Source organism: Ruditapes philippinarum, unplaced genomic scaffold (genome assembly GCF_026571515.1).
Source record: "Ruditapes philippinarum isolate M1 unplaced genomic scaffold, ASM2657151v2 ctg4493_1_1_1_1, whole genome shotgun sequence".
NCBI lineage: Eukaryota > Metazoa > Mollusca > Bivalvia > Venerida > Veneridae > Ruditapes > Ruditapes philippinarum.
The window spans coordinates 61,875-133,963 of NW_026854849.1; the positions used below are offsets into that span (position 1 = coordinate 61,875).

Consider the following 72,089-nt stretch of genomic DNA (forward strand, 5'->3'; position numbering starts at 1 on the left):
TTTATGTGGGTGCAATTATTTTTTTATCTTTTAAGGTTAACATCTTTCAAAAAAGTCCATTTAATGTGTGGACACAAAATTGTCTAAACATTTTACTTGTGATGTTGATATTGAGCAGTTACAGCAACGTCATTGATTCTGCACATCATCTTGTTGAGCGAATTCTAAACAAGATGGAGATGACTGAGAAGGATTGCATGCGTTCTGCACATCTCATTGATAAATATTTGAGCCATGTTGCAGGGATAAAGATGTACACAACAAAGAATTGGCTGTCTGATATTTAAATTTCAAATGACTAAGACCTTGACCTTGAACTGGCACAGCATTGGAATAAGTTCTGCACATAGCCTTGTTCATGTTAACATTGAGCAAAGTTTGGAGAGAATCCTTCAAGAGTTGTAGTATTCATTGAGTGAACACGAAATTGTTTGACTTTGACATTTAAGTGTGACCTTGAGCCGTGTTCTGCACATCGTAGAGTTAGAGGGAACCATGAGCTGGAAAAATGGTGGCATTGTTCTGTTTCTTGCCTTTTCAATATGAACATTTCAGCCAAGTTTGAAGAATATTTGTCAAGGGTATAAGACTTAAAAACAGACACAGAGATGTCTAAAATTTGACTTTAAAGTATGACCTTGAACTTGAACTGGCAAAGTATTGGCATAGGTTCTGCACATTGTTTTGCTGAGATAAACATTTGAGCCAAATTTAAATAAAATTTGTCACGAGGTTTTGAAATTATAGAGCAGACACGGTGGAGACAGGCGGACCGACTAACTGACCGACGGGACAAAGTGATTTCCACATTATGTGGTAGGGATATAATTATATGTATTTTATTTTAGCAAGTTAAATATATAGAAATTTATGTAAATAAGTCTTGTAATATAATATTTTTAAAAGTAAAGGGAAATAATTCAATTGACTGACTTTTAACAGAACAGGAAGAGGAAGTGAGTCGTTTCCCTTTGTATCTCCATTCACAACCAAAAAGGAAGTAACAATAAATAGCAAAATTTCCAACCATCAGGTCAGGTATATACAAATACGTTTTCTTGATTATTTTCATTACATATCATTGAAGAGTCATTGGCGATTTACTTTATATGCATAATTTCGAAGAATAACACAATTTTCAGCATGTTTCAGTTTGGTTATTTTAAACTTTACATGCATGAATCAGATCTATAGCAACATTTATGTAAAGTAAATACATGTTTTTTAAAGCATGTAATTTTAGAGTTACTGAAAAGAAAATTAAGTTAAAACATGTTGTATCACACACTGACATCATATTTTAAACACAATTCAAATCAATGAAATAAAGAACAAATAGCTCTTTATAAATAGATAAAGAAATCAATACTGTACTGTAACTTAATACGTCCTACTTATTAAACTATTCTGTGTTAGCTTAAATTTATATTTGTTGTTCGAGTTTTGTAAGGAAAACCTATATAAATTTCGGTCAGACCTTTTACGGAGAACGATAATGTGATATACATTTTCTATCCCGTCAACGACCTGTATCATCTTCAGTATTGGTCCATCTGCCTTAAAAATTATTTTCCACTTAAGAAAAACCCTGCGGCATCTTTTATCATATTCAGATTGAGCTCGCCATTATGCACAGCGTTACAATGGTTTCTTATGGGTTTTACTGGAACGGTAATTGATGTGTTAAATAAATAGTATTTTATGATTAAATAGATGAAATAAAATGTATTGAACTTTACACATGTATATATTTATTGAATATGAAAATCATCAGACTTATAAATAAATTCCGGGTTTTCTGAATGATCTGAAGGAAAAGAGTAAGAGGAAATATCGTTGGATATGGTTGAGCGAGTCAAATTTACATTACATTTGCCAAAATCTTTGTGGTTAATTCATTCATAATCAAATGTACTAGCCCTAGAAATCAACAAGTTTGTATGTTTGTATGTATAAAAGAAAAAAAAGAGAAGTAATGTTTGACTAAATTTTTTAAAGCGCCGACGTGTCCGGAGATAGCCTCCAGTGTCCGAAGTCCCGACATTATGAATCAAGAAGGTAGATGCAAATAAATGTTGTATCTTTCGGATACATAAGTTTTTAGTGCTATTTGACCATAAAGTATCCGAAAATAGCCTCACCCGCTCGTCTTTTTTTTTTTTTTTTTTTTTTTTGCATAAGATGAAAATGATGTAAACCGTAATTGCCAATACACTGAAAAGAAAACTAGTATATCTTTCATTAATCTATATAATACACTTCCTCAACTTAGATATCTCGAGTTCTGTTCTGTTCCAGGCATTACGGACAAAAGTAATAAGCAGAAGTTGAAGTTTTTAACAAAAGAAACTGTGTGGCTAACTTATGCAATTTTCTCTTTCCTTACATTGCAGAATGTTTCAATCACCTAATAGCAGAAAACATATATCACTGATGTTATCAGAGGTTTTAGGTGATATTGGTGTCAATGAAAGAATGAGGATAAGAGCAAGAAGAGTGAACCTGCTGATAGAGACTATGGCAACTATCACATGGCAGTTAATTGGAAAATATAATACTCTATATATGCTAGGGAGTAAGACTGAGGGTACAACTACTTTAGGACTAATGTCAGACCTTGACATACTTATCTACTTATAATAGCTTTAATGTAATACAAGACCTGTCAGAGTTAGATCTTTTCAAGAACAACTACCTCATGATACAGGATGAAGACACTACCCCTGGGTATTGTTTTTTACAACTAACCCAATATGATAGACTCCTTTCTGCTACTCCCATTCCTAAGAAACACCATATAACAGATAGAAAAGGACGAATATTGTTTAAGAATACAATTTATGATGGCAGTTTACAAAAAACATATTCTACAAAACATGGACCATCCTTAACTTCGCTGGGCATGAACGGTTTCAGTTATTCAGACTCAGTGGTAGCTTATCCCTGTAAATCATGGCCAAAGTCAGCATCAGGTTGGTTAGAGAGACAGGGTTAAGGAAGATGGCCAACAAAGAAGATAAGAAGACATGCAGCCAGTAATCCATGTTTTGTTGTTCCAACAGGAAGCAAGATCAGTAAATATCCTGAACTGGAATGGAGAATATCTACATCACTGACAGAAAGAAATCTTATGTTTGATTTGAATATAACACAAATAAGGTGCTTTGTTTTAATGAAGATGGCTCTTAAATCATTTTTAAATCCTCAAGGGGAAATTAATATATCAAGTTTCATGTGTAAAACAATTCTATTTCATTGTACAGAACAAAATGAGCCAAGCCTTTGGATAGAGAACAATTTATTAGGATGTTTGAAAGACTGCTTGATGAAATTAAGCAGTTGTGTACAGAATGACAATCTGTCACATTTCATTATACCTGAAAACAATCTGCTTGCAGGACAACTTACAGCTGAGACAAAACATCAACTTTTAAAAAATTTAAGTGATTTTATTCAGAATGATGTACAAAGTTTACTTAGAATCGATATTGATGGTCTTGGACAAAGACTTCAAGTTAAATTAAACTTAGTACCACAAGATGAATACATTTTCAGTTCTTCTCTTGCAAGATGTGGGCGTCTTTCTGCTGATTATCACTTATTATTGTCATTGGGTAGAAGTTTTCAACACCTTCGTTATTTAAAAGAATTTCGTAATAAAGATATTGGAATAATGAGGCAAACTATAGAAAGGATAAAGACCTACTATAACAATGATAATGAATTAGAACATGCTATATTCAAATTTTTAGCACCTTTTCTCTGTACCACATATGGATCTGTCCTGGCCTCAGCAAGTATAGGTTTAAATCATCAAGTGTCACCTCAAGCTTTGGTTTGGCTTTTAGATGGTTTGGATTCAGATATCTCATCTGGAAGACTGAAATTGGCTTCAGTGTTTTACAATACAGGGGATATGGAGAAAACTGAACTAATTCTGAGACACACTGAAAGTCAGTATGACTCTTATCCTGTTGTATCTATATGTAGATGCTATCTAGAGACAGAATTACCTCCACCAACAGATACAGAAGAATTCAGGAGGATATGTCATGAGCATGATGACGTCAGTGATGTCAAAAATATTACAGCATTTTGTGTCAGGTTTTTACGGCAAGAGATCAACTGTGTTCCTCATGAACTAAAATATGAAATGTTCAGATTTACACAACATGACATGATAAACAGAGATAAAATTGAAGAATGGATGGACTTGGCAGTAGTTGATTCTCTACCTTTCCTTTATTTCCTACAATATAAAGTCTACAGGCATCTTCAGAGATATCAGGATCAACAACAGGCACTAAGTAAACTTGAAAGCATCATAAAAACAGATGAAAACCTTGGACATAAAGAAACGGCTCTCAATGTTTTAGGGCAATGTATGGAACAGGAAAACAGGCCTAAACAGGCATTAAAATGTTACCTGCTTTCTCTGCGACAAAGAGCAAGAAACAATGTGGCAAGAATTCATATATGCCGGCTGCTTTCTAGTTTACTAGTTGACCAGGAAAATTGACAAAAACACGAAAGCCTTGATTATGTAATGCTTGCTCGACTTGATCTGGCCCTGTTGCTTATAGGCTTATTTTTAGCTTATTATATGTATTACATAGGTAGTTGATGGAATATATATTATACACGAGAATGTACTCAGAATGAGATCCATTTATATCTGAGGTGCTAGCTGGCATATGTGACTCCCCTAGGGACATTAATAAAACGGTCACTAATGACAGGGAGTGTCTGAGAAGAGTGTAAAAAAAATCAAACCTTGTGATCTTGCATGTATACCTAACTGTGTGAAGGAATAACATCATACCAATTGCAATTAACCTTACTTCAATTAGATAATGTAAATTAAATAAGAATAGATACATGTTTATCATATACAATTTTATTATGTAAAAGCATTAATTATGGTCCGAAATAAACTTGGTTTTGATGCATTCAAAACCCTTAAAATAAAATATTTGTTGGAAGCTCAATATTTGTAAATTGTGATTACTTCCAAATAAAAGTTTTGGCAAATCTACCACTTTCTTTAGTATTCATAAAGCAATAGAAAGTTAAATAAAAATAAAATGTTGCTTAAAAATCATCCGTAGGCATTTCATAGTCGATAAACGGTAAAACAAATCTGACACAAATCTTACTCCAGTTTGTTCAATTCACAGCTCATCATACTTGAACATTTCACATTAGTCGTGCTAATGTACGGAATTCCATAAACGACAGCCTACTGTTTACTGTCAACTGCCTACTGTCAACTGCTTACTGTCAACTGCTTACTGTTTACTGCTTACTGTCAACTGCCTACTGTCAACTGCATACTTTAAACTGCTTAATGCTTACAGCGACTGTTTAATGCTTAACTGTCAACTGCCTACTGTCAACTGCCTACTGTCAACTGCTTACTGTCAACTGCCTACTGTCAACTGCTTACTTTAAACTGCTTAATGCTTACAGCGACTGTTTAATGCTTTACTGTCAACTGCCTACTGTCAACTGCTTACTGTCAACTGCCTACTGTCAACTGCTTACTTTAAACTGTTTAATGCTTTCAGCCACTGTTTAATGCTTACTGTTAATTGATAAATGCTACACCTGTCTCATAATACCCCATTAATTGCCTGAAAGTAAATGTTGACTTTTTATGTCCTTCTTCCAATGTGTTTATATGTTACAATGAGGCCGTTTGAAACAGTATTGGTCAAGGAATTACTCAATATCATTTATGAAGACTTTGACTGAAACCTTGGAACTTGTTACATTTATACATGTACATGTATAGTTCTCGTTTTACTAAGCAGAAAAATAAGTATATATCTTTGCAGGCATCTGGAACTTTTCCAAATCATAGACCTGTGAACTTTATAGAAATGTTAAACTAACCAAATATTACAATTTTTATCTGTCATTAAATCTTGTTCGGTAATTTAGAGCTACCAAATATAACTGCTTGCTTAATTATTTATACATGAATATCCCTGTTCAAGCTTAGATACATCTACCATATAACATGTATATTATAATATTTTTTCATTAAATGATATTGACCCTACCCTATAACTCTAGAGCTTAATAGTATTTTTAAACGGAGGCCTTGTAATGTCATGAACGTCTTTGTTTTTACATTTAAATCACAATGGTCAGTTTTAAGTTCGCATTTTGAAAATAATGCTATAATGTTTTGTTAAAAAATAATCTAGGTAATGGTTCTCAAAACATAGATATATAGATTTTCAGAAAAAAATATATACCAGTTACGTCTCGGATTACCAGTAGTTTATTCTGATAAACGTTAAACGTACTAGGAGAGTATACACACTTCATGGTCCAAATCATACATGGAACCGTTTAGTTCTATCTAAAAAAGTTAATACTTGTTCTGGTGATTGTATACCTTAATTCTACAAAGCCTTAGATTTGACTCAAGAAAATGTTACTTTAGTAGATATTAAAAAGCATGATGAGTAACATGTCAATTATTGTGTTATAATTGGAAAGTCGATGCATAACAAAATCATTGAAAGATCTTTGAGTTACTTGGGTATTATTAATAAAAAGTGATGTTAGTATTTGTTTATCGATATGATAAACTGCGGTATCCGAAATATGAGTCACTGTAATGCCTTCCGCATGTAATTTCTTAGTTTTTGCAGTATTGCCTGTGTTACATTCTGATTTTTATAACTTATGATAAAGGCATTAAAACCACATGATAGAAAACAAATTAATCAATATATTGCTGGACGGTCGTCTTTTTTTTTCATTGCCTTAAGAAAACAGTGTTTAGGTTAACTTGTAAAGCTGTTTTGAAGAAATATATTCAGTTAACTTGCCAGATATTGGAGCTTCAGATGTATTTCTTATGGAGCTAATGATATAACGTAATCTTAATCTTCCTAATACAAACATTTCGCGATCCGTTCCATTTAAAATTGATGGACTAAGACACTGTTTAACCCATTACCCGATATACACGCCTTTTAACGCCTTTTCATCCCCTTTTTTGTTGTCTCAAATGGTGAAAAAATACACTTGTTTTTGTTTGAGAAATGCTGTTTTTAAAAAAGTGACCACATTTTTGGCGCGGCCCCAACCAAACGATACATCAGGGGGTTACCAGAAGGAGGCACAAGAAAATTTTGGACTTTTGAGAGGCTAAAATTGACCCCAGATCGATTATAAGGTAACGTGTAACCAACACTGAAAAGTATTTGACTCTATCTCAATCCATTTAGAAGTTGCAGCATTTTGAAATCAATTTTGATGGAAAAAATCAACGCAAAATAGTGATTTTTGGCAATTTTGAGATGTCCCCTCGTTGCCATGGTAACAGGAAATTTAAGACTGGGCATGTTGTTACAAAGGCAATGGTCCAGTCAACATTTGTGCCAAGTTTGATTAGTATTAAAGCTGTTTTTATAGTCACTGTTTAATAGCAATTTTAACTTGTAAAGGGAGATTTTTCAATGAAACCATTTTTCACAAAATGCTCATGAAGTAATGGGTTAAATGTGGACAATGTTGAATATTGTTTTTTTTTCAAATTGGTCATGTTACAACATTCAACAAACAAACTTTGCTTTATGGTTAACATATATATAACCATTTTCAATTCATTTTGTCATAATTTTGTTTTCCGGGAGCTTAACATAAACAAAATTACAAGAAAATTATGATATTTAATTTTTAAAGAACTTTTTTATTTACAATTAAAACGAAGACAAATTACACTTATTGATTATAACACCACATAAAAAGTATGTTTAGTCCCAATAATGAGACCAGTAAGCTAATATTTATTGTATACACCGTTATTTAAAATAAAAATTATGACACGCCTGTAAAAAATCAAAATCTATATAAAATATTTATTAAGTTTCGGGGAAAGCAATTAATATAAAAGCAGAATTATAATTAAAAGTTCTGTTATGAATAATATACATGTAGTTGTTATGAAATTATATTAATGTTAATATATTCTGCAATGTAAAGTGATATACACGTTGTAAGAAAGGTAACTTAAAAATGCTTCATATCATATCATATCATATCAGAGAAGCTCTACACTATCACGATGTCTTAGAACTGTTTATCATTGTCTTGTCAATTGAACTTGTCAAACCTCTAGAACCCTGATGGAAATAGTAATGACTTTCAATGGATGATTCTGGCAAATACGAAGGCAGATTTGCTCATTGGTTTTACTTGCGGTAATTGCAAAAAGAAAAAGAAAAAATAACCAACCTAAAAGTTCACTTTTAAGTGTGTTTGTTAACAAGATAATTATAAAAATTATATAAAAGATGGATTTTAAACAAACACGTCAAAAAATAAATTGTAACATTAACATGATAATTTTGTCTATCAGAAATTATTAAGTAAATTTAAATAGTTAAGAATCTATTATTTCTCAGAGTTTTTCAATAGCACAATTTAATATAAACAAGAGAATAACGATGGCTTTTCATAAAAGTAAAATAAGCTGGTCCAAACTGTAATTTATCACTTTATGTTTGCACTCTTTATGTCATTGAAATATTGAACGTTTTTGAAACAATTTGAATACAGCCAAGTTTGTCTTTGTTTATGCTTTCAGAAGGAAGCCGAGTTAAACTCGCCTATAAGAACCAATACATTTATGTAGTCCTTTTCCTCTTCCACTGTAATTTCAATGTATTGGTTCTGTTACTTGCCTGTGAAGTCAATGAAAGTATAGGCTGTTCCTCCATTGAAATGTTTCTGTCAGATTTATCATCCTCTGTACTAGAATAAAATTGATTGTACAATTGTATTATAAACCTTCAAAGCACATATCTTTGAAACATAAACTATCAAGAGCAAAAATGCATTACATAACATCTAATAAGGAATTACACATTTATAAGCTATAACTAGCAGCCAATGAAAACTGAACCTAAATGATCTCGTAAATGAACTCACACATATTTGATTATGAGAGAATGTTTAGCCTAAATTTCACCAGTGATTTCATCAGTATATTACAGATATTCTTCTAGAAATGTTTTACATTGACAAATGAAAGTTTAATAAACCATGAAATTCTAAATAAAATAAGGGACATAATGGTCCAGATCTCCGCCTCTCAACCGAGGAATAGTGGTGGGCTCAAGCCCATCCATGTTGATTGTTGAACACAGATTCTTTGTAAATAAGTTATTAAGTTGATTTACCCTAAAATGAGTCCTATATTTGACAATTTATCAATCACCTGTGCAAGAGGCTCGTGGAACCATTTCATAACATAAGCAATGCAGTGTGCAATGGTGGGACATACACAAGTCATTGCAATAAATTCGAAATTACAAATTATTAGGCTTAATTATAAAATAATCCTTTTTAATTTACTTACCATTGTTTTCCCAGCTGATTTTTTTCAACAAAATGGCGGGTGCACATGTGTGTACATTCGGAATACTTCTATTTGATCCATACATAGACTTAGACTGTCAATAAGCAGTTAGCAGTAGGCAGTGAGCAGCAGGCTGTCCGGTTAGCAGTAGGCAGTGAGCAGTAGGCTGTCGTTCATGGAATTCTTATGCCATGAATGTTAGATTCTTGGATATTTTTGTTCTGGGTCAGAACGTTTTTGGTGAAACATTGATTTAGGTGAAAATATGAAAATTAAGCGAATTAAAACTAATAAGTTATTCAAAAGTATAATTTTCAGGTATTAACGGCACAAAAAGTGCCAGTACATCAATATTTTTAGAGAGATTTAACCAACTTAGTTTCATTTCACAAATCCCGCCATTTTGTGATGCTACAACTTTAAAGAAACTTGTGCGCTAAAAAACGATTTTGCTCGGTCCAATCCCATACCATACGTAAATCGAATTAACCCTACTGAAATGATGGTGAATGTATTGCCAAATGACTGGTTTAGGTGGCAATAGGTATAAAATTGTGAAAAACTATAGTAAATTGTTAGTTATTCTTTAATTATACATTGTATTTCTAAAATGAAATCGTCAGGAAATTGTCACCTTAAAAGAATCGGCGTATTTCCAATATTTTGGGAAAATGAGATTTTGGTATCTATGCAATAAGTTCTGAACTGTTGAATCCTCATATGCAATATTTAATTCATTATGGCTGGTACAGTTTTCTTACACCATATTATTTTACCTTTTTTATAAAAAAGACTGTCATATCTCGCTCAGTCAATTCGTTTGCATAGTTACTAGTAAGTCAAGTGATAAAATTTGATGAAATCTAAAATGCAAAAAAGAAACACGATGTATTGACGCTATTGTCAATGTTCTTTTTTGAAGTAAAATGTCAGTAATAATGAATTTACACATTAAACATTACCAGACCAGTATTAATCATTTACTTTAATTTTATTTCATTGTCTTGATGCCAGTAAAATATTGTTCTGTTTGAGTTTGGTTGAATATCATGCAACGCTAGCATTTCATGATAACTTTCCCAATCATTTTCATTCGATGTAGAACTCAATTCAATGAAAACATTAACACAAAATATCACGCTGTTTAAAACTGGATCAGTTGTATTTAATAAAAAAAATAAGATTCAGTGTTTAAACAAGGAGTCGCAGAGTATTAAATTGTTTTGTTTTAATGAAAGGCATGTTAATTAAGGAGTTGAACAAGTCTAGACTAAACTTTGAAGCAGAAATAGTTGTGCTAAGAGTATTAGTAAAAATACACAAACTGAGTATGAAAGTGACGGTCAAAAAAGTGCAAAAAATTGTAGATATATCTAATATAGATACAAATGAAGTTGAAAGTGGTGAAGAAACAGAATGAAAAATATTTTTTAAAAATGTTTTTTTTTTATGAAATTGAAAATAAAAATACAACAGACAAGGAGATGTAGGCCTATAAAGACAACACATATGACAAAGATGGAAACGTCAGCAATATACGAGCAGATGAATATTAAACGTGATAAATGTTCCTTGTGCAGTGTTAAAATAAAGAAATATAATATTAAAGAAATAACAACAAACTCCATAATGATAATATTTTCGGTAGCGCTTTTTGTTTTCCGATAGGTACGGCTGTACTCCCTATATTTACAACCCGCACGTAGCAATCGGGTACGAAATATTGCACTCGTCAGCTTTCAAGTGTCAAAAGTTTTCTAAAATTGAACGAGCTATAGTCTTATTATTACTCTAAATCATTTACATTTCAACATGATAGATAGGAATTGGTTCGTAGATACCTATAGATTTTTGAGCACCACCGCCGAAAGCAACATAAACTATACAGTCTAACATCATGAACACCCAATTATACAGATAAAGTTCACTATCATTATACATAAAGAAACCTACGGAGCTTCAATCAAGTCCCTGAAAGTTTAAATCATCGAAATGCATTTCTGGTCCCATGATATGGCCATTATCATGATTATGTTAGCATATATAAATATTTTAACATCAGGAGTTTTTATTAAGTTCTATTTTTAATTTTTATCTATCAAAATAATGACTGTAGTGTGTGGTCCGCTAATCGAGTTTAAAGTCCTTATCTTAACTTTTGATACAACTCACGTTTTATTTCCAAATCTTCAAGTCACGTTAATTGCCATGCTGTAAAAACCGTGGAACGCTATTTTTTAAAGGTAGTTTAACTGATTATAAATGAAATGAGCCGCGTCACAACAAAACCAACATAATGGGTTTGCGACCAGCATGGATCCAGACCAGCCTGCGCATCCGCGCAGTCTGATCAGGATCCATGCTGTTCGCTTACAAACCCTATAACAAGTAGAGAAACTGATAGCGAACAGCATGGATCCTGATCAGACTGCGCGGATGCGCAGGCTGGTCTGGATCCATGCTGGTCGCAAACCCATTATGTTGGTTTTGTCGTGACGCGGCACAAATGGTTAGCAATATTCGAATTTATCTTTATCAAATAATATATATCATCAAGTAATTTATCTGTACGTTTTGTCAGCTTCTAAGACAAGTGCAGAGAAATTGCACTAACTGCAAGGGAGTAAATATGCTGTATTGGGCGGGGTGTAAAATTATTGACGCCATAACAACCTTGGCTTCATTTTTTAGTCTGTCCATGACGTATTTACACCCTTTTTATGACATTAATAGCTTGTATGATACATCTATATAATGTTTCATCTTATCTAAATGAATAAACTAATCTAAATAACACATAATATGATTGTTATATGGTGTATCACACTAGCTTTGAAACAAAATATGTATATGCATATAATAATTATTTTCAAAACTTAATTTACTTTGTTAGAAAGACATCGTAATTGTAGGGTAGGGTCATTTAACCGCAACATATATGTTCACAATATCATGTTTTTAGAAAGGGAATACTAAATTGACATCAGTGGTAACTTTACCAGCATCTTAAATATATGGTAAGATATAAAATTGCATAATGTATATGTAAATGCAGATATACCCAAAATAATGTTCATCTGTTCGATCTATACTTTATAGTATATGAATACTTTTGAGGTCTCTGTTTATGCTATTTTCACTTAATATTTCATGCTGCGTTTGATTCTAGAATAATATCTTGTACTTATCCAATGTGGTATTACCTATGTTGCAATTGGGGATTGAATAATGATTCCTATTTATGCAAATCTGTATATGTGTTAATTTGTTATTTTCCTTGTATAACCACTTACTTGCGGAATAAAAGTATAATAAAAATAACTCCCTGCAGAATTTTACTTGCACTAGTTTGTCATACGACTCTTTAAGGGTCTTCTACTGCAACGCGTTCTAAACATGCAAGTGATTTTTAGCAATACTTCACAAATTTATTTCAATTTTCTTTACATTATAACTTATATGATTTCATTAAATTACAGACATCATAAACACACATTAAGGCTCTGCAAAGATCAATTATATCAATTTCTGTAAGCAATATTATGGTGGCATATTTCTGCCACCAGATAACCATATAACTAACTAGTTAGCTATCAGGTTAACTAGTTACGTAACTAGTTAACCTCGTAATTAACTAGTTAGTTATATGGTTAACTAGTTACGTAACTAGTTAACCTCTTAATTAACTAGTTATTTATCAGGTTAACTAGTTACGTAACTAGTTAACCTCATAATTAACTAGTTGGTTATCAGGTTAACTAGTTACGTAACTAGTTAACCTCTTAATTAACCAGTAAGTTATCAGGTTATCTGAAATACGCCACCATACAATATCAAAATTTTTAATTATAAGTTATCAGTTATTGAAGACAAAACTGTTCCGTGAGAGGTGAGATAAAGTGCCTTTAACGTTCTAGTATATGTCTTATATAAGATATTCAAATTATGTATAAAAGAAACATCAAAATAAGCATTGCTTCATACAACAAAGTGTTTGACAATACTAGTTAATCATGGTTCAATTAAAAATATTTTTCGCGGCATTTGCGCTCCCGCTCTCAGTTAATTGTTTTATTCTAGATACTTTTATAACACCCCCAGCAACAGTGGCGAAACTAGACTTAAACAAGTACTTAGGACGATGGTACCAGGTGAGTTTTGTAGTTTAATTGAAGATATATGTGTTCATATATCTTATTTATTTATTTTTTAAATCTTTTACAATAAGACAAAGTTGAGCTATTTGGAACTATCAAGTCATTGAAAACAGGGTCTTTTAAAAGACCCTGTTGAGAAGTAGTGTGTAGCACAGAAGTCGAAGCTAACTGATTCTTAATTAAAATTTTCGCTATTTTCGTGTTCTAAATGTTGACTTCTGCTTAAGCCGGTGCTAGGGGGCGTGGACGGTAACTTGCACTTTCCAGAACCGTCAATGAACAAGCTCAATCAAACCGAACCTGCAATATTTTCAATTTTGTCGTGATGGACTTTCTTTAGGGATTCTTTTTTTCTTTATTTTATTATTTTTTTCTTTCTCGAAAATACTAGCACGGTCCTATTTGTGTTCCAAAGTTGAAATCTAAAAACTTTATTTTTGTTTCAGCTAAAATGTACTCAAGGAATCGGACAGAGGGTCTATGTAACATAATTATTTGGCAATCTTATTTAGGTTCAGATCAACTTATGCTTATTCCTTTCGTGTAGTTGTTCGAAGTTTTTTTTAGCAGTAATAAGTTTATTGATTTTACAAATACAGATGTTTGCCAGTCAGTCTGTGGTGACGCTTTGGGAGTCAGACGCTTATTGTGTGACCGCTGATTGTAAGTTATTATATTTGAGCCACGTCACGACAAAACCAACATAATGCGTTTGCGACCAGCATGGATCCAGACCAGACTGCGCGGATGGATCAGGATCCATGTTGTTCGCTATCAGTTTCTCCACTTGTAATAGAGTTGGTAAGCGAACAGCATGGATCCTGATCAGACTGCGCGAATGCACAGGCTGGTCTGGATCCATGCTGGTCGCAAAGCCATTATGTTGATTTTTTGTCGTGACACGGCTCATATAAGGAGGATTATGATTTTCCGTCATATCTTTTATCAAGTATTATAAATTATCAGACATAGGTATCTATATCTCTGAAATTATTAAGAAGTAACTTTACATTGATTCGTGGTAAATAAAACCAAGTCTGCGATTTTAACTACATGTATTTTGTTTCTGGTTTTCGCTGCTTTTGAAGAATAAAACAAAAATCATTTTTCACATATATGCACTATTAGTTTAAAGGGTCAGTTTTATCATTTCTATATTATATCGAGGACAATTGTTTTTATCAGAGTTAATTTCAATTACGAATGCAATATACATGTACATGTTTATCATTTTTCAAAACTGCATTTGTCACCGATACATTTTAACTGAGCACAAACATATTTGTTTTGTTTTTTGATTTTCCAGATGAACTGTTGCCTAATGGCAAGGTATCTGTTCTCAACTCCGAGAGACTTCACAATGCTTCAGGTCCATTAAAAATTATCAACGGTAGTGCCACAGCCTCTAACGAGCCTGGTAAATTCTCTGTTGTACTGAACAATGTTCCAATAGCCGCCCCATGTAAGTTTTATACCTTTTTACCATTCTTTTACCATTCGTTTTTGTTTTAAATTTGTCTTTGCTGCTGATCCCCGTCTTAAACTGGGTAGATATATTTAGTGATAAACTCTTAAATTCTACTGTAATTATAACGTTGCACGTGTTACGTATACGTTGCGTTGTGAATATCTTTCTATAAATAACTAAAACTGCTGATTCATTCTAACTTGCAGTACTTTGATTTCTCGAATCTTTTTAAACATCTGGAAACATGTATTTTCCAAACAGAATAAATACTTTTAAAGATCCTGTAACACAATTTTGTCATGGTTTTATTTCATAAATATGATGCTCAAATTAAGATTTGTCAAAATTGTATGTTCCAATAAGCATTATTTTTAAAAATATTACTCAATTTAACATTTCATATAAATAAAGGGAGGTAATTAGAAATTTATTTTCTATAAATTCTAAGTCAAATTTTCAGCATGTAATATATTGATTAAATATAATGTGCACAAATATTTGCAGTACACATTTTACATATTCTTCGATGTTTGAAAATTGTTTTATTTGCACAATTTATAAACATTTGTACATATATAATTTTTGCAAGTGTGGTATACACAGTAACAATATCAATCACAAAACACACAGGATTTTTAAATAGCGCATAAAAACGCAAGTATCCAACCTGCTGTGTGATAACTTTAACATAATTCATATATTAATCTGTTGTAGATTGGGTACTTAAACTAGGAGAAGATAACTTCGGTGACAATAACCAGTATCAGTATGCTGTTGTTAGTGACAACGTCGAGGCCACATTATTCGTGTTGGCACGTGACCCCGATCTATTCAACAGTGCTTACAGAGCGGAAGTTACTCAGTTTTTAGACACTCACGGTTTTAAGCATTTTTATAATAAATACATAGACACATACCATGGGAAAGATTGTGTATACAACACAAATCACCACTGAACATGGATCTTTTAAAAAATAATTTATTGCATTTTATTAGTCGTTTTTTGTTGTTGTTGTTATAAATGATTAAAGTTTATATATCAAGCAATATTTATATCATAAATGTACTGAAATACATTCATCAATAAATTCTCTCTTTGTATGTTTTTTTCTTATCCTTTGTTAAAACAAATATGTACATATATGAGAAAGCCTCTACTGGGATCCTACATGTTTACCGGACAATCAGTTTACCGGACAAAATCTATTCCTATCAAATAAGGCTTTATTTTTTGCTTCGATTAAAAGATCATCCGGTCTGAATCGTACACACACTTTCTATTTCAAAGTAAATAACAACAAAACCACTCTCAGGCAAATATTGTTGATTCAGTTCTTTATATACTAACATGCCCTTATGTTTACTAGATATTCCATGACCTATTCATGCGGGGGAATAATCTGTTCTGCGCATTCCCGGATATTGAGGCCCTTAATGGGTTATTTTAGATAGTTTTTACTTTTAATTCTTCTCAACGTTACCTCAGGAGACAATCGTAACATATTTATGATGATAAAAAGTAATTTTAAATTTCGTTCAAACAATATCTCAATGTTGTCTTTAACAAAGAAATGCAAATTAAAAAAAACATATAAGGAAACGGGTTACGCCCATGGGAGGAACGTTAACTCTACATGAAATGTACAAAACATAAAGTTATGGCTTTTGCAACATGCTAAATGATGACCAAAAGGAAACTGTATGACAAAGAACAGAATTCCATTTGAATAACAAAATGTGTTGTAGTCGTTTAAGGATCATGAAGAATCAATACGTTAACTGAGTTAATAGTGTTAATTTCAATTACACCCCTATATTTGCCTCTTCGTAACAAGCATTGCTGCTGTGTCTATTTTAGTGACATACTGGTTTTTTCCAGTATCTTAACAATGCCATTCAATAGTCGTAGTTTCATTGCTTAATTTCAATTTAAGACTTCAGAAATTTTTGAAACACAATGTCCGGTAAATTGAGTTGTCTATACGATTTCTTTCCTCTTTAAATGCCCTACTTTAAAGACAGATTTCTACGGTCAAATGTTTAATTTTATGTGTGATAAAGGAATGTATATGCACATTTAGAACCCACCATTATTTGGATAAAATTTCATTCTTTTTTTTAATGTCTTAAATAAAAGTTACAGCGAAAAAACATCATATTTTGTCCGGTAATATGTAGGATCCCAGTATATATATAATTAGTATACATAAAAACTAGAACATTATATCATATATTATGTCCAAGATAAAAGCTGCACCAAATGGCGCCTCGGTTGATCACCAATATAGTGAAATATAATAAAAAATACATAACAAAGTACATAAGAAGGAAATTTATATAATTTACACATGCATGTTAAATACAATGTAGTTTGAAAAGAAAGTTTAAAAGTCATCAACAATATTCCTTAATGGCCTGCCAAGACCTCTTATTATTCTAATTAGATTCGCAGTTAATTGATTTATAAGCACAGCTATATTGCAAACACCAAGTTAAACACAACATAAAGTCTATACTTTTGTATACAGAAACAACCCTTCTGGCAAAGACATATCTAACAATTAGGTCAAGTATGGCACAAAAGCAATCTTTAATAACTGTTCCAACACTAACCATTATTTTTCCTAACCATTCCATTGATTAAAATACTATTAAGCACAGTTATAATAGGGGCAATAAAAAATATACACCATATTTTATCAGATAAAAGTCAAAATACAAGCCAACCATCCCTCGGTGAAATTAAAACATGAAATAACCATAGTAACAGAATCAAGGGCACTAATTCTGGTAGAAAATCATAACTCTAGTTATAACAATTTAAGAAGTACCTGAGCTAAAAGGTTTGAACAACTATCTGTAAGCTAGAATATGGTTGCCTTATGTACTATGGAAGACAATTACAGCCATAAATTGTGTCTATAACATGAGTAGTTTTAATGAGGGATTAAATCATTGTGATTGAGCAAATAAGTACCGGTATTAAATGTCTGTTCATTTTGTAATTTTTTACTATAGATATATAGTTGTCATAAATATACCAACAACATGAATTGACTCACCGACTGACTGATTTATTCATACAGTGTTTCAAGCTGTTTCATATTTCCAAACTCATGGACCTGACCACTCTACCTAAACTATTTCTATGATTTATTACATGCTTTTCGGTGGTTTAAAGAAATATATCAGTGAAATAAAAAACTGATAATTTCACTGTTTTGAATACAAGCCTGTTACATTGTTTCAGTGAAATACCAGTGTACACTGTACTGGAAACAACTTAATTGCGTGACGTCATAAATGATGTCACGTTTTATTATTATTTGGCGCGCTTTTCATTTAGTAGGTTAAAATGTCTTTTTAAACGTTTCTCTGCATATAATAAAAAGAAATTTTGTTAAGTTTAATGTAAGATCGAAATATATTTCACCTCATGAACACCAAAAGTTCACATTTCACTCGTAGCTGCGCCACTCGTGAAATATACCTTTTGGTGCTCACTCGGTGAAATATATTCTGATCTTACACTGAACTAAACAAATATCCTCTATATAATAACACCGAGTCAATGTATTTTGTCGGGAGTAGTGCACTTTATTACAAAGACCAAACAAAATTTTTGAACACGCAAGAATTAAAGTGCATAAAGCTATATATATCTGATGCAAAAATTATTGTTTGAATTTTAAAAAAAAGTGTACTTCCAAAATGCTTGTATGAAATAAATAAAGTAATGGCACATGCACAAAATCATTTCCAAACCAATAATAAAACCTAAAACAGTTAACTCATTTTTCTGGGGCAGATAACTCAAAAAGTACCCCAATATTTTTTCATTAATGTGTTTCAAATACGACTCTTTGTAATAATTTTTAGTTTATGCCAGTTTTAATTTTCCTTGTTTGCCTCTGTAAAAATTGCACTACTCAACGAAAAATCTTTCATACATCCAAAATTACTACATCCTGTGAAAAGAAAATTTATTACGATATTTTAAGTTAAGCTTAATTGATTCATACAGCTAAAATTAATATGATATACATCGAGTAGCTAATGAAATCTTTAATTAATTAAGCTTTCAAAATTTCTATATAAAGAAAAACTAACTGCATGTAGCTGATCACGAATTCTCTAAAAATACAATTAACAATTTGTTTCTCAGACTCATTCATGCCAGACTTCACTTACATAGAAATAAATGCAAAGAAGCCATTACTTTCAATAATGTCAGAAAGTTTAATACATTTCATAAAGACAATGACTAAAACATACCTAGTCCTGATTATGCACTTTTGCAGTTTCAATTTAAAAGTAAAACAAAACATAAAAATCTAGCCGATTCTAAATAATAAAATAAAAAATTTTGATTGTCATGATCTCCAAAAGTAAGGGTTTTGCTGCAACCTCCGTAGAAAGTTTTCGTACCACTGCTGTAATTTACTTAAAGGCACAAACATCTCATTGGGATTTGGAACCATTTGAGCTTGAGTCTGTGTAAATGATGATGCATAATTGAACAGGTTTTCACACATAGTCTTTGAGAACTCCACAAAAGGTTCCACATTGGCCGTTTTGGTGAGCGTAGCGGGTGTTTGCTGCGACAACTCTGTCAGAGGTTCTACAGAAATTCCGATCTGAGCCAGGTGCGACTGGGGCTCCATCTGCCCAAATGGATGACTGCTGTTATTACTATCTGTAAAACATAAGTAAGGTAAGGTTGACTATACTATGCATTTCATTAAAAATTTGAAGGAATGTCATTTTTAATCTACTAAAAGGGACCATGGTCAGGTCCTCAAATATACGATGTATGGAATTGACAGAAAGGGAGAAAATTATACATGTTAATTCCATACACAACAGTGAGTTGGTTTTCTTTTCAATTTTCAAAACAACCTGCAGCTTTCTGAAGGATAAATCAGAAAGGTGGAAAACCTGAAATCAAATTGCAACAAATGAGAATGGAATTTACCCACACATTTTATAAAATTTTCAATTTAACATGCATAGTATATACAGTAGAGGATATATATAGGGACAGGTGCCTGTCTTTTAGTCAATTATTGATATAAGTCAGCAGCTGTTAACATGGGTGCAAGTTGAAAATTTGGAAAAAGCTGAAAACTGTAATTCATGATCATTTTCCTACATAATCTAATAGTAAAACATGATGAAATTTGTCACAAAAAACCTGAACTTCAGGCATATGCCTGAAAACTTGCACCCATGTGTTAAGTCATGTTACTAGTGAAGAATGTGCACAGGGCATTTCAGGAGAAAATATAGCATTTTAGAGGACTTTTTTGGGCTAGGAGAAACATCCTTTATTAGGCTGTAAAATATAGGGGGAAACAATCACTTCAAGAATGATATCTACTGACTATGAAGACATCTATGAACTATGGAGCTCAAAAGGATTTAATTTTCAATTTAAACATATTTATTTATAAAGCTTAATAGTACAAAAGTTCTTGCAACTTATATAATGACAGTTTCAAGCAGACTTCCTGTGACTAACCAGTACTGGCATCATACCTGAAAACATGATTTTGACAGTCATATGGCTTAAACATACATTCCCTTGGTTGAGAGGCAGACACATTTAACACTAGGCAATCCCTTCTCTTAAAAGCTCTAAAAGAATGTGATAAATTCCAGGGAAATACTTTTAAACAAGTTTTGTTTTGTCTGTTTGTTTCATTTTACGCCTTTTCCCCAACAGTATTTCAGTCATATAGGCGGGTAGTTTCCTAACCATCCATCGTTCCTGGAGAGTTACACCAGTACTAGACTACATTCCTCCGCGCTAAACCAAAGCATCTCCCGGGGATCGAACCCACACCAGAGAGGTAACTGGATTAGAAGTCATCGACTCTAACCCCTCAACCACAGAGGCAGTGTTTCAACTTCAGTAAATTGAATATAAATCTCATTGATATAAATTATCCTAGTATTGTTTTTATCTTAGAAAATATCTAGATATATAGGCATATACTTACCAGATGATTTTAGGTTGGTAATTTTGAATATTGCACTTGGTTTCACATTGGAAATATGTCCCAATAGCAGCCATGACTGGCCAGCTGAACTTGGCCAGGAAAAATACACTAAAATGGAAACAATTTTGACAGCTATAAACAAGATTAGAAACTCTCCTGCTTGTTTACAATACTTTCATAGAAAAAAAGTTGAAAAACTCTTTCCAAACAAAAGTGACAAAAATATAATCATTAGATTGGTGCTGAATCATTCTCATCTCAATTTATTTATTCAACTTCTTACAACTTACCAGTACTGAGAAAATATATGTGAAACCCCTGTGAGACTCGAACCCATTATCTCCCTTGTCAAGTGGCAAATAACTTATTTGAACTAATTTCTATGAATTTAACTCACTACAGTGTTGGAGCAGTACCTCTAGACCTTTAGAGTCACTCAATTTTTAAAATGCCATTTCTCCTTTATATCAGAATTTGTATCTTGATTATTCTCATAAAATTTAATGACAGCTAATGAGCTATTTACTTAGCATAAAAATACGAAAACTTTGGGAAAAGTTCAAAACTTACCTGCCCCACCAAGGCCATCTGGAAACGGAACTTGACCAGTCATGAACACAACTATATGGTTAATACTATCTGCGTCTGGTATATTGAATAAAATCTGGTTCTCGCTCACTTGCTGGGCATCAGTTTGTACCTATAATATAGCAAAATAATAAACCAGAGATTATAGGAACAACCAATGCAGTAATGGTAACATCATAATTCATTAATTGCATAACAAGGAATATTAATTATAAATTATTGATTAATTTTAAATAGGGATTACCTTTGTGCAGATCAGACTCAGAGTAATTAATGAGGAACAGAATTTATAGTTTACATTATTCAATTACAGTAAGATAGCACACATATAGCCTTTTATTTCATTTATATAAATAATTTATAAATAGTCACATTTTGTGGTATTCAATACTATTGTTTTCTCAACCATCTGTACAGACTACATTTTAAGGTCAATCTTGTAGTGATTAATCACATGCACAAACATTTTGGTAAGATTGAAGGTTTTTACATAAAAGATACTGGTACTGGTAGCTAATGTTTGACATCAATTTTTAATATGATGAATCCTTAATGAAGGATTATAAAGTTTTATTGAGATATGCTTCACTTTAGTCAATGTCATGCTTGAGGAATAAATATGAGGGTGCAAGATCCTTATGGGCTAGGATTTAGCAATCTGTCCTTTCACAGTATAATACAATCATACTTCAATGATACTTAATGTAGCAGTGCTAATATTTTAACATTTAATCATTTTTTTAAATATATATATTGTATCCATATTATCAAAAATTGTATGTAGTTTCCTTGTTTGTAAAAGTGGTACAACATACGATTTCGAGACGTTTCGGCCCCAAGACATATCGGCCCCAAACTACCAAAGACGTTTCGGCCCCGGACGTTTCGGCCCTTTACCAAATCGGCCCCAGAATAAGTACTGTATTTTAAACCGATATATTAATAGCATTTCAAAAAAAAAAATTAATCAATTAATATATATATTTAATCATTTAGTATAAAAACTAGATTATTATAGTAGTAGGGGGAAAGTAATCAATACAAACAGAACAGAACATAAACTTTATTTGAAAAAATATAATACACAAAAAAAATTATAAACCATATATAGATAATATTTTATTTGAATGATAAAGAAGCAAGACACAAAACAATACTGCCAATTAGCATAATGTATAAACAGTTAATTAGTTACACTTAAAGAAAAAAATACGTATAGTTTGATTAAGATCAAAAGATAATGTTTTCTAAGGAAAAATTGTAAGTAACTTTCATCATCATCATCATCATCTTAAGTAATTGCATCACTCCGCAAGGAGTATACTCGCAATCGGATAAAAACTGTATACAGTTGACTCTCGGTAACTCGAAATCCAAGGGACTAGGTATTTTACTTCGAGAGAAACGGAATTCGAGTAACGTAGAACTACCGCCATTACGTTGACTTCGTACATGTATATAAATGTATCTGATTGAATGTGCAAAGAAGTAGGTTTCTTATTGTTGTTAGCGGCAATGCTGCAATATTTAACCATTGAAATGACGGTAAATCACTTTCAACTACAAATTATAAATGAACAAAAATATATCATTCAAAATTTAATACATGTATATTAATAGTGAAACATAAACACACAATTATATTTGATTTAATTGATCATCGGATGAAAACGAAATTAGCAACTATCGTGAACCGGAAGTACAAATTAATGTATGCAATATGACGGAACATTAATTATACAAATATCATTTACGTTGATAATACACATCAATACCTAGGCTGTTATTTGACTAGCCTGTTATTTGACTAACACCCATCAGACTGGCACGAGTCAACTTTTTTAAAGAAATGTAATTAAATTTTAATTAAGTTATCTAACTGTTAAAACCAATTAAGTCGTGTAACGGATTAAAGACACTTTTACGACGTGTTAATAATACATGATGACCGGCAATTAAAAATTACTATGAAACGTGTAAATCACGAGTGACAACATCTCACCTTGATGTCGCCGACCTTTGATCAGTCGGCTGTTTTCACACTTCGACTAATTGAGATGAAAATATGTGGACTTTAATTGACGGGACCAAATTTTCTTTTCGACTAAACAGGAGTCTCGGTAAGTCAAAATTTGACCTAAGCGGAGTTAAAATACAAAGATAAAGAAGGAAATTTGACGGGACTTTAGAAATTATTCGACTAAGGCGGAATTTTGAGTAAAGCGATTTTGACTTATTGAGAGTCAACTGTATATACATACGCAGCAGGCAGGACTGACTTTTTCCAAAATAAAAATAAAAAGTTTCCCCATTTACAGTTTCTATTAAAAGAGTAAAAACAACTCCGTGATTAGTATATTATATGTTGCCTGACCAGAGCTGATTGGAAAGCATCCAGGCTGGTCTGGTCAACAACGTCTTGCGGCAGCTTGTTCCAAAGCACGATGGTTGCGGGAAAGAAACTATTTTGGAAGATGGAGGTGCGTGCTCTGATTTGGCGGAAGCGTTGGTTGTGCCCTCTGACAGTCTTAGCATTGATAAGTGGAGGATCTGGTATAATATCTACAAGGTTGTGCATTATCTTGAAGAACATAGTTGTTCTGGTGTTGTTGCTCCGGTGTTGGAGGGTGTCCCATTTGGGGTCGGTAAGCATGTCGGTGACGCTGCTTGTTCGTGTGTAGTCTTGTTTCACGAATCTTGCAGCGCGACGTTGGACCATTTCTAGTTGGTTGATAAGACCCTCATAGGTGAGGGGACCAGACTTTCTTAATCAAGAAGTTTAAGTGGTTTGTTTTATAAGTAAGTAACCGGCCTTTATTGTTTGTTACACCTTTAAAAACATTAACGTATATCTAAATGGTTCAAGAGATCAAAAGATAATAAATAATTATTCAAAGAATTAAAGTGTCATAATTGTTTAATTGTAATTAAATTAATTGTTGTTAATCAATCAAGCAATACACTATAGTGGGGCCGAAACGTCTCGCAGAAAAGGGCCGAAATGTCCAGGGGCCGATTTTTCGACTGGGGCCGATTTGGTTTGGGGCCGAAACGTCCTGTTTGCCAACATACATATCATTAAATCAATTTGATGAGCTGCATTAAAAAAATCAAAATATCATCTTTCCAGGAATTAAAAGACTGTCCTGCAAAATGCACGAACTTTCATCCAATTTAACATTACTGATTTAAAAAGAGGGCAATGAAATAAAAAAAATCCGCATGTCAAAAAATAAAACATAGCTGTTTCAGAATTCACTATCATTATCGCGAAAATATGTGACAACTGCTCACCAGACGCCCTGATACAATGATTCCAAACATTTGACTTGCACTCATCTTGGAGCGTTACTAACTTTCTTGTTTAAGATAAGTGTTAGTGGAGTAACTATCAAAATCACAAGCAAAACAATAAATATCTTTTCCTCTCATTTATTTTATTTATTTGTTATGGTTTAAATCCCATCCCTATTTCGAAAACGTACCGTAAGTTTTTGGTACGACTAAAATACGCAACGGAATTCGGATTTTTTTGTTGTTGAACTTTTAAGTTTTATGGGGGCGGCGTTGTGTCTTTTAATGCTCCTAAAATCCTTAGAACGTATGTATATAAAGACTTGGAATGGGGCATTAGGGATAGGGAGCTCGGTTTATGACATTTTAATTAATCTCGAGCATGCATCACTTATTTTACCAGAGACATAGATAATGTTATCTATGTCTCTGATTTTACCAAAAACTTAATATAATCTGAAAATGATTTGGTGTGTTATGAACTGCCCGTATAAACCTGTTGATCAATGTATGGCATTCACAACAATGACCGCAAGTATATTATTTAGGAGCATGAGATAATAATCTTTTTATATGTACATCACTATATTTTTTTAATAACTTGTTTTATTTTTGTTTATATTTTAAATTTTTACCCACCTAAACAAAGTTCGGTTCAAACATTTATAATCATATGCAATCTTCCTTTATTGAAATGGACACTTGTACTTCCTTAAGGTCCTAATAACGGAAAGTATCCGAAACCTGGCCTTTTTAACCCTGGACAGTAGATAAAGTCAACACTTAAATTTTGAAGTAAAAATTATTGAAAATTAGAAAAAACAGTCGTTTTTACATTTTATATGCTTTATCTATGCCTAATTGATAATTCAACATTTTTTAAAGGAATTTTCTCATGTTAAATATAGTCTGTGTTCAAGACAATTCTAACCACCATCATTCTGGCTGTTAAGTAAAAAGAATGTTTTGTGACCGTTTTTGTGACAAAAAAAATTGTGGTCAACATAAACACATTTTAATTAAATTTAAAAATTTCATCACAGTATGTCCTATTTCATTACTATAGGTGACCATGTGACAAAAAAAGACCAATAAAAAAAAATAAACCAAGTGTCGGGGTGATCTCTTTGGAAACCAGTATACATGTATTTGTTGTTCTTTTTACTGTCAAATTTATGCCTATGTCTGAGACTCAAAACATAGAACATACAATCAAACAAAATGAAACAAAATGAAAATTTCATATAAAACGAAATATTGCGCGTTACACAATGGACGCGTCCTTGAAAAATTCCTCATTTTAACAGTTTACTGTTCTTATTTTATATATGTGATAAATAGAATATTATATTCGTGTAGATCTAGATTCAATACTAAATTTATTGAACGAGTTGAATAAAACAATATTATGCTCGCCAAAGGCTCGCATAATATGATTTTATTCAACTCGTTCAATAAATTTAGTATTAAACTACACTCATTCAATATCCTCTATGTAAGAGCACTAGGTAGATATGCATGTACATTGTATTTCTTCAAACTTAAATTTCAAAGAATGATAGTAACGGATAAAACTGATAACGGTTTTTAGACAAGTAATAAACAGGTACCCGTTTATGACGTCATTGTGCAGACGAAGTTGAAAAGGAACGCACGTTCAAATAAAGTCGCACGTTTGTAGCACGTAAATTGTCAGCTGATTCACGTTACATTTGGCGCAGCTGCCATTGTTTGTTTGAAATGTATGTATCAAACATCAATCTATGACTAATAATTCATTGTATTCAATAATTGTTGACGTAGCTCTCCTCAAATTTAACTGCATGTCTTGAAATTATCTTGTGCCGATGTGGCTGCAGAAATTTATTCTTCATTGCACATTTCATTTCTTTCTTCTCAGTTTCAATTGTTTTTTAGACAGAAATTTAGTGAACTGCATGATTTGGCACCCTTAACTTTTAAAGTAAAAATGCAAGTTTTATACACTAAAAATTCTAATATTTATCTATTAAAGGATTATTTTTATGCTTGCCTTATTAATTCTATTACAGTAAGTAGATCTATGTTATAAAATTTAATTTATTGTGTTGTGGAAATAATGTTCTTGCATTGCAGATTTTATAAAGAATACTCCCCACAGGTAATCCAAACTAGCTTCAGCGAACAGGTTTTATAGTGCTGCTAGACCTGTTCACCGTCACAACATCAAAATAATAGCGACATATAAAGTTATGAAAGCCAGAACTAAATCCAAACCTGCACTAACTAGAGCCACCTATAAACATACTTCATAGTAGACTGAACTAAAACAAATAATGAACTGCACCATGACAAACCAATATTGTGCATTTGTGACTAGCATGGATCCAGACCAGCCTGCGAATCCATGCAGTCTGATCAAGATCCATGCTGTTTGCTTACAAACCCTATTACAAGTTGAGAAACTGATAGCGAACAGCGTGGATCATGATCAGACTGTGTGGATAAGCAGGCTGGTCTGGATCCATGCTGGTCCCAAACACACTATGTTGTTTTTGTCATGGTGCGGCTCTTATTGTTAATCATAGACTTTAACTTTGATTGTTATGTGTATTTTCTTTTATTAAAGTTTATAAGATACCATTAGAATAAGTAAGTGAAAATAAGTGAGTCATTGTTATAAATTAAAGAGAGAAAAAAACTTCTGAGGTACCCAAGGGCACCGCCCTAAATGTGGCAGGTATCAGTTCTAGAACATTGTTGAATATAATGATTCCTATATGTTAAACTGTGAAACAATACTGTAAAACATCTATTAACAAACTACAATTAACTCCCCTCATTATAATATGGATCTAGAATACTTATATAAGGGTATTTTTTATTTATTTTCTAATTTATTTATTTCAATTTTTCTTAAGAAGTAGGGTGAAATATATACCTTTCAGACAGGAGAATTGGGCTGAATTTTATCTCTATTGACCTTATCGAAAACCTAGCTAAACACTGTTTTCCGGTACGTTACCGTTTTAGCTCTGGGGAATTACACCAAATGAAGTACATAACACAGTTACGTGATATTACTGTTTTCTATCATTATTTAACCGTTTAAGGTGAAAAAATTGATGTTTTTGAAAATTATCAATATTCCTTTAATATCTATTGCAAATTATTCAAAAAAATAAATCATTTATAATGAAAATCAATAAAATTCAAACAGACGTAGTGGAATCTTCCATAATAAATAAGGTTATTTTCTGTGTAAACTTGTGCATTTACTTTATTTTTTCTATGGAAATATTCATACAATGATATTTAATTATTTTCTTATAAAAGAGATAACTGTTTTATTTCAATTTAATTTAAAAAAGGCCGAAAACATCGAGTTCGCTATTACACTCCATTAGGTGAATTCCCCAGAGTTATGTACACTAAGTACCGGAAAACGGCGTTTAGCTAGGTTTTCGAATTCGTGAATATTGGCCCTAAAAAGCACTAAGGCAGATACACCTCTAGATAAAATAATATGAAATCATGGGTGGAATGGCTACAGTGATTTTTCTGCTTCAGGGCCGGCAAAATCTCAGAAAATTGTACTTGTCCACGGACAAGTAACCTAAGAAATTTACTTGTCCGTACTCAATGTTCACTTGTCCGTATTTATATTTAATATTTACTGCAAATGTTAATAAAGAAGAGCAATATGATTATGAACTTTCTTTCAATTTTATTAAACATTCTATGCCATAATAATAAAATAAAAGATATGTTTAATAATATAATATATTATGATTATAATATAATATATTTATAAAATGTTAACGGAAGTAGATTAAAGTAGAACGACAGTGATGGACAAATTGTGTATATTTTACTAGAAGGAGCATTGGTCTTTTGCCAGCACTTTTTCAGTTTTCCTTGCACCCAAATTGCTCTAAAATATTGTCTTCATTGTTTTGCACTCTGGTACCATTTCTTATTTATTCACTCCTTAAAATTCTATTCATCTATATAATATTCATTTGAATCCTTTTAAAAAATCATATGTACTCTTGAGTTAGATTTGTCAAATTGATGACATCTGGCTTTTTTTAACGATATAATTATGATTGCCACAGAATGTAATATCATATACGTATATACGCTTGGTTGCAGCGGATGAATTGTGAAAATTTTGACATCATTACCATCGGCGACGATGAAACTGACATGTATACATTTACACCAGTATTAGACATTCAAAAACAAAGGCATTTTCACAAGAAATCTTTACATAAAATAAATTATAAAATGACTTTGTCCACATAAATTCAAGCAGTCAGATTGCCGATATGAGCGTAAAAATTCCCGAATGACCTGGAAAAGCTATACAATGTATTTAATTTTCATACACCACAGCGGTATTTCAAAGACAATTGTTGCGAGATTGATGCTGTGTCCGCTATCTAAACAATAAATGCGATTGAAAAGACCACAGCTTCCAATTCAATTTTATGGCAGAACCCCGCTGTAGTCCAACTAATTGTACTCCGCGACGAGATATTGTGCTATTTTCGTGTCTGGGCAATATCTCGCCTAGCGAGATTCTGCCCTAGAACGAAAATATCTCAGAATCAAGCTTTGGCACGTCAATATATTTTGACTAAACCCCGCTGCTACCGAAAATATTTTATTGCAGAGGCTAAGTCGGCAGTCATAAACCAAAACAAACATGTACCCCCCCAATAATTAGTTAATTGCCGCGCGCATGCAGTGACTGCATGACGTAAGGAAAACCCCAATCCTGGTTGGTCGCTATTTATGTAAACACTTAAAATAGTAACAACCTAATATGCACGGAATGCCCTCATGAATGACACCACACTTCACACGCTAGTTTTCGTATTAAGGGGGCAGGGGACATATTCGTATGATGGCTCAAATTTTTTAATAACTCAGACATGGTGTTTTGAAGGTACTGATAACTTCTGATATTTCTCTGTCATTGTAATTCTTTCTTGTTTGTGTGTAGGAAATGAGATATATTTTTGGGTTTTTACCCGAAACTAAGCATTTTTGTAGCTTTGTATGTATTTCTGACTCTCCGAATGGAGGTGAAAAAGTTAAAAATCAAGCTTTGACAGTTGGCGCCAAACAAGTAAGAAATTTCAGATAAATTTTGTGAAAAATCTAAACGTATGACAGACACTTTATTTGTCATTTCTGAAAATGCTATAGCTTGCACTGCATGTTACTGATATTTTTAAAGGAATCGGGCGGATTCTGGAGTATGCTGCACCTTCATGAAGATTGCCCATATTGGTTTTTTTTAGGTGTGATTTTGGCTGGGTGGGGGTAAATATAAATTGCTGTCAGTCATTTTTTGAAGGAGCAATGCATGCAAACTATTATTTTCTTCAATGTTTGTCATATATCATTGAATAATGCTGTGCAACTGGTTATCTGCCTGTGAAACAGATTTTGAAATATTTGGAATTGTGTTTCTGGTCACACTGAAATACAAAATTTTTCATTTTTAGGTCCCCTGCCCCCTTAAATGTTTGATTTTCCTTCTGATTTAGATCTATTAGAAAAGAACTAGATTTTTTTCTTCAGAATTCCTCTTTTAGCCGCCGAAATTTACTTGTCCACGGACAAGTAAACTGCAGAAATTTACTTGCCCGGACCTACAATTTTACGACTCGGGCAACTCGGACAATTGATTTTGCCGGCCCTGTGCTTATATAACAGACTCCGAAAAAAGCCTCTTCCCAAATGAAATTGTCTTTAAAATCATGCAGTTTTCCCAAAAATCTTAACTTGAACCGGCTTTTTACTTCCCAAATCTCAATTTTAGCAATATTTTTTCCCAAAATTAAGAAGCTGAGGCCGCTTTCCAATTAAGTGAGAAAAATCAGTGGGCTAGAAACAATTCTGCTAGCTACATTTTCTCTCAATAGTCCTGAACCTTAAATATATATATATAGGACATTGCTTAAACCTTGAATGTGTATCTTATAGGTTGAGTAGCTGATAAAGTTGTGGAAAACCAAGTAAAAACTTCCAAGTTATCACAGTGGTAGACGCTTGCAACAGATTGTGACCAAGTCGTTATCAAGATGGACAAGATTGATAACTTTCATGATATCATATCCGACTTACCTGAAGGTTTTAAACCAATCAGCCCAGAGCCTGAAATTAAAGCTGAACCAAACATTGAATCTGATAAACCCACTGATTTGTCATTGTATCGTGACCGTGATCAATTTCATAGTGAAAAAGGCTCACCTAAGAGAAAACATGGTGACGATGATAAAGTATTGAATGAACTGGATGAAAACTCGAACACAATTAATGAACTTGATCCAAACTCAGTTTCAATGAAGCATAGTCCTGCAAAAATTGTACGAGAAAATGTTGAAGGTAACGCATTCCCTTGTGATTTTAATAGTGCATTTGACTTGCATCAAAACAGTCATATAGATGCTAAGACATTTCCACCAATGACAACAAATATGAACCAGTTGAATGCAATTCAGACTCCGACAACAAGTACTGTAGAAGATCCAAATTCCTCCATATCAAATGAAGCAGAGGATATTGTAAGAAAGTTGTGCAAAAATGGAAAAGTTATGGAGTTTCAAGAAGGGGAAGATTTTATTAAAGTGATTGTTTATGAAGACTCAGAAGAAGATTCTGATAAAGAAAACAACCCAAGGTAGTCATTAAGTTTATCTTTATTCTGTTTCAGTCCATTTTATTTTAATTCTAACTCAGTCCTGGTTCCAGGTATTTTTTCATGTTGAAATTGGCTTTTCACTAGCTGAACAAAAAAATTAATTCTGGACTTGAAAGAATTTATTCTCTATAAAATATGCTAATGCTTGTTTTGAAATGAATGAAATGTAATTTTGTCAATGAAATATCATTTAATATCACTATACTTAATTAGATCTTGAGATCATTATTGATCTTGCATGCACTGGATTTATTCTTTTGGAATGTTCTTATAATGATTGTTTTGAAATAGTTTATCATAACACAATTTCATTTAAAAACAATATGTGTCAAAATATCTGTTTTGTATTTTTTTTCAATAGGCTTATGAACAAACAAAGAGGAAATATACTAACACAACCTGGGAGCAGCACGGTATCAGAACAGTCGTTCTGTCCTCCAGCACAGATGATGCTTCCTACAGTAAAACTTTTCTCTCTTTTTCTTTTTTCCCTCTACTTTTGTGGTGTACTAGTATTTCATAATATAATTATCATAGGTTTTACTAAATTAGATACTAGTAACTATCAGTTTTGATAACCAATGTTCAAAGAGTGCTGACTAGCTTCTAGAATGACGATAAATTGAAAAGAAATTTGCAATTAAATCTGTCTGACCATATCCCCAACATAGCCATCTCATTGGCCTAGTTATTATATTTGTTTCATCAAACCCAATCTCGAGTTAGAAATTGTCATTTCAGAAGTATAACTTTGGGTGAAGAGATAAAAACAAAACAATATGTTACAATAACTTTTAAACAAATGTAAATATGGACCTCTTGAGTAAAACATTTTAATAAATAATCATATGATTCTTTAATGTGTCTGACAGTAATTGTTAAATGTGCATGTATCATTGTATGGATGTTGTTTTTATTTTATAGTCTGGACCCAGCATGACTGGATTACCTTTGGAGAAACAATTGTTGCATCATACACCACATCCAAGGAATGGTTACATGTTTTATAATCATGATGGAACGCCCACATTGGCTGATGAGTCTGTTCCTGGTATGAAACCACGGAAATCTGTACCAAGCACTTCCACCCCCTGTTCACAGATGAATTTTGGGCTTGGAACAACTCCTGTTTCTAGCAGAACTGTAAGAAATTTTGTGTTTGATGTTTTTGATATCTGAGTGTTTGATCTTTTTTTTTTAATAAATTATATTGACGATTGATTAGTTGAACAATGGAAACTTGATGAAAATAGTGTTGTACCTGATATGGTCCAAGGCAGATATTTGGGAAGTGATTTAAAGCCAGTCAGCTAGGAAACTTTTATGACTTGAAATAGAATTAATTGGGGGGGGGGGGGGCAAATTAGCAGCTATATAGCATTTTTATCTATTTACGGTCTTTATGGATAATTTAGGAATTTCCATGATTTTGAATGGCTCTGTCAAGATTGAGATAAAAATAAAACACAGACTACCTTATCACAAACATTTAAAACTCAATTTATCATTTTCTGGGGCATCCTTTGCTGAGTGGTTAAGGTCATCAACTTCAAATCACTTGCCCCTCACAGCTGTAGATTTAAATCACATCAGGGACTTTGCATTCTTTCATCTGATGAAACTATCCTTGCAAACATACAGGAGATCTGTGGTTGTACTCGGTTGCCAGCTTGTATTTGAAAATATTATGGACTTGGGGACATCTGAAGTCTTTCTCTACAAGTAAAGCTGGAAAGTTACCTGATGTCAATTATTACCTTTACAAAAAACAAACAAACAATCATTCTCTATTTTTCAGAATATACCATTAAATAGCAGTGGTGAAGAGAACACAAGCCCTGTTGAGACAATGCATACCCCAACATCACAACAACTTCAGAACCGTGTGAGATCACTCATTAATCTACCATCATATCAGTTCATTGATGATAATGGCAAGATAAGGGAGCAACATAACCAAAAAGAAAGAAGGAGAAGGTATAATACCTAAATATACAAACATATTTTAAACATATTCAATAATTTTTCTCGAAAACTGTTATAAAGATAATAAATAATTCACTTCAAACTTAAAGTATTTGTGTGCCGTTATGGAGGGGTTCTTAAGTCTGCATGCACATTTACCAAATTATATCCTCTTTATTCTACTTTTAGGCTTTAACTGATACTTATTTAATCTCATGCTGAGAAAAGTTCATGAAAAAGATTGTATGTTATATTTATTCGAGCAATACACCCCTATAAAGTACAAATTTTCATGAACATTTAGAGAATTATTTTTTCTCTCTTAATATCTTGCATATTAAAGCATCTGGGATGTGACATACAGATTCATACAAAATTTAAAAAAAAAAAACAATTGAAAATGGTCTTAAGTATAGTCATTATATGAAGCATACAAATAAATTTTACTTAAACTTAGCTAAATTATGAACAAAAATCACAAACATACTTATTACAAGAATAAAAGAAGCCTTAAACTAAAATGTTACATAGTTAAATTTACTTTAAGTTAAATTGTATCATTGTTACAGAGCAAGAATAAAGGAAGCTTGTAACTTGTTACGTCAACTGGTACCCGGCATGTCAGATAAAACAGATAAAGCTACTGTGTTTGAGTTTGCAGCTAGATATGTGCACTTTCTCAAGTCTCATACTGGTGCCCAGTTTGATAAGGTAATGTATTTGTTTGTTGGACATTGTAGTAGAGTATTGGTCCAGTATCAAAAGAAATAATTATTTATTCAACTGAATTAAATAGAATTTTAGACTCCAGGCAACTAAGTCTAGATAAAAACTGTTACATGATGTGTACATGTGAAACTTAAAACTTGGAAAGAAGAGAAAATCTTCATTACACAGTTGATTCTTAATAATTTAGTGATTGTTTAAACATGTATTTTCTAAGATTGTTTGCAACATTGCCAAAATTGTCCCATAAGATTATCATGCATGTAGATACAAAATTGAGTTGAACTTCAATTTGTGTGTTTTGCAACTTTTAACTTAATAAATGCTGTTGATTTACACTTAAAGTATTTTGTTCAAGTTTTGTTCAAATTTTTTTATTGATGACAAGTTCCCTGCAAATATGGTTTATTGAGTCTGTTGAGCAAAATGATTTCTCTTGACTTATTCATACATACACGCATGAGCTTGTGATGTGTATTATTATTAAATGCCAAAACAATTTTCCCCACAACCTAATTTATGTAATAAAGTAAAATAAAGTACATCACAACAAAAAGTATAAATGTACAAATGTATTACCCTAATATTATTTGCACTTAGTAAACATGCATGTCAAAAATAGCAAGTCTTGTAATTATCTAGGGTGAACACTATGAAAACATGCAAGTTTTAGAAAAATTACAAAAACATTTGTGTCTTAAAATCTTTCCTATGTAAATTATTTAATAATTATTCATATTGCAGGATTTTCTGATGAAATATTCCCCTTACTGATTGACGGAGGTGTACATTATAAAACACCAGGAAAAATACAGTCTACACATATTTCTGTGAATGTTATTGTATTGTGCTTTTCAATATTCTACACATATTTTTTTTAAATTTCATTTGACGTTACTGTCTTTTATGTATTGGCACGGTTAATGCAGCCTTTTGAAGTAGTTTTATTTTGAAACACTTGCTTCCAGTGCAATAGTACTATCTTCAATTTGTTGAATTTGACATTATATTTGTACTACGTCTTTAAAGGCCCATTGAGCCTTAAAAATGATAACATAATTGTAAAAGCCTTTTTATGACTTTTAAAGTCCAGTTATGATTACAAAAATGGTTACTCATTGGTCTAATAGCTGAGTCTTGGCTTCTTCGTTGGAAGCCCAAATACCAATCTGTTCAAATTTTGCTACTTTTATCACAAGTTATTTCACATATAGCACTAGTTTCTACCTGTTATAAGCAGAATATATTATGTAAATCCATTATTACAACATTATCAAACACAAGATTCCTCTTTCTACACAAACAAACAAATATTCATATTAAGGCTGAATGCCCCCTTTAAGATGACTTAAAATAGTACTTTTAATTGCTTAAAAGGTAAATTCAAGATGTATATTTAGACATTAAATTTGTTTTTTTTAAGTCAAATTAAATATGTTTATCATAGATTATAGATAAATCACTACAATTTTTTCAATTGTTGATTTTTGTTTGTTTTTGTTAATAGTAATCTTTTATGTTTTATTATATTTTTTTTCACAAATTTTGTTGTACATTTTGAATCTCATTCTTTATTATTATTTTTTTTTGTAAAACAGGTATATCTAATACATGTATTGCTGATATAGTTGTATAGTCTGATTTTATTGACCTGTCAATTATGAATACATTATAGCACTCATTTAAATATTCGATCCCACTTCGGTTGTGTCCGTTTATTTTACGAGAATTAATATGGAGCATATAAATAACGTTTGGATAACTCCCACTAGCTTAATAAAGGTTCTCGTAACATCCGCAATAACGCAGTCGGTTAAGTGATTACCTAATGCATGAGAGGTCCGAGGTTTGATCCCTTCTTTCGACATTCTTTTTAGACTTATTCTTTCTTTATTTTTAAGAAATTTTGTATTAAATGGTCAAGCGCCTGCAAAATTTTTCTACACGGATATGAAATACCTAAGAAACACTGAATTGTCACATTTTGTATTGTATTTTACGGTATTTTACATTACAAATTACATTTATTGATTTAAATCTGACTGAATTTTCAGAATTAATTCTATTATAACAAACAGTTATATATAACAATGTTATATACAAAAGTATAGTATTTACCAAAAAAAGAGCAAAACATATTAAAAACGGAACAACCAAAACTTCAAAAATGTTGAAAATAATTAACCTGGACATACCCTGTCTCGATCTTACAACACGTTGGACATTCAGATAAAATATACCCGTAGTTCACCCTATTGCGCTATAACAGTCAGTGTAACTTATTCATCGAAACTAGATAAGTTTAATCACATCTTACTCCGTACCTCTCACGGAATTTACCGAACATTTATCGAATATTAATATATTCTGTGAATTGACCGTATAATCAGTATGGAATTGACAGGTTAATAAAATCAAACAATACATTGAATACAAGAAGTAATTGTATGTAAAATTCCATTGCTTTCATTTTGATTGAAAGAGCTACAGTATTACGCATATTCAAAAGCATATAATTGTTATATCCATTTTTTTTATAACTGTCAATGATTTGACTAAAAGTTGCTGTAAATTTGTTTTAATGTATAATTACATGTATGTTAAAAAATGTTTTTGTGCACAATATTGTGAAAATGTTCTCTTTCTGCAAGCACATTACTGTAGTTTCACCAAAAGTTATACTGTTCAGGGTTTTTTTCCCCCATACTACAAAGGTGCCATTTATAAGCCTCTTCAATTGGAAACATTGGAATCCCTAAATGTTACTTATATTATATATACGTTTCAAATCAAAGTTGGATGAATTCATTGTTTAATAAGGCATTCACCAAGGTGAATGTTTAAATAATTTGTTTGCAACTTTGGTGTAATATAAAAATTGTATTTGATTTTGGTTTTGTGTCTGACATTGTAATTTACTTACTTTCATGTTAAATATTTGTTTAATTTATTCTGTCTTAACATTCAGTAAAGTAGAAAATGTTTAGTTACATTATTGTTCAGTTACAGCATTATATAATGTAGTGTACTTAGCTTGTAGTGATCCAGGCTTAAGATAGTGTACATGTTCTTATTAAATGTAGTTGTTCCTCTCCCTTAATTTGACACACAAGAGTCCTTCATTGCTTTGGGTTCAAATCTCACCAAGGACTTGCCCATTCTTTCTTGTGAGGAAGCTATCCATCTAGCTTAAGGAACATCTTGTTTTTACTGAGGTGCCTGGAGAGTGACGTGGGGTCTTTCTCCACCAATAAACTGGAAAGTCGCCATAAGATCTAAACAGTGTTTTGCAGATTTGTAAATTTCATTTTTAAGAGTTACATGTTCAATGTAATCAATATTTTAGTTATTGCCTGAGGTGAGATCTTTCAAGATTTACCTTTTAATTCATGCAGTGACTGCACAATAAGGCCTCAATCTGAGATGTATATACAATTGATTCATTAAATTAAACGTTTCTAAAATTTGCTGTGTTTTCTGTTGCAAACTTGTCATATGAATATATGTTACAAATATCCTTTTCTTTTAATTTTACATGAACAATGTTCATTACTTTTTACTTTGTTCATTACTTTTTTGGATTTTCTAATTTTAAATTTATTTCACATTGAACATCTGTATGGTTCATATGTAAATGAGTATTATCTATGTCACTAGTCAATATTTTATATTAAGATTTGTTTTCTATAATTTGTTATTGGTGAATAAATAAATCATTGATATTTTTGTGTTTGTTGTTTTCTATTGTAATTGCTTTTCGTAGTATGAAATTATCGCCTGTACGGCATATTAACATTTTTTAAAGGCCCATTATGCCTCGGAAATGTTTATATTGTTATTTCTCAAAAGCTTTTTAATTTTTGTGCACTTTTAAAGTATCCAAAAAGCTTTTCATTGCCAATTACCTGAACCATCTATTTCATCTGTGTGCAATTGGGGAATTAGTATTTTGTAAAGAAGTCAAAATACTACTTTGTTTACATTTTGCAACATTTATGACAAATAATTTCACATTTATCGCTACTTTTTTCAGGCAACAGCCTACAGGCATCTAAAATTCTATAAAACCATTATGTAAAAATTATTAAATTCATATTTCACCTTTCTGAGGCATAATGTGGCTTTCATATGTTTACCTTAAGGTTAACTATTGTAGGCAGCATTTGGGTTTTCAATGCCTTAGGGTTGCTGACTTGCGTTCGAATCTTTCATGTGTGAAAGCTATCCAGCTAGCTTACAAAACAGATTACTACTTAGGTGCTTGAAACGCATGATGTCTGTGTAACTTAAAATCCAACCACTGCATGTATTGCTCCTTTTTTAGTTTTAAATGTGTGTTCATATTTGTGCCTTCAATGATCTAAAATATATGTACATTTCAACCGGCAGGAAATAAAAAAGAATTGAGCACAAAGCAAGGTTACACTATATGGCCCCTATTCATGGATTTTAAAAATATAATCAAAATGACGTTATAAATATCTAAATTTAAACTAGATGAACTCTTCCAATATAGATACAGTAGGCGTTGTTCAATTACCAAAATCTGTTTCCATGGACACCAAATATGCCAAACCTGCTAGCCTTCTGAATTCAGTTAGCATGAAGACCTTGTTTTGCCAAGGTCAAAGCATGGACTCGACCTTTTATTTTGCATATATGCAAAGGTTTACACTGTACTATTTGTGGTTACTCCCCATTATTAACTAATGTTTGTTAAAACTAGTGGCTCATTTATAACAAAATGTATCATCAAAAATGAAAAAAGGCATATTATAATAAAAAAATAAACTTTATTTGATAATATTCTCTTTGTATAAACCTGTAAGTATTACAGAAGAGAGTACATTTGGGGTAAACAACAGTGCTGACAATATAAGCAACTGTCCTTCCCGAAATTAAGCAATATAAAAATACATAAACGAATACAAGTATATATCATAAGTACATGCATTAGAGAGAATATAAAACAAGTCGGCTTGCAAGAACATAATTTGATGTCAACACAACCCATCGTTAAAAATATATTAATAAACTAATCTATGACACATAGAGGTACATGTTTTCTTGTGTCACATAACACTTTTCATGTTTCATTCAAATATGTCCATCTTATTTTCACTTTATGTATATAGATGTATATCCATTTTTGTTCACCACCAAATGATATCCTCTAAGTTCACCACCAGATATGATCCATTAAGTTCTTTTATACAACACATATTTCTTTTTCAATACGGTTGGTCTAAACATATTTATTTAAGCTCGGTTGAGAAACAAGTTCTCCATCACTTTAAAAACCAGCCAGAATTGGTGCCATATCGAGAAACCTGGTCGTGACCCGATTAGGGCTCGAAGTATGTATGTATTAAATACATGTACTCTATGTTTGGTCATTATAATTATATTCACCACTCTAAACATAAAACTACTGGTATATACGTTTTATAGATATTTGTTCACTGCTTCAAATGATATATTATTAGTTATAAAGATTGTTGACAGGTTATATGGCCCTATATAAACGGCTGTTTGTAAATATAACCCTCGCCTAGCGGCTCGGGTTATATTGCAAATAGCCGTTTATATACGGCCATATAACCTGTCAACAATCTTTATAACAGCAAGCATATTGTTATTAGAGAAAAAAGTAAGATTTCTTCATGAATCGACAGCAGCCGTGTATATAAAACTATATAAACGTCACGATTATCCAATGAAAAGCGACGTTACAAACGTGCAGTATTATAAAAAGATATATGTTTACCACTACATGTATGCTTAATTCGTCATTTAATGACCGCACTAGCATTTACATTCTTGTGCCGATATCATAAAACTGAAAATCTTTGGTGTCTTTCTCAAAGCCATGATTAACATTTGCTTCCATCGTTCCAATGTTCGGATATGCCAGCTTTTCTTTCTCGCTCGAGTCTGGCGTGAGTTTAGGAAGAGAAGCCGCACAGAATTTATCCACGACCATTACCCCAGTGAGCTGGGTCAGTAAGTTGACAACACTTCTAGACCTATCCCTGTAAAAATATACTGCAATTGTTATTGTTTGAGTTCTAAATATTTGTGATAACTTCAAATGGAAGGGTTTTGATGGTGATTAAATTGTTGATTGGAAAATTGAATGCAACTCTCAAGGTTAAACTGACAAAGTCTAGGACTGTTGTCTGAATTCTTCCTTCTTGGGAAACAAACAATCCTTGAAGTAAACTTCAAAAGCGAACTATAATCTACAAAAGAAATACAGAAATTGGCATTTTATCACATCAAGGATAATGAGTGAGTAGGTAATATTGTAACTAAATCAAAACACAACTTACAGAAAGAATTCCAAAGCAAACAGCATAGCTGCGGCCTCTCCTGGTATGTTCAGCGCAGTCAGTAATATAAGTACAGTTACAAGACTCGCACCTGCTACCGACGGTATCGCCAATGCAGATATCCATGCCAGCAATCTATAGTGTAAAAGAGAGAAACGCCGTATAGATGATGGAATCTTTTTTCTTAGAACACACTTCTTCTGTATATGTTTGATACGACAACAGAAGGATATTCTTATCTTGTCCAAAAATGATGTTCCGAAGCTCAAAAGTACAAAAGGTATCTAGAATGATCTGTCCTGACTGCTTGAATGGAGAGCTATTATTGAAAGAATCCGCCAGAGGAGTACATGTGTTATTCGAAGACAAATGCATAACATTTCAAGAATATGCTATCAAGCTGTCATTTATCCAGTCCATTGTAGGTGAACATGTACTCTTAATCATCTTTAAAACGTTACAACACATTCCCCACAAAAATCAAGTCCGATGTCAGAAGAAATTTTGTATGGTGAATGTTTTAAACACTTAAATTATAGCTCTAAACAAGGAACATCGCAATGCGATGCAACCAGGTTTTCAGCAAAATATTTCATAGAAGCTTTGTCATGAAGGGGCATTTGTTTTTAATTGAACTTTTTGGAGGAATTATGGCTTTTTTAATATTCCTCAAACAAAAATGATTGAGAAATTTTATGTTGTCTATTCGCCTTTTTTTCCCAAATGTTTTAGAAAGGTAAACAGTACTTTATTTTTGCTTAATTTTTGCATTTTTGCGTCTCTTGTCATTTTCTTTTGTCAACAATATTGGCGTGTGGTGTTTTGTGCGATATCAAGAAAAGTATGTTCACAATTTTAAAAAAATACTTGAATGATGTCTTGGTAGAAACATGGGAATTTAGTGAGCGCCAGGGCACTTGATGACAAAGCTTCTGTGAAAGTTTGGTCAAAATCCATTGAGAAATGTAGGAGGAGTTGCGCACTGTACAAATTGTTCACTATATATTCTGTATAAGGAAAAAATATACAAAGGGCCATAATTCGGTCAAATATTATCCAATCACAAAACCCCGACAATATGTGCCAGGCACTTGATAACAAAGCTTCTAAGAAAGTTTGGTCAAAATCCGTTGAGAAATGTAGGAGGAGTTGTGCACAGAAGAAATTGTTCGCTATATATTCTATATAAGGAAAAAAAACAAAGGGCCATAATTAGGTCAAATATATACCAATTGCAAAACCCTGGCAATATGTGTCAGGGCACTTGATGACAAAGCTTCTGAGAAAGTTTGGTCAAAATCCGTTGAGAAATGTAGGAGGAGTTGCGCACAGAAGAAATTGTTCACTATATATTTTATATAAGGAAAAAAAACAAAGGGCCATAATTAGGTCAAATATTATCTAATCGCAAAACCCCGACAATATGCGCCAGGGCACTTGATAACAAAGCTTCTAAGAAAGTTTGGTCAAAATCCATTGAGAAATGTAGGAGGAGTTGCGCACAGAAGAAATTGTTCACTATATATTCTATATAAGGAAAAAAAACAAAGGGCCATAATTAGGTCAAATATATACCAATGGCAAAACCCTGGCAATATGTGTCAGGGCACTTGATGACAAAGCTTCTGAGAAAGTTTGGTCAAAATCCGTTGAGAAATGTAGGAGTTGCGCACAGAAGAAATTGTTCACTATATATTTTATATAAGGAAAAAAAACAAAGGGCCATAATTAGGTCAAATATTATCTAATCGCAAAACCCCGACAATATGCTCCAGGGCACTTGATAACAAAGCTTCTAAGAAAGTTTGGTCAAAATCCGTTGAGAAATGTAGGAGGAGTTGTGCACAGAAGAAATTGTTCACTATATATTCTATATAAGGAAAAAAACAAAGGGCCATAATTAGGTCAAATATATACCAATTGCAAAACCCTGGCAATATGTGTCAGGGCACTTGATGACAAAGCTTCTGAGAAAGTTTGGTCAAAATCCGTTGAGAAATGTAGGAGGAGTTGCGCACAGAAGAAATTGTTCACTATATATTTTATATAAGGAAAAAAAACAAAGGGCCATAATTAGGTCAAAAAATTATCTAATCGCAAAACCCCGACAATATGCGCCAGGGCACTTGATGACAAAGCTTCTGTGAAAGTTTGGTCAAAATCTGTTGAGAAATGTAGGAGGAGTTGCGCACAGAAGAAATTGTTTACGCCCGCCCGCCCGCCCGTCCGCCCATCCGCCCGCCCGCCCGCCGACATACCTCAATCTAATAACCAGTTTTTTCCTTCGGAAAACCTGGTTAAAAAGCTCTAGAATCTACATGTTTAAAAAAAATTAAGTTTTCTTTAAAGGACATGTTTCATATTTATGTATAAAAAGTTTTGTATATATTTACACCACTAGAATGATATCCGCGGCATTGACATCTCGCCCCAGAGTTTGTATAATAAAGAAACATGAGCACGTGATGTAAAGCACACTTCCGGCGCGTCCAATAGTTGCTGATAGTGGCGCCACCAAACGGGAAATCCGGGGATCGCAGTTGTTCTTCGTTTCCAAACTGTGAAAACTCTCGGGGAGAGCTATCATCCTAAATAATGGCAAATAAAACAGTTCATAATATTATGCGGAAAACAATTCATTTTATGTAATTTGTGTATGATTTTTTTTCTCTTGTTTTCCAGAATTCATAACAGTTGCTTTGCTACATTGCAAATTTGGTAACACTTAAATTTCTTTAGAATTTCTTAAAAAGAAATAAGGTTATAACAGTTCTTCATTTGTTAGAAAATATATCATCTATGAAATTGATTATACTCTTACTAAAAAAGAATTACCGGAATGTACGTTCTTTGTCAATATCTTAAATATTCCAACATGGATAGGCTATCTTAATTCCATTTCAACATGTATCTCATAAATATTCTAAAATGTACATCTCTATCACTTTTTGGAAAGTGGATTTACTACTAATGGGCATAGGAAAACAACCCACAAAACAACAACAACAAGAAACAGAAAAACACGTGACTTACGTGCTTGCCGTCACTATGACGATCATTATTGACGGGATGATCGTTCCATAGAATCTAAACGGATTGGCGCGTCTTACGACCAGGAACACTAGCGGTATGACAATAAACCCCCAGAATACAAGACCTACTTCTACCGTGAGGGCGTACATCCCTAGCTTACGAAATGTTTCCTCTACATCTTTTGTTGTAAGAATGGTTTTTGCGATTAAGCTTGCCACGCCGATTGGAGTTGACCTATAATAATAATAATAATAAAGACTTTATTTAACGATAGAACTCATTTGAACAACATGAAAGACGCAAAGGAAAAGTTATGTCTAACTCACGAATATATTATTGATAATAAAATTTTGCATGCGATTATGTGCAATGCATGTTATATGGATTTGTAAATTTTATTTGAAATAAAAATGAAATATCTGCCTGTTTTTGTAGTTGCATATTCTTGTTAATTTAAGATATACCGACATGTCTTTTAATAATACTTTGAAACTGCTAGATTTCTTAACATGCCTCTTTCTAAATTATTTGTTAATGTATGTCCGTTCACTCTTATATGGTGAAAACTACAAGTTTACCCTGCCTGCTCTATTCATGTAAAAATACAAGTTTTCAATTTTGAATAGTTCACTAATAGTTCTATGACTGGGAAACCGCAGTATATGCCAGACTTGACGATGATGTGACTGTATTTAAGTTTATTTATACTCGCCACTGGTTGCCCATATGGGCGAATCGTTCAAATGAATATTAGTCATTTTAAATTTTGGAGGATAGTGCAAGATACAGAATATAGAAAGATGCCCCAATACCAGAAACTTCTCCTGGTTCTTTAACGTGCTCAATCATATGTTTAAGCACTTGATATACGGGACCTCGATTAAAAGTCTCATCCAAAAGACTGATAAGTAATTTTAATTTTCTAGTCTCTTCAATTACCATTGAACTTTCAATTTTTATAGCCAAACATTTGAAACAAACACTACAGAAAATGCATGTTTTTGAAATATATAATAACTTCTGTGATAGTAGTATGAAATAATAAAACCATTACCATACCAAATAAGGACACGAAGGACTTTTAATATAATGTCTGTAGCAGATTTGAAGAAATTAAGAAATGGTTTCCCGTCCTCTTTCATAGCGGCGCCACCAACACCAAATACAACGCTGACTATAATCAGACCTGCATTGAAATACAAGTGTCAATAACTAACTCAACGCAATTATATTTAATGTCTATAAACAGTATATGCAAAAAAAGAAGGGGGAAATAGATAGACATCTGTATAAACAAACATAAAAAATAAAGAATTTACAATATGCGCACGTTCGCATGCTCTCTTTGGTTTGACATAGATATGTGTTCTAGTAAAATTCAGTATTTATATCTATTCGGGAAAATGGACGCTTAAATGTGAATGTTTCACTTCCATGGAAGATATTCAATTAATTTATTATGTGATTCATAACAGCAAACCAGAAAATTACTGTATAAAATACATATAATATGACGAACAATGAAGTCGATTTAATCATGTGGATAAACAGGGTATATATAATACTTCAAAATTATTAAATGATACGAGAATATTTCTGTCAAACTAGCATGAAAGCAAACAAAAAAGAGAGAAAAATAAATAAATAGAAATAATAACAAACAAAAACCAACAAAAAAGCACGTTTCTTATCAAGCTAAAAAGGTTTCATGACTGAAACCTTCCAGTATGAAACTTTTCTTTTTTTTAAATTTGCCCGAAGCGTGAAACAATGTCGACTATTATCTTTCAAAACAACCTACCCAGTACGTTTGTAGACCCTGCTGAACCTACGTATTTCCTTTTCAGTTCTTTAACAGTTTCTGTACTATTATGAGTTCCGTTGCTAGTAACAACAGTTTTCTCCTTATAGTCATACTTGGTCTGGGCCTAAATATAGTTATAAATAGAAAATGACGTGCAAACTCATTTGAGCCGCGTCACGACATAACCAACGTAATGCCTTTGCGACCAGCATGGATCCAGACCAGCATGCGCATCCGCGCAGTCTGATCAGGGTCCATGCTGTCCGCTTAGAAACCCTATTACAAGTACAGAAACTGATAGCGAACAGCATGGATCCTGATCAGACTGCGCTTCCGCGCAGTCTGGTCTGGATCCATGCTGGTCGCAAACGCATTACGTTGGTTTTGTCATGGCGCGACTCGATTTAAAAGTTGATAAATCAAAGTATTACTCTTTTGAATAAAGTTCATGGCGCCTGATTTTCATTCGTTGCTTTCAGATGTAACATAAATTGGAAATAATTTTTGTCGTTGATGGATGAGCGTTTATTATGGTGGCATATTTCTGCCACCAGATAACCATATAACTAACTAGTTAATTAAGAGGTTAACTAGTTACGTAACTAGTTAACCTCTTAATTAACTAGTTAGTTATGTGGTTAACTAGTTACATAACTTGTTTAATTTTTCAATTAATAAAAGATCATAATGGGAAATAAATGCATGTTAGTGCCTACAACTGCCATCCTTTTAATATTTTACCAGCTAACGCTTAATATTAAGTGGTTAACTAGTTACGTAACTAGTTAAACTCTTAACTAACTAGTTAGTTATATGGTTATCTGGTGGCAGAAATATGCCACCATAGAAATCGAAGAATCATATTTTTTTCGTGGAAAGTTATAAACTTTCATAGAAATTGCAATAAAAGAGACGGTATTCACTCTATAATTGTTCAACTTCGTCACTTTTCGCAAGAGGTTACGGAAAGTGGCGGACAAAGCCGAATGTTTACTAACTTTGCACAGAATCTATTTATAAACCAAAGATGAAAATGTCTGTCAAATGAAAGAGTCTAAAAATATGTTACACTTTTTAAAAGAAAATTATAAATAAAAAAAATTCGTGAGGTAATTTCGCAAAAAAATACCTGCTGAAAGCACGACGCTATTAGGTTATCTGGTACAATATTCCTGAAATGAAATGTATGACAAAAATATATAGAAGATAAACGAATTCAATCTACAGTAGAACCGGGTCTAAAGACCATCTCTGAATAACACAACATAAAATAAAGCCTGCCACTAGAAGTCTATACTTTTCGTTCTTATTGTACAATTTATACTGTAATGTTCAAAATATCCTGTTTTAATAGATGTGTCGGAGACTTACATTAAATACAGTTCTGTGGACATGTCAACAAAGTTCACTTTTCATAAAATATTTCTAAAGACCGGTCTTTGCAGACATGTTTGGCTGTATTATAGGATTAAAATAATACAATAAAAAAACATTTTATTTTTTTATTAATGTATACAAATTATGATATTATAAACTCAGGCAGATATCGACAAATTTCGACATTTTCCGTGTGTATCAAATTTCATATACTAGTCAGCCAGCATCAAAAGGACTAGATCAAGGCGAAAAATGACGAAGAAATCCGAAGTTATACGTAGTTGTTGACACGATTCGAATTTACATCAAATACATTTTTTTCTTAATTTTTTCTTAATCTTTTTGAAATCTATATTATTCATTGATCTAAAAATGTTTTCAATGTAAGTACTTAGTTAATTACAGTTCATTTTTCATGCTCGCAAAGTTTTAAGCTCCAGTTATTCTACACGGCTTTTTTAAACGAACATATACACAAGTAATCAAGTAATATCATGAATAGGGAAGTTATAATATATATTTTATATACACTCAAATTTTAAAAGGTTTTAAAGGAGCTCCACGAAGGCTCAACAGCCTTTAAGACGTAAAATTTGAAGAAAAAAATAGATATATCAAAATAATATATTAAATAATTATTGATAAATATATTACATAATAATATGTTCTGGGAAAACGGAAAGAACAAAAGTTTGCAAACAACTTATTGATACAGACCTAACAAAATGGCAAAAAGATATTTCCAATCGCGTCATGTCAAAAGCCCCCAAATTATGCAAAAAAAACAACAACCTTACTGTATTAGTCAAGTGATGAATACTGCAAAACCAGCCTCTAATCGCACATTACATGTAAAGTATTATTTGAATCTTAGTACATTTTTATCAATTTTGATTTTAGCTCATCCGGAGACAAGCATCTTTAAAGCTAATAAAAAAAGTATAAGAAAATACGACCAGTAAAAAGGTTTGCCTTATTTTATTAAAAACGTGTAATGGAAGCGATATATTTACCTTAGAAGATCAGCAAAGATATCTTCGGTCTGCATGACATTTTCTATTTCTTTATCTGGGTCTACATCTGTTTCCACACCTTCGCCTGCAGAATGTTTTACAATAAGAAGTGAATTCCAGAAATAAAAAGAGGTGAAAGTTGACATAACTAATGGAAAATTAGAGCATGAAGAGAAAAATGAAAGTTTTTTTGTATGAAGACATAATAGCTGATGAAGAAGGTGAAGACGATGTAGTAGAAACGCTAATAATCTTATTTTTTATTCTTTTTTTAAGCCGAAGAATCAACGCGAGTTTGAAACAACGTTGTATTACAAGCTTTGTGTTGCACGAATTGCTGATTTCACAAAAGAAGCTGTAATAGTTGTTTCTACATGATTTTTTGCTAAAACTTTTTTTTTCAAACTGATTAGGCGTTCCATAATGTTTAAGTCGATGAAAATAATTTTAATAATTAAGTGTTTTCATAATGGCCTTGTTATGAGGTTGAAGACTGTCATAATATAGTCTGAGGCCAAAGGTCATTATGAAAACACTAAATTTTTGACAATTTTATCAATTAACTACACATAATCTAATGAAGTTAAGTACTTAGTGAACAAAAATAACTAATGTGAAATTCCGTTGTTGTGAGGTATTGCAAATGAGATTCTTGTTTTCAAAATGTTCCGGAAACCTACCTTTCAGCAATTTAAAATGGCGACATTTTTCAATGAAAAAAAAGCAGATTCATAATGGCCAAGCTGGAAAGCCAATCAAAATTCTCCAATCTCATAAAAGCCGAGTTTTCTCATATAGGCAATGGCCTTGTTTTATGTTCATAATGTCGTGGTGAACTTCATATTAGCCTTACATTTGTAGTGAAAACGTACCTTATATTCAAAAGTTAATTAATAAAACTGTACAAAACTGTGTATGTATTCTATGCTTAATGTTTCACGCACCAACTATAATACTGTTTAAAATGTAAATTTATGTTCATAAATGATACTATATATTTAGCCTGGTATACATGCATAGTTTCTTTATTCCCGGTATTTGAATATCTTATATTTTAATATATTTTACACGCATCAAAATAACATGCAGTCACCGTAACTGATCGTCATATCTGGGTAAGGTTTTTAAAAGGGTAAACTTTTGATAATTGAGCAAAACTGATTTGAGAATATTTAAAAAATTTTAGAATTCCGGGGTATGATTGTCTTTATACCTGGTTTAATAATGTAGCTAAGGGCGGCAGCAATTAGTGGTGTCAGGAAGTTTGTCAACATTATAAACGCCATAGATGAGCCACTTACTTTACCATTTGTTCTTGGGTCCATTTTTGCCGTACCTTTAAAACAAAATTATAAGGTATATAACAATATACATAAATACATGTACAATTCTGTAAACAACACTTGTATTTGGTATTAGTAATTAATTTAATCTATATAAAGATCAATGGCCACCATTAAACTAATTCTGACTGAATAGTAAATATTTTACTATCACCGCTGTATTGTAGGTTGGAATCCCGCCATGGACTTTGGATTTTTCACCATATGGGGAAGATATCTAGCTAGTTTACAGAACGCCGGTGGTTCTACTTAGGTTTAAAGTTCTCATTGACCAGTTAAGATGGAAAACCATATTGGAAAGACTTAAAAATAAGCAATTCAGTGTTACTTAAAACTCACACCCAATGCTAAAATGATATATGAACATACACATACGTTTCTGAATAATAATACGTAGCTGGAAATATCTCGACATTTAAAAACAGGTGGATGATGACTGCAGAAACGCCAACGCCAATGATGCTAAGTCATCATGAGTTATCTAACCTACGACAATGTTTCACGAATTTTTCGCAAATTCACTTATAAACCGGAAGTCCATTGACCGCACAATCTTAACATTGTGTTAAGCGGCCGTCTGTCACACTATTACGGCATTCACTTGTGACATTATTAAAATTTAAATAATTTCAGCAGAGTTCAAGTACTATAGAACTCTTTGATTTTTCTTCCGTTCAACAACAACAACAACAGCAAAAGCTCGGAAATAAAAGGCCGCGTAAATTTAACAGTTTACAGTTTTCAAGGATTACCTGCGATTACACTACAAACAACCAGAGGTACAATCGTCATTTTTAGCATCCGTATGTAAAGTTCTCCTGGCATACCTTTGAATGTAAAACAAAATATGCCAGACAAAAGAAATATGTGACAATATGAATAAATTGAATTTAAGTATTAAAAGGTGGCATCGTGAAGAAACATTTTCGTAGAGATGGGCGTCTTTGAACTTTGAGCTTCTAGTAGCCTAATTTAAATGATTCAACGACAGACCAAATTTGTTGCCAATACCAGTAAGCCACCAAGTGAAATGTCATAATGCGAATTAACGGAAGACCAGTTCACGTCAGTTACTTTAATTAAAATAGAATGCTCAGCGTGAGAGAGAGAGTGAATGAGTGATGAATAATACGAGTCAGTTATCACTTCCTGTCCTTTTATACTTTGACTAATACATGCTTATGCATAAATGAAAGCATTATTTTTGTATCTTAAATAATTTGAATCACCTACTGCTTGAAATTGTTGAATACTCGACATATCTGTTTGTTTATTTCAGGTTTTCAAGTACATGTACATATTATGTAAAACAACTTTTGTTTTCACCCCATCAGTAATACCTGTTTGATTAGCGTGCAAAATGTAGAGAAACAATGCATTGGGCATGTGGTTTCAACTATATCCTAAAAGACTTTGGAATAGTGCTTTTAATTGTAAGGGATTAAAACAATCCGACTCCTGTATTGGTTGTCAAATACCAGTTTTAAATATTACCATATGATTGAAACGGAACGCTCAGTCGGTAGAACGGTAGATCGATGACTAGAAAGTAACATAGTTCGAATCCCGTTGCTTCTCTCCATCCTTTGTGTCTAGTTTGAACTTCATCAGTACTGATTTAACGAACCTATCCACATGATGGCACTAGGCGACGGATCCGCTGGCTCAACCAGGAGACCAATCAGGAAGCCAACACCGCATGCGACCAGAGTCAGTATCACTAACAAGTTCTGTTTCAACCACCAGTAACATTTCTGCCTGCACGTCTTGTTCTCTAGTTCATCCATATTCTAATGCAACTGAAAGTAAGCCACAATGTGTAAAGAAATGTGATAATGTTGTAAACATAAAATCGTTTGTTGTAAAACTTTGTGTCATCTTTTTTATAACGTTTGTTACAATTTGTTTTCTATATGAAAGCGTATTTAATCATTTGATGATAATAAAGACGTCTGGCTCTGCCAGACATTATCAATCAAAGGTTTGTGTTTGTGTTAACTTAACTGATTATGACACAAATTAACAAGGAGGAACGTCTACCGTGGTATCAGTTAAATATAAAAAAAAATTCATTAACAATTCTGAATTTAAATCTTTGCTGTGAAACACTACCAGTACAAAGAAAACGCTATTAATCAACTATAGTACAATGTACATTAAAAGTTAACAATTTAATTACAGTTCAACTGAGAGATTTACAATTTTATGCCTACACGTTGATAAAAATCTACAAGAGTTATCATAAAGGCAGAATGCCGCTTTGTGCTCCAAAAGTAACCCTATAAGGAAAAGACCGGCGACATGTTCAGGGTCCGTAGTCAACAGTACAAGCTGCATTTAGAGATGGACCCTCATAAAACACTAACTACAGTACTATATAGTTCCAAAACATTAATTATTAGGAAACACCTATAGTTAAATCACTGTGCAATACGATAACTGCGTGAAAATTTACTTCCATACTAAGACGAATAAGTGATTCGTAAACATTCATTATTAGCACTAAGATATACAATTTAAAGCATAGTTTGATTCCAGCATTGATAAGACCTTTTCCGTACCGAGCCAGCAATTTTCATATAATTTTATTGTGATTTATGCTTCCGAAGGATCACCCTTTCTCCAGATCTTAAAAGTCGTGCGTTAATTAAAAATCAAAGGGCTGCATGCTCTGTGGTATTTTCTGATCTTTCCTGTATATGTTTATTTTTATATACTATAATTCATCTTACGCAGCGACTGCGTTTAGATTTTTTTCTATAACAGTTTGAGATTGATAGATATGGAATTTTGCAACAAAAACTCATTTTTCATTTTTTATGACAGCCACACTTTATCCTTGCATATCGTGGCTACTTCCTCAAAAAGACACTTTAAAAATTGTTGCCTTGACTAGGATTTGAACCTTAGGCCTCTCACACCCTAAACGAGCGCGCTACCTCTGCACCACGGTGAAGTAAGACGTATGTAGCATGAATAAAAACAAATACATTGTAATTCTAAATTTGAGAATTTCCATTTCGTGTTTGTAATCTTTATAAATTTCGAGGTATTTTTTTCACGATAAACCTGTTGTTAAACACTGATGAAAATAATTTAGCGAAAATCTTCTCGCCAAAACAGTCCGACATGTATATATTCCACTACTCGACAGTCAGATTTATTTGTGTACTACGCTCTGGAGTATTCGGTAATCGACATAGCTAAAATAGCATTTTCATTGATTAAGCTTTACGGAAATAGTCGAACATTATTCATTGGGTAAAAAAGATTTTCATCCGCGAAATTTGTGATTGTAACCTCATATTTCTGTTGACTCTTCTAAACTTTTAATGCACTGTGATTCGTAAAATGTCTACATTAAAAATTATTCTTTCTTTTAAATTGCTGGTTTTTAAGCAGTTTTGAGTGAGAACTACTTTGCGTTGTTAGGTCTGTGAGGAAATTTTGTGTTAGACCGTGGATGTTAGCTATGTATTTACTGATCTTGCGATCAAAAAAATACAACAACAACGTGACAAAATGAGCTACGCTGCACGGGTTAATGAGTGACACATGGTACAATATTATTATATATGAATAACAGAACAAAACAACCCCCGGCCCCTTCCCCCCCCCCCCCCCCCCCCCCAATAAAAATCCAAAGAAAAAAATAGTCTGACACACATACCTTCAGCCAGAGACGCTGTATCAAAAGTTATAAACAATATTATTTTAGTAATGTAGTACCCGGTACAATCTACATTTTTGGTGTTATTTTCGTGAGGATATATTTCGACTTTTCTTCATTTCTGCAGTAGTCAAGGTCTTCAGTTAGAAGTACATTTAGATAGAATAGCATTTTAATGGTATATTATTGTTTGATTCGTAGTTTTATGTAGTGACTAGGTACTTTATATCAAATATCAGATTTCAAGATGCAGACGTGGAAACATTTATATATATTGTGCTGCAATATAAGAATTAAGTAGGACAAATTTAGTGCACGTGCAACGAATTGTGTCGAAAACAATCTAACAAGTAGGGTTGTCTCGCTGCGGCAGTTCTTTATATAATTTAGGTAACTTGCGTTTATTTTATTTATTTATCTTTATATCTATTTTTATTTTTTATTTATTTTACTATTGTTTTGGCGATTTAAAGCCAATAGGGGCAACATAAATTTGCGCCATCTTTATTTGGACGATATTACCATTAAAATACAACGGTCCGGTATGTTATAAATTTTAGTTGATCTTAGCGACCGCCTTAATGTTATGTCTATCGCAAAAATCTGTATCTGAAGCTACACATATTTACAGCGCATGCGCACATGAGTACAATTCGTTCATGGAGATATTAAGTTGAAAAGCGACAAAAAATGTAAAAGAGCATCAACATTGTCAAAATAAAGATGCACTGTCCTTTTCGAAAATATTAAGATGAAATGTTAGTAAAATCAATATTTTTCATTTCGTTTTATAAAAACTCATTTTAGTATGTACATTTAGCTATTTATTATACACTTATAAATAAACGAAATATTGAGAACTATTGATGAAATAAAATGCGTATTTTCATTTTCCGTATTCACAGTAAATCTTTTTTTCAGTGCAATGCAATTATTTTCCGGTCACTAGTGTCTTAACGGACCACTTTCTTATAAATTAAGCCGATATACAAAATAAAGGGAAGTCTTTTAAATTGTAGCGTCAAAAAAAGAAGAAATAAAAGTATAATAAACAGAACATTTGACTTCTACTATACATCTTGTGGTATGAAAATTGTTCATACCATTTGATGAAAATAAATCATTTATTTACAGAAAACCCTTGAATACTCTGTTAATATAACATATGATTTAAAATCAAGTAAGTGTTAAACTGTTTATCAGACGGTACATTGATTAACAAAATCACAAACAACATCTTAAAGTGAACTAGTCTATGATGGATAATTATGTTGCTAGTGTAAAAGTATCAGACATAACAACACACTACAGATAATCTCTACAATGTACATGCTTTGATACTACATGTATTTACATAAATATATCAAGAAGATTTAAGCGCCGATGTGATATAGAACAAAAAGAAGAGCGTCGATACGATATAGAACAATAAGAAAAGCGTCGATATAATAAAGAACAAGAAGATATGCGCCGATATAATATAGAACAAGAAGATATGCGCCCATATGATATAGAACTAGGTGATATGCGCCGATATGACAAAGAACAACAAGATATGCGCCGATTATATATAGAACAAGGAAATATGAGCCGATATGATATAGAACAAGGCAATATGCGTCGATATGTCATAGAACAAAAAGATATGCACCGAAATGGTATGCCGATATCATATAGAACAAGAACAGAAGTGTCGATATGATAAAGAACAAGAAGATATGCGCCGATATGATATATAACAAAAAGATAAGTGCCGATATGATAAAGAACAAGAAGATATGCACCGATATACGATAAAGAACAAGAAGATATGCACCGATATACGATAAAGAACAAGAAGATATGCACCGATATGATATAGAACAAGAAAAGAAGCGTCGATATGATATAGAACAAAAATATATGCACCGCTATGATATGCCGATATTATCTAGAACAAGAATAGAAGCGCCGATACGATAAAGAACAAGATATGCGCCGATATGATACCGAACAAAAGATATGCTCTGATATATATAAGATATGCATGACAAAAAAATGCTTTGTAACATGTAAATCTTGATTTTCAAAACCACTTACCTAGTTATATAAACGTTTAAATTGATAATCCAGACGACACTGTCCATGAAAGTAGGTGGTTCATTTTGTTTACTTGACAAAAAATTTGGTTATGGTCGGGTTAATATACACATCACAAAAACCTGCATCTCTTCTCCTCTATTCATAAAATGTAATGATGTTTGAATATATCTACATTTGTATACATATAATTAGGTTTCTTTAAAATCTTCACAGGAAAAACGCCCTTAGATTTGAATTTACAAGAGTTTGGACAATTTCGCATTAACATTTTCAAGCTCGTGATAAGCGGGTATAAGCGACACATGCATAATGCATGAACATTTGCTGTTCAATTTAATGCCTTATAAATATTAAAACAGAGCTACCATGAAACACATTTAACGTTAACCCATATACATGTATATCATAAATATGTATAATAAGTAAAAAATCAGGGGCGTAGAAAGACGAAAAAAATATGTCCGCACGGTAAGATTGCACACCTTTAATAACTTCTGAAAACGCTGAGAAACCTTAGTATTATAAATATGAGAAAAAGGGAGGGGAGGGGGGGGGGGGTGACGATTAATTCGTTTTAAAAGGCACGTTGTGCCTCAGAAATCCATATATGTTTAATTCTTTAGAAATGTCAAACATTTGTTTAACCTTTTACCGCATAAGCATGTTGTGAAAAATGGCCGTTTTCATTGAAAAGCCTCCTGTTACAAGTTCAAACTGCCATGAAAAATGCTTCAATACTGATGCATTTGCAACTTTTAATACGAATGTAAAATATTATTTCAAATATATTAAGCTTAAATTTAAAAACTTAAAATATGTATTTATACATATAAATTATGCGTGTCAAGTTAACTAGATGAACTTCTCTATGTAAAGTGATATATATAGCCTGCGTATTAAAAGATGTACGAGGGGCATATTTTAATTTGTGGCAACGGCAGCGCGTTTTTATAAATAAGTAATACCTGTGAAAATGATTATTGAGGCCTTCAAAACACACTTTTCCTGCACCAGACCCCCACCCCGAAAAAACATTTTTGAAACTGTTTTTTTGGGCTTTTCGGGTTAAAGGGGGGGGTTTTTCCCGGGGGTTTTGGCCCACTACGACCCGGTTTCGAACCGGCAACTGCAAAAGAAAAAAGTTTTGAAATTTTAGGGAATTTAAACCCAAAATTTGTCACATGGAGAGGGGTCAGGACTGTAAGCGGGATGAGCAGTATTATGGAGTAATTTGATCCTGCGCACCCGAACTTTGGGTTCTTTGCAATTTAGTAATTAACTACAGTAGTGAGAACATAGTCACGAAAAAATGGTCCTGTGACACTGCCCCTTTCAGACACAGCGACACGGGTCACGATTCCATCACTGTCAAAAAATAGAGCGCGCATAACTCTTTTAACGCTCCCGCTACGTCGAGCAACAACTTGGCGATCGCTGTTTTCACCTACCCAAATTTTGTTACAGAGTTTATTGTCGGGCTTAAAAAAAATAATAAAGCCATGTTTCATCCCCTTTGACAATTTCTTTCAGGCGTCTAGGGTATCGATCTTTGAACCTAGTCAATCAGGCCGAGGCTTTTTCAACCGCTCCCTTTTCTAGTCAGAAGTTAGCAAATGCGGAATCCAACGGGCACACACTTTCCTTAACTTTAACTTTTCTTTCAAGATGGAAAACACATATATCGCACTAAGGCCCGATATGTCACTTATCTTCTCCACGGTATAGCTTGCATTTTCATCAAGTATGGCTTTGACAGTGCTGGTGGCTTTTTCAGAGGTAGCCAAGGCGGGAATCATCATCTACCTTTCTTAAACATTGGCACCCACCTGGCAATTGTACGATATGGAAGCACATTTTCTCAATAAACTACTAGTAAATCTAGATCCGTTTTTATTTCTGACGAGCAGTTCAGACGATCGGGATGTTCTGATGTTTTAACCAGGGTGTTGGAGATATAAAACTTTTTGCATTATTATATCTAAATTTTTTTTAGTAAACCGATATTTTTGGTAATATCAATAAATATTTTTTAATTACTTATTATCTAAATGATCAAGACAAAAATGCGAAAAAAATATAAGTTTGAAAATAACGAGTCATATTCGGTATGTTTTGTCCGGCACGGATATTAATTTTTATAGAACATGCAACGAATATAACATTTAACATTTTTATTTTGTGCCAAATTTAACGATTTTTTGCACGTATTATTACTTTATTATCGTAAATTATCATAGCAAGAAACAAATCACCCAAAAACACTAACTTTGAAAAATATGTCATATCCGGTATTAAGTCACATACCGATGAAAGTTCGACAATTTCGACCAACTATACAAATACGCTATTCTTGAGTACCTTCCCTTTACACATACTTATCGATATGACTTCGCAGTAAATGCATCAAGATCGATAACTGATCCTGTGACCCTCCTCGCGAGCGGGTAATTAGACTGACCTTGCAATCTATTTACAAAATTCCGCTCTAAATAACGCTCCGCTTTTTAGATCTGACCGTGGACTTGACCAAAAAAAACGAAAACATTTTGGTACCTTTCACACAGCCAATCATCGGCGAGCTTTCATAAATTTTTGCGAAAGCGATTTTTAACTCGGGGGAAACGGTACTGGTGGCGTTGTCCAAATAAAGCCGCCAGGTGGTAAATGGCAAAACAATCTTTGTCCCATTAAAAATTGACTCTATAATTTCAAATTTAATTTGTTTAAAAATTACTTCAAACTTTTTTTTTCTAACAAAATCAACAATTTTGTTTATTTTCCACGGGTAACAGGTATTTTTGATTACTTTTTTCTAATGCCTCTGTTAAAACGGGTCGATTACATGGCTAAAATTCCTTTCTCGATGAAAATTCCGAATTTGAAGAAAGGGAAAAACATTATTACGGTCGTCATCAGGTCATACATAAAAAAGATTAAGTAGATCTAAATTTTAGTCAGATTGACTGACGCTGCCAATATAATAAATAATAAAAATGTTTCGCTATAATACAATGAAATAATTAATTAATACAAAAAAATCATTAAAGCGACAGAAGTCATCAAATGTTTGGCGTTGTTTGAACTTGAAGATTGACGTCTTTCACGATTGTTTCATTCAGCAGTGTTTTGTTTTCATTTGGGCCCGAAACTTCCGGTGGAGATTGTGAAAACTCCCCGAAAAATTTATCTGTAACTATAGCTCCAGTAAGCTGCGTGTTCATATTAACCACACTACGTGATCGATCTCTGAAAAAATCCAACAAGAATGATATTTATATTTGTATAGGCAGCAATATGTAGACCAACAAAAAAAAAACAACAACAGATTTACACATAAATGTGATCAACACAAAACTAACGTACATAAGTGATCAGCACAAAACTGACGTACACAACGTGATCAACACAAAACCGACGTAACAGACATACACAATGTGATCAACACAAAACTAACGTACACAATGTGAACAACGCAAAACAAACATACACAATGTGATCAACACAAAACTAACGTACACAATGTGATCAACACAAAACACACATACACAATGTGATCAACACAAAACAGACATACACAATGTGATCAACACAAAACAGACATACACAATGTGATCAACACAAAACAGACATACACAATGTGATCAACACAAAACTGACGTACACAATGTGATCAACACAAAACTGACGTACACAATGTGATCAACACAAAACTGACGTACACAATGTGATCAACACAAAACTGACGTACACAATGTGATCAACACAAAACTGACGTACACAATGTGATCAACACAAAACTGACGTGCACAATGTTATCAACACAAAACATGCATACACACTGTGATCAACACAAAACTAACGTACACAATGTGATTTAACACCCAAAATGACGACACCAAATGTGAAACAACACAAAAACCCGACGTACAAAGTGATCAACACAAACAAAGCCCCGCCGGGGGTAGGCCCAAAGCTCGGGCTTTTTTTTTTCTCTAAAAAAGGAAAAAAAAGGGAAAAGTTGAGGGAAAAACCCTTAAAAGTTTCTTTTTATAAAAAATTTAACGGGTTTTATGTTTTCACCCTTAGTTTTGTCTTTAATTTTTTTGTATTATAAAATATACTATTATATTATAAATAAAAACCGCCCAAATTTTATAAATTTTGGAAAAAACCAATTCCATAAATAAAAAAATTTTAAAAAAAATAAAAAAGTGTGTCTTTTGATTTGGAGTTTTACGTGGAGGGAGACTTTGGGGGGTCACGGATGAGGTCACGTGATTTAAATCCTTGGGGAAAATCAAAGTAAAGAAGTCACGTGGGGGGGTACGTGGGGGAGTTTTCTTGGTGGAGGCACGTGGTTGGAGTTTACCCTGGGGGAGTCAAAATTTGGGGAAATTTAAAGTGGGGTGTCACCTTTGGGGGAGTCACCCTTGGTGAAGTCACGTGGGGGATTTAATGGGGAAGTACTTTTGGGGAAGTCATGTTTCTGGTGGTTTTTTCACGTCTGGTGGGATCAGTGGTGGTGAATGTGGTTTGGGGACAAGGTTTTTCCTTAAGGGATGTTTTATTATAATATGAAGTTGGGTCCCTTCAATTAATAGCAAAAATTACAGGGCCAAATTACGCCAAAAAAAATGAAAAGGTCAAAAGGGCATTTTTGGAGTGAAGGTCAAAGTCTTCTGGTTTTTTTTTAAAAATTTATCCCTTTAAATTAAATTTTGTTCAAGTTTTTAAAGGGGCAATCCAAATTTAAAAAAACCAAAATTACAGCCAATAATAGCCAAAAAAATAAAATTTCAATAATTTGACCTTCAAATTTTCAAGGTCATTTATGAGTTGAAGGTCAAGGTCTGTCGGGCTATTTTAAGGGATAAATCCTTGAAGATTATTATTATGTTCAAGTTTGAAGACAATCCTTTCAAAAATAACAAAGTTACAGCCCATAACAGCATGAACAAGCAAAAATTGGACTTTTAACCTTGAAGGTCAAGGTCATTTATGGATGAAGGTCAATGTTAGTGTGGTCTACTGAAAGGTCTTGTCCCAAGGGTTGTTGTGGCCAAGTATGAAGACAATTCACCAAGAAATAAAAAAGTTATGATCCAGGTACAAGTTTGCGGACGGCAACGGCAACAGCAACGCCGCCGCGACTATAGCAATACCTCTACTTTTTTTTCCAAAAAAAAGTCGAGCTAAAAAACAACACACAATGCGATCAACACAAGACATGCATACACAATGAGGTCAACACAAAAGCAGACATGCATAAAGCGATCAACACAAAAGAAACATACACAATGTGATCAACACAAAAGACACATACACAATGCGATCAACACAAAACACATATACACAAATCGATCAACACAAAATATCAGCACAAAACAGACATACATAATGTGATCAACACAATTAAGACATACATACACGATACAATCAACACATTGCAGACATACACAGTGCGATCAACACTAAACAGATATACACAATGCGATTTACACAAAGCACACGGACTCTGATGGCACATTACATGTAAAGAGTACGGTAAACTTCACAAGAAATAATTTATCCTAAATATTTGATAAATAAGATTTAAATATATTCAATCTAATGTTCGACACATGCTAGACATAATATCCAAATCAGTACTCCTGTTCAATAAGTACTTGCAAATACAAATAAGATCATTCAGTACAACTAAGAACAACATAAAAACTTCTTAAGAATGAGGTCCTCTTAATGCAAAATGAGAGCAAAATAGAACAGGAAAACTGTTTAAACCTCCAGCGACTTTATACATTAGTTCTCTTTTCAAATTACTTGCCAATTCATAAATTTTGAACTATATATTGAGTGAAGAATTAAACTTACAGGAAGAACTCCAGTGCAAACAACATGGCGGCGGCCTCACCCGGAATATTGAGAGCGGTTAAAAGGATTAATACGGTAACGAGACTGGCACCTGTCACTGACGGAATTGCCAGAGCCGATATCCAGGTGAGCAATCTGAAATTATTGACACAAGTCTGCGCTTTTAAAAATTATTTTAGCTGTGTCACGACAAAACCAAGATAATGGGTTTGCGACCAGCTTGGATCCAGAACAGCCTGTGCATCCGCGCAGTCTGATCAGGATCCATGCTTTTCGCTTACCAATCCTATTACAAGTAGATAAACTGATAGCGAACAGCATGGATCCTGATCAGACTGCGCGGATGCGCAGGCTGGTCTGGATCCATGCTGGTCGCAAACGCATAATGTTAGTTTTGTCGTGACGCGGCTCATGTTTTATTGAATGATCTTGAAATTATCTAATAATAAAACCAGATTTAATCTCAGTTTAAAAGTGTTTTGTATAATGAGGCCGAAAGAAAAAAGTCTGTGTCCTCCGAAATAGTTGGATGTTAGGTGGGATTTTTTTTTAAAATTATCAACACTTGTTCAGAAATTGTACAGAAAAGATTTTTAACAAAAAGGCAAATTATCATCACAAGTTTCATATTTAGAAATGGGAAACGGAAATATTGGTTAGTTCTGGGTAATAGCTCATTTTCTTGAAATATATAAAGAAAACTGAATTTTTAAAATAGCTGCGCTGTTAAACCAGCACTGATATTTTTTTCTGGATATATAGTACCCCAACAACACGGACATTTAAGGCCCAGCTTTTAAAACAAATGTATGTTGTTTTTCCTGCTTTTTTTTGTTTTTGTTTTTTTTTTTGTTCTGAAAATGAACCATGATCGTAAAGCGTACATTTAACTAAATCTATGGATCAGTAACAAGTATTTATAAAATGACGAATATTACATGACAGAAATTATGTCAGCTGCATTGACGTCACGACCAAGCATCTGGATGATGAAGAAGCATGATGACGAGATGTAGAGGGCGCTTCCTGCGCGTCCGATAGTTGCCGCTAGGGGCGCTACAAAACGAGAAATTCGAGTATCGACGCCATTTTTGCTCTCTAAGCTGTGAAAACTCTCCGGAAGTGCAATAACTCTGTAAATATTCAATTTTTTGAATTTGTTAAAGATGACAAATTACTTTTAAAAGATCTGTCTTTTTATCTATAGAAATAAGTCAATAAAAAGTTTAAATTGGTGGACCCTAACATCCCCCCTCCAAAAAAAGGGAGGGGGTGGGGGTAAAACACTGCTAATGTTTGTTTCAGATTTCAGATTTTAAGTCGTTGTAACATCACTTTTTTTCTTTCCATGCACATTCAGATTGTGAAGAAACAGTTCAAATTGTGAACACTTTATTTCACGATTCATTGCCATGAAATCATTTATAATTTCTAGATCTTCAATAGAACCCGATCTTGGTATGATTTAAATCAATAAAATAATCTAATATTTCATGAGAACTGAAAAAAGATGAACATTTTGAAGCGCGTTCAGTTTATCTTGACAAAACGACGCCATATTTTACTTACGTGCTTCCGGTTGCAAAATACGATCATTATAGAAGGCATTATAGAAGCTAGGAACCGGAAAAAAGGGTTGGTTCGGCGAACGGCGAAGAATATTGCGGGAACGAGCATGAAACCCCAGATAACAAGTCCGATCATAACTGTCAAAAAGTAGAGCCCTAACTTCCGGAATGTTTCATCTACATCCGTTGTACTGATTATCGCTTTAGCAATAAGACTAGCAACGCCCACTGGAGTGGCCCTGTAGAAATGATACAGTATTTTCAAAATAAGTCAATATATTATAGGTACGAACTAAAACATCGAATCTCTGTAAGTAATCTCATTTTGGTAGAATAGTCCAAATAGCGACTTTCCGGCCTTTTCCGCCTATCTTCGGAAAAGGATGATTATGAAAAATCGTCGAGGTGGTCCTAATGTAAGAGGCCTAGAAGACCTTCATTTTAAAGACGTCATATGACCTCAACTACAGAAAAGAATCATTATATTGCAACTACATGTATGTTGTCTCAAATACATGCCTACATTCATATAAGAACATCAAGTCCACATCCGTACAAAATAATTTTATCAAAGTGAACGAAGTAGCTAAAAGAAAGCTTGACTGTTACATGTTTTTACGAAGAAAGTGAAAATATACAATATCTTTTATCAAAATTTGATTTATCAAAATTTGATAAACACCTGTTAAATCATTAAATTGTTATGAGTATACTGAATCTGGAATTGATTGACCAATGAAAATATTGATTGACCAATGAAAATAATTCTTTCATTGATCATCAATCAAGTCAGCAATTTATTTAATGAAGGTTAAAATGCATACCATATGAGCACCCTGAGTACTTTGATGATGATGTCGGTGGCAGACCGGAAGAAGGAGAGGAATGGTTCCCCTTGTCCCTTCATTGCAGCGGCTGCTACTCCAAATATTGCGCTTACTATGATCAAACCTGAATTTGGTTTACATAACATAATATACTCGTTTAATGAGTAAAATTAATATATTTTTCAAAATATTTCGAATTAAATTGTACATTATTTAAAAGATTTTTTTGTTGACCAGTGTTCTGAACGTTTCAAATTGTAGTTCATGGTTAATTCGTGTCTGGTGTTTTAATAAATTCATGTCAAAATATATTTAATCAACACTCATTGCAAACAGTGAAATATCAGTTTTATATTTCATTGATATATTTCTATAAGCCATCGAAAAGCATGTAATAAAAGTTACTCATTGGCCACCATTTTTCTGAGCCATCTTTTTGTTTCTTTGCGGTTTGTTTAGTGAATGAGTATTTTGTATGGAAGTCAAGGTACCCCTTTTTACATTTTGTTTTATCACAATTAATTTTCCATTCAACGGCATTGTATTCAGGCGATAACATCTCACATATTCTAAATATATTACCACAACATTGTTAAACAAATATTTGCCCTTTTAAAAGGACTCCACTGAGGATTTTTGACATGATGGGACTTTAAATATTTTTTCCAGATAAATGTACCATTTGATGTAGGTTTAGACCACTAATCTTTGTGCAAAATTTCTGATCATTCGCGCACTCCGTTGTTCCAGAATAATTATTCAAATTGTTAAAAAATGACCCAAAATGAAAAGCGTTTAAACACTTTTCACCCAAATCGGGCTCAGAAAAGCATAAAAATACGATTTTCAATTTATTTCAAAGTATATTTCTTAACTATCTTTGCATATATTTCTGTTTAAAGTGCCCAAGCTTATTTATTTAAGAAATTTTAAATGTTATGTTTTTAGTTTTTTAAACCTCAGTGTGTAGAGTCCATTTAACAGAATGTAAAATTTATTCATTTCTGAGGCAAAATGTGCCTTTAATTCAGTATGTTTGGTTTACCTAATATATTCGTAGATTTAGCTGCTCCTAGATATTTTCTGGATAATTCTCTAACTGATGACGTCATGTTTTGTGTTCCATTGTTGATAATAACCTCTCTATCCACATATTTGTACTTGGTTTGTGTCTTTAAAATATAAAAAAAACTTATGTAAGAAGAAGAAGAAGACGTAGACGAAGAAGAAGATGAAGAAGAAGAATTTATATTTGCAATAAAGCCCAAAGGAGGACCATTGACAAAGCATCAATGTTCATACAAAAAGCAAAAACATTGCAATAGTGACAAAAAGCCGAGATGGCACGTTCGCGCGAAATAATTGCTTGGTAAAAATAGGTACGTATAGATAATAATAAAGATATGAATATAAAAAATTGATAAATGATATTAAAGCAGTGACGAGTGATGTGGTTGCTGGTAAGATTTTATTTTAAATTAATGTGTTTTTTTTTAACAAAATCGTAAAAGGTAATGATTTATTCTTCTTTTTATGCCAAATATTTATGCTTTGCACATTTTAGGTACAATGTAAAATACTTTAAAAATAGAAAACGAAGGAATGAAGAGCACCCAAAACGGCAAAATTGAATTGTTGCAGGCTCGGTTTGACTGAGCCTATACAGGGACGGCAGTGTTTAGTACAAAGCTACCGTCCACGCACCGCCCCCCCCCCCCAGCACCGGCTAAAGCAGAACTCCACATTTACATATAGTAATTGTAAAAATCATCCCGCAGATGTAAAACACTTGTGATTTATTATCAATTTACATGCAAATGAAAGAGCGTATATACATGCATATATTACCTGTGTGGGTAAAATATATTGATATTAATATTACTTTTTCTATACCATATTAATCTATTCCTGAAAATATTAATTCATATGTATACCTGTTCGAAGCATGATGCTATCAGGTTATCAGGAACTATGTTTCTGAAAAGAAAGACAAAAATGTTAATCTATTACATGACAATCTTTTGCTGAGTATAACTTGTACCTAAAATGCCAGTAACACATCTTTTTAAATGAAAAAAAATCACTTTAAATACTTGTACCTAATTAAGGAACTTATACGAATTATTATTTGAATTGCATGCATATTATAAATACAAATGCAACGGTTTTACATAAAAAGAAAAGCATATTTCATATAAAATATTTCATAAGATATAGATTTATTCCCTTTAAAGCACCAACACTTTACTAACAATATTTACTCACAGACAACACGATTCATTCTTTAATTACAGTTTCTGGGTATCGAGCATTGTCCAATAAATATTATCCTCGACGTTAGCCGAAGAATAACGGAAAGACCCGAACATATGGGATTGTCAAACAGTTGCTTACCTGAGAAGATCGGCGAAGATATCTTCTGTTTCCATGACATCCGTTGTAAACTTTGACATATCAACACCTGCCTCCACACCGTCTCCTACAGAATAAATATTTACATTTTAAAAAGGGTCTTTATGTAAGAAAGCAAAAGGTTGTAATATCCCAGGCTTAATTATTACTGACTATAATTTTTATATTATTTTTCTAGTATCAAACGCATATATATAAATTAAGAATCTCATCTCAATCAAAGTATTTGCCTCCTATTGTTATGGCAATATTGATTTGTCTTTGCCACTGTTGTAGCAATATTGGCTTGCTTTTGCTTTTACGCAGCAATATTGACTTGCTTTTGCTATTACGCAGCAATATTGGCTGGCTTTTTAGTACTACGCAGCAATATTGACTTGCTTTGCTATTACGCAGCAATATTGACTTGCTTTTCTACTACTTCGCAGCAATATTGGCTTCCTTTAGCCACCACGCAGCAATTTTGGCTGGCTTTTTCTATACTTCTACGCAGCAATATTAGCTTGGTTTTGCTATTTCGCAGCATTTTTTTTGCCTGCTTTTGCAACTGCGCAATCTAACCCTGTATCACGTAAGCTAACCCGTGTCTTTTCAGGTTTACAAGAGAATAAAAGAACAAGTCTTATATACAAATTCATTAGTGTATTAAAACCACACTGTAACAATAATTTTACGGATAGTTAATAATTTGACAACGAGTTACATCCATTCCACAATGCTCTACTCGTGTCGTATTTAAAGAAATACAATTCATAATTATATTACAGATTATAAATAAAAAAACTCTACTATTTTAGTTATACCACTCTTTTTATGTCGTTTTTTGAGGAATGGACATCTTAAAAGATCATTTTCGTCACCAGAATATGAATTACAAAAGTACACTTCGTGAGTTGTGTTATTATAGCATATACAAATTTTCAGTTGCAAAGATGAATAAAAACCAAAGCAGTAAAGATACATTTATTAATTTTTAATTTGAATTTAAAAAGTCTTACCCGGTTTAATGATAAGGCAAAGAGCCGCTGATAAAATGACCGGGACTAGATTTGTGACCATAATGTAGGCCAAAGATATTCCGCTCACTTTGCCATTTGATCTCGGGTCCATTTTGGCTGTACCTAAAAGCAAAATTGAAATAAAATTAAAGAGTGGGAAAAATCTTCACCTATACTTATTGCTGTTAAAAAATGTGTATACTTCAATTATTTTACTATGAATTATTAATCGGATAATTAAATTTTAGTATATCTGCAACCAAAGACGGAAGTGAACTTTAAGAGTAAGAAAGTTATTTTTAGGAATCAGATCATTCAAAAAGGACAGTGACTCCAATACATTTTCCATCAATTTGTTTCAGTTATGTTTCTCTTCAATTGTGTAAAGTTTAAGAACTTTTTCTGCTGTAGTAAATATTTAAAAATGTATAAAATATTCAACACTTTTGGTACAAACCAGAAATTACGCTACAAATAACGAGTGGAACAATCATCATTTTTAACATTCGGATATACAGCTCTCCGGGCATTCCTGAAATAAAAAAACGATAATCTTGTAAAGTTTTGTGACATAATTATTTTATTATCTGACATATCCCAATCTTTTAAGACCCATTATGCCCTTTCACTATTTAAAGGCACATTACGCCTTTAAATGCTTTTATCTTTTCTTTTTTTTTATAAATGCTTTATATTTTTGGTGTCCGGATATATAAGTTATAATACGCATTAGCAAATTGTCTGAACCATCTTTTGCTTTGCACTTAGAACAATTATAATTAATTAGTATGGAAGTCAAACATACTACCTTAAATTGTTTACATTTTACTCCTTTTATAACTCAGACCAGGTGAAAAGCATCTAACAAGCTCTAAAACACTCATTATATACAATGTATTATAAAACTTTTCCCTTTTTAAAATGAAATAATTATTTGTTGCTGGGACATAAATATTATGTATGTGTCTACTAATTGCTGCTACCGGCTCCAGTATGTCTGCGTGCGTGTTTGTTGCCTGGGAGGAGGGGGGGGGGGGGGGCAGGAGGACTTGGGTCAGGGAAAGTGGATGATTAGGCTAGGTTAGTCCAGCTCTTAATTGATTATCGAATCACAGACGTTCTTGGTCATATGTCAGATTGTTTGGTTTGGTAAAATATTTAGACTAAACGATGTGCTCATTCAAATGATGTAATATTGAAACATCATAATTAGGTCGCACACAAACAAACTTGTTACGAGTAAGTGTTTTTCTACCACAACGGAAGTATGTATTACATCCCTGTATTTTAACTGTTACAATTACGTAAGTTTACTATGACCAACTTATGTAAAGAATTTCCATAAAAAAAACAACATGTCTGAGGTACTCTTAGTGGTTGCAGATTTTTTTTTTTTTTTTTTTTTTTTTTTATTTTTTGGCTTTCTAGGTCATTTGATTCAGAATAAGTATTGAAAATGACATAAATTTGGCATGCAGTATAAATCATCAGCAAATGAAAGTTGTCGTAGGAAAGTGTACTCGATTATTTTCAATTCATATAGTAACTATTAATTATTATATATTTTATATATAAAAGCGATTTTCCAAAGTAAAGTGTTATTAAATACTGTCTTTCTATTGTACATAAAAAAAATAATAATTTCAAACAGTAATATTCAATATGATTTTTTTTCCATCAATGAATCAATTTTAGATATTAAAGAGGTCAAATTCTAAAACCAAAAAAAGAAAACAACAACCGGATGTGGTGAGACAAATGATTCTTCTTATACTTTGGATTTTCAAACAACATTTTTTTACTATGCCAAATCATTTTAGAAATGCATTCTTTGATATAATTTTCCTTGACATATATATAAAACTCCCAAGATAAAATGTTAAACAGGGCAAATTATACAATTATTGAATATATTTCTCTCTATGGCATTTTGCAGAAAATTTGGGTCATTCTTTTTTGCAAATGCTCTTACATTTCAAAATTCTAGATGAACAAACCATGCAGTGTTTGTTTATAACATCAGCAAAATCTCAGCATGATATTAAACTTGACTTGAAAATTTACTCTCTACAATTTTCCCAGAGTAATGTTTTAAAATCATGTCCTCTCTTATTCGTCATCTAGAAATGTGTTTATAATTTGTTATAATAATTGTATTCTATATGAAATACACATAATTTATGATAACTGTATAAAATATAGAGATGGGGGTCTAAACCAGGAGTCTATAATGTAATAGGCTCAATCCGTATTTGATGTATATTTCTATATAGACATTAGAGTCTATTCCAGGAGATTGCCTAAAATTCCCTGTTTATCAATTGAATACATAGAAAAATAGTTCCTTTATAAAATAGTTCCTCTAGAAAACAGTTCCTCTAGAAAATAGTTCCTCTAGAAAAATAGTTCTTCTAGAGACAGTGCCAGATGTTGTCAACACATAGTACGTTTGTAAACTTGACTATTTCGTGTATATTATACGTGCTTTACACGACAGGGTTGAACATCCCTGCAGTGATTAAAAAACGTATACACAACGTATGCATTTTTGCTGTATCTCATATAATGTTAATAAATGAAATGCAGATATTGTGTGTTTTATTTCTAAACTGGGTTACTGTTTAACATATACATGTAGATCCACTAAATTACTTAGCACTTAAATAAATGAATTGAGAAAGTCGATATTTCTAAATTAAAAAGTTAGATACAAATATTCTTTCAAAATTATTATTTATTTGTAAAATATAAAAAGTAAAGTTATATCACATGTTAGATTCTAAATAAATTATTCACGAAATAGAAAGAGTGCGAGAGATCATAACGTTCAGTTCTACTAGATCTAGAGCTATCCATAGTATTTATGTGATGTAAAGGTTTGATGAAGACCTTTGATATAGCGCCATTGATATAGTGAGATAGCCTAATTAATTCGGCGTGAACGGTTTGACCCATTTTACAGACTTTTTTTTCTTACTGTCAAACCGTTACGCCTAATTTTAACCACAGGGGGCCCACACAGTGTTTGGATGGTATATACGTTTGTGTCCTAAAAATGAGTTTTTAGATCTTAAAATTTTTTTTTAAATATAGAAAAGGGGGCATTATCGCTAAATAAAATTTTCTCACCCTCAATTCATCGGTTTTTCCCACAATTTAAAAAAAAAATTCCCAAAAATTACTGCTTTGCATGCTTATATAACCCAAAAATTATAAAACAAAATCATTCTGATTCCCAAAAGCCCTTTTTAAAAAATTTTTTTAAAAATTCACTTCTTAAAAAATTTTCTTTCTACGAATTTCGAAAACCCCAAAATTCCAGGGGTAAAATAAAATTTTAAAAAAGGAAAAATTTCCAAAACAATCCAAAACTAGTTTTTTTTTCCTCCCTGCGCAATAGTCGTAAGCGCTCTATATTTTTTTTCGAAAAAATCTTCAAATGTGCAAATTTTGCTTCCGAATAATGTTAAAATTCTGTCATGGGTAGGGAACCTTTTTTGGGTTTTGGTTTATAAAAAAATTTACCAACCAATAAAATTCAAACCCGGTCACGTCCGGGGGCCCCCAAATTCTCGTCAAAAATTTCTCTCTGATTTAAGATTTCTTAAAAACCCAGAATATAGAGCGCTTCCACTATTTGCGAGTAATAAAACATGTTTGTTTTTTTTCATGGTTTTTTTTTACCTCCCTTTAAAAATTAATTTTCCCCGGGGAATTTTGGGTTTTTGCACATCTCGTACATAAAAATTTTTTAAAAGGGGAACTTTTTGAAAAAATTTTTTAAAATTTTGGGAACAAAAAATTTTATTTTATCAATTTGGGATTTATAAGCTATAAACCAGTATATTTTTTTGGAATTTTTTCATTTTTAGGGGAAAAACCGCATGAATTTGAGGGTGATCAAAAATTTTATTTACGAAAATCCCCCGTCTATTTTAAAAATTTTAAAGGTTTTTTATAAAATCTTTTTTATCATTCAAGCTATTACCATCCACGTGGGGGCCCCCCTTGATTTTAATGTTTTTTTTACGGGAAAAATTCGGAAACACTTCATAGTTGGCTATTTTTACTGTTTAAACCTGAAGTAACTCAATTGCTTAAAAAATAAATAAATATAAATTTATAAATTTTCCCTAAAAAAAATTTAATTTCCCCTTCTAACGTTACATGCTTTTTATTTCAATTTGTATTTTAAAACTATTTGGGCGGAATTTATATCATCGAAAAAAATCATTCTGAAGGGGTATACTACCGTTTCTAGCAGGAAGTGGGGGAACGCAAATTAATTGAAAAAAATAGGGGGAAAAAAAATCTATTTTTATTTTAAAAAAATTTGGGTTTTTAAAAATATATTAAATCCAATTTTTTAAACCCAAAAATAAAGGGTACAAATAAAAGTAAATATGTTTTTTAAATTTTTTTTTTTAATACATTCTAAAATTTTAAAATAGGTGGTTGTTCTTTTTTATGTAAGATCCCAAGCACTTGGGAAAAATATATTCATTTATCATGCTATTTTTGAAAATTAAAAACGTGAAAAATATTGAGGGTTTTTAGACTTAAATTATTCAGTATTGTAATTAATTTTCAAATTTTTTCCCCATTGAATATTAATACTTTTTCTTTTGATTTTAATGTTTTTAATCTTTTTTAATTTTACTAAAAAAATTTATTTTGCCCGCACTATCTGTGAAACTAAAGGAAGGGGTCAAAATTTTTAAAATTAAATAATTTTTTGGGATACATTTTTTAAAAAAATTTTTGAGAAAAAAATTTTTCAAATAAAGTTTAAAGGGAATTGTCTTAAATTTTTAGGTTTTGTTTTGTTTTTCATACTTTTGTGCCCTTTTGTTTGGCCCCTTTGTTGTTTTTTTATGGAAATTTCTTTTTTTCCCCCCTTTTTATATATTTCGCCCCCCCCCTTTCCCCCGAATTTCCATCCCTTCCCCCGTGCCTTTTTATTTTGGGGCCCTTTTAAATATTCATTTATTTTTTTTCTTTTTTTTAAATTTTCCTTGCTTTACTTTTATTTCTTCATATGTATCTTTTAGTAAAACCGACCGTCTTCCCTTCCCCCTGTCTTCTTTGTTTGGTCCTGTGCTTTGCCAAAGGTTTTGTTCCTGGGTCGGTTTTGGGGTTTCGTTCATTGAACGCCACCCTTTCCCTTTTTCATTTGGGGTTTAAAATATTTTATACATGTATACCGAAACCCTAAAAACAGATAATGATTATTAATACAAGGGTTTGCAAACAAACCCAAAAAAGTAAAAAAACAGAAAAAAAACTTATCCACCCATCGCCCCGTCCAAAAAAAAAAAAAAAAAAACCACAAAAAACGCCCTAAAACTGCAAAACCGAAACAAAAATACACATGGTGCCAAAAGACGGCTCTGGTAGGTGTTCCATTGCGCCGGGTTTAAACATCACTTAAACATAATAATGTTGAAATTTTGAATCAACACCCACAGACGTGTACAAAA

The 72,089-nt window shown here is 32.5% G+C and overlaps 5 protein-coding genes across 5 annotated transcripts in view; 2 read left to right on the forward strand and 3 right to left on the reverse strand.

Moving 5' to 3' along the window:
- The first annotated feature begins 13,372 nt into the window (after positions 1–13,372).
- LOC132741300 (apolipoprotein D-like) lies at positions 13,373–15,963 on the forward strand. The gene is made up of 4 exons (XM_060729429.1): positions 13,373–13,533; positions 14,139–14,202; positions 14,846–15,001; positions 15,722–15,963. Exons 1-4 carry the CDS (start codon positions 13,396–13,398, stop codon positions 15,961–15,963), a joined length of 600 nt encoding a protein of 199 aa, XP_060585412.1. The 5' UTR covers positions 13,373–13,395.
- A 1,236-nt stretch (positions 15,964–17,199) lies between these two features.
- On the reverse strand, positions 17,200–25,059 carry LOC132741292 (protein OPI10 homolog). The gene is made up of 4 exons (XM_060729423.1): positions 24,892–25,059; positions 21,580–21,709; positions 21,010–21,117; positions 17,200–19,703 (listed from the first exon to the last, which is right to left on the reverse strand). The coding sequence occupies exons 1-4, from the start codon at positions 24,934–24,936 to the stop codon at positions 19,381–19,383; spliced, it is 606 nt and encodes a 201-aa protein (XP_060585406.1). The 5' UTR covers positions 24,937–25,059; the 3' UTR covers positions 17,200–19,380.
- Positions 25,060–26,478: 1,419 nt separating this feature from the next.
- Positions 26,479–38,006, forward strand: LOC132741293 (max-binding protein MNT-like). Its single transcript, XM_060729424.1, has 7 exons — positions 26,479–26,633; positions 30,871–31,567; positions 31,950–32,049; positions 32,513–32,731; positions 33,387–33,565; positions 34,123–34,264; positions 35,024–38,006. Exons 2-7 carry the CDS (start codon positions 30,969–30,971, stop codon positions 35,051–35,053), a joined length of 1,269 nt encoding a protein of 422 aa, XP_060585407.1. The 5' UTR covers positions 26,479–26,633; positions 30,871–30,968; the 3' UTR covers positions 35,054–38,006.
- A 2,018-nt stretch (positions 38,007–40,024) lies between these two features.
- Positions 40,025–51,005, reverse strand: LOC132741294 (excitatory amino acid transporter 1-like). The gene is made up of 11 exons (XM_060729425.1): positions 50,809–51,005; positions 49,934–50,008; positions 49,052–49,174; positions 47,839–47,923; positions 46,578–46,620; positions 45,446–45,572; positions 44,704–44,830; positions 43,645–43,878; positions 43,005–43,199; positions 40,612–40,746; positions 40,025–40,311 (listed from the first exon to the last, which is right to left on the reverse strand). The coding sequence occupies exons 1-11, from the start codon at positions 50,966–50,968 to the stop codon at positions 40,092–40,094; spliced, it is 1,524 nt and encodes a 507-aa protein (XP_060585408.1). The 5' UTR covers positions 50,969–51,005; the 3' UTR covers positions 40,025–40,091.
- A 6,899-nt stretch (positions 51,006–57,904) lies between these two features.
- The window catches only part of LOC132741296 (neutral amino acid transporter A-like), a 16,479-nt gene continuing 2,294 nt past the window's right edge, over positions 57,905–72,089 (reverse strand). The window contains exons 2-11 of the mRNA XM_060729426.1: positions 67,067–67,141; positions 66,610–66,732; positions 65,594–65,678; positions 65,134–65,176; positions 64,245–64,371; positions 63,197–63,323; positions 62,374–62,611; positions 61,743–61,937; positions 60,805–60,939; positions 57,905–58,179 (exon numbers count right to left, since the gene is read on the reverse strand). Of these exons, the coding sequence (XP_060585409.1) occupies positions 61,773–61,937; positions 62,374–62,611; positions 63,197–63,323; positions 64,245–64,371; positions 65,134–65,176; positions 65,594–65,678; positions 66,610–66,732; positions 67,067–67,141 (983 nt within the window). The 3' untranslated portion in view covers positions 57,905–58,179; positions 60,805–60,939; positions 61,743–61,772. The remainder of the gene's footprint in view (positions 58,180–60,804; positions 60,940–61,742; positions 61,938–62,373; positions 62,612–63,196; positions 63,324–64,244; positions 64,372–65,133; positions 65,177–65,593; positions 65,679–66,609; positions 66,733–67,066; positions 67,142–72,089) is intronic.

Excerpts from the sequence above, each read along its gene's own strand:
- LOC132741294 (XM_060729425.1), bottom strand. The coding sequence starts at position 50,968 with ATGGATGAACTAGAGAACAAGACGTGCAGGCAGAAATGTTACTGGTGG. Across the intron at positions 45,573-46,577 it reads TAGCGTCGTGCTTTCAGCAG|GCCCAGACCAAGTATGACTA; the intron begins GTATTTTTTTGC and ends AACTATATTTAG. Across the intron at positions 43,879-44,703 it reads GTCCTTCGTGTCCTTATTTG|GTCAACTCCAATCGGCGTGG; the intron begins GTATGGTAATGG and ends TTATTATTATAG.
- LOC132741293 (XM_060729424.1), top strand. The coding sequence starts at position 30,969 with ATGGACAAGATTGATAACTTTCATGATATCATATCCGACTTACCTGAA. Across the intron at positions 32,050-32,512 it reads CACAGATGATGCTTCCTACA|TCTGGACCCAGCATGACTGG; the intron begins GTAAAACTTTTC and ends TTTATTTTATAG. Across the intron at positions 34,265-35,023 it reads CTGGTGCCCAGTTTGATAAG|GATTTTCTGATGAAATATTC; the intron begins GTAATGTATTTG and ends TTCATATTGCAG.
- LOC132741300 (XM_060729429.1), top strand. The coding sequence starts at position 13,396 with ATGGTTCAATTAAAAATATTTTTCGCGGCATTTGCGCTCCCGCTCTCA. Across the intron at positions 14,203-14,845 it reads TTATTGTGTGACCGCTGATT|ATGAACTGTTGCCTAATGGC; the intron begins GTAAGTTATTAT and ends TTGATTTTCCAG. Across the intron at positions 15,002-15,721 it reads TGTTCCAATAGCCGCCCCAT|ATTGGGTACTTAAACTAGGA; the intron begins GTAAGTTTTATA and ends AATCTGTTGTAG.
- LOC132741292 (XM_060729423.1), bottom strand. The coding sequence starts at position 24,936 with ATGAGTGCAAGTCAAATGTTTGGAATCATTGTATCAGGGCGTCTG. Across the intron at positions 21,118-21,579 it reads AGATGGCCTTGGTGGGGCAG|TGTATTTTTCCTGGCCAAGT; the intron begins GTAAGTTTTGAA and ends TTTCCATTTTAG. Across the intron at positions 19,704-21,009 it reads TACCAACCTAAAATCATCTG|ATAGTAATAACAGCAGTCAT; the intron begins GTAAGTATATGC and ends TATGTTTTACAG.